The following is a 71,166-nucleotide window of genomic DNA, read 5'->3' on the forward strand; positions in this document are numbered from 1 at the left end:
CATTTCCAATTTAGCTTCCTGCTAATGCATACCCTGGGAAGCAGCAGATGACAGTCCCAATTCTTGGGTCCCTGCCACTCATGTGGGAAACCTAGATTGAGTTCCAGGCTCCTGGATGTCATGGGCATATGGAGTGAACAAGCAAATAGATGCTCTCTGCTCTAATGGGACATATTTATAAGGTCCTAAGGGTCTTCTCAGATTGCTGTCTTAACCAAAAATGACTGGAATTAACCTTTTGTAGATGTTCTCATTAGTGACTCACTCATTGCTTAAAATGTCATGGTTCCAACAGCCAGGTTATTCTCTTGTATTTTTCTTCCATCTGTGGATACTTCTTCAGTCTTTTTCTCCCTAGCAACCATCTTCAATGTTTATGTTCACCATAACCTTAATACGTAGCAGTACACAACTAATATGTGCCCATAAGACAGATTTTCGTGTTTATGTAAAAACCAACACATTTATTTTATTGAGTACTACTTACCCCAGACAAGGTGTTCTTTGAGAACTGTAAGTTTTCAACACATGCTGCTTAGAGTGCAGCCAACCGATGCTGGATCACTGTAGCTATGTATCACCTTTTGTCCATTTGAACACAGTATTCTCTTACAACTCCTGAAGTCTGAATGTATTTACCTAAGAGTATTGTGTAAAATATAAAATCAGGAGTATGCTCCCTTGAGGTAAGCACAGTGCTAAGGGAGACAGAGAAAATTCTTATTGAATTCAAACATTTTTGGCAAGAATTTAGACAATGTCTGGCAGCTGGACATTTTAAGCAAAATCTACCATTTCATGATTTATCACTTAAGAAGAAAAAAGGTTCTGGAAAAAAACTATTAAAGTAACAGATTTTGTACAATTTTTAAGGTACTAATGACACTGTTTTAAAAACCTTATCCATTATTTCTAGAAAATAATTTCTGATATACTTGGGCTGAGTTGTTAATGAAAGTAGAAATAATAAAGATGATGAAACAAAAGCATTTTGAACACAGATTTTAAAAAACCTACATCTATCCTTAGATTATCTCCTAGGTTACACTGTAAAATTAAATTAAATCGTAACATTTTTATTTCCTTTTTGTTTTGACAACTGAAAATTATGAAAGCTACTTTATCTTCTATAAAAATCTAGTTGAGTTAACACTATAGATGGTGTTATAATGAATACATAATATCAATGAGGATCTAAATTATCTTGAGACTCCCTCATTCCAAGGGTATTTATGTATACTATCATACAAAGAAAAATATCACTTAAATCATCATGACATTATAGAAACAGATTCAAGAAATATGTTATCTGTTAAACTCCTCAATACTAAATCTTAGAAGTACAACCTGTAGTATCTGTTAAGAATGGAGGGCAATATGTGTAGCAGTTAAGAATGGACTGTGGGATAAAACTAGGCTTGAGTCTGTAACTTTTTTGCTGTTTGGCCTTGGGCAAGCTACTTAATATTTACCCTGGGCTTCAGTTTCTTCATCTGTAAAACGAGGTAATACTATTATCTCATAGGGTTGTAGCAAGAACAAAAGAAGGTAACACATATAAAACCAGACTGCTTAGCACATAGAAAAAGGTGAATAATCATTAGCTATTGTCATTATTATAGTTGTCAAGATATACAACTGATATATATTATATGTTTTTTCTATTTAGGCAACTTGACAGAATGGTTAAATCTTTCCTTAACACTAGAAAAAGTGGGTCCTGGGAGCCACGCACTGTGTGGGGGTGGGGGAGTGAAAAAAGAAAAAGAAAAAGTGGGTCCTAATGGAAGTTCTTTTCATGTCATCCATTTTATAACCATAAATGATCTATGAAAATAAACAAAAAATTCATAGATTTTCTTTGTATTCATTACAAACATCATCAATGCTTTTACATGAAAGAGCATATGTAGACTTTTATTAACTATTTAACAATGTTTACATACAACACATAAATGTTTCTGAAACTGCAGATGCTATAACTGCAACATCATTTTCAAATAAGTATGGTATAACCTTAAATATTACATCATTCCGATTTTTTTCTCGAAGAGATAAGCGTCTAAAGAATCATTCCAATGTAACTGTCCATCAACTATTTGTAGTAAAACTGAGTCCCAATAGATGTTTTTTAGCATATGGATGGTTCCTCTACTGCCTTGGCACCCTCTGTGACAGCTTTAACACACTTGGCCATTGTCTGGGAAGCTCTGCTAATTGAATCTGAAAGATATTAAGAACACGTGCATTTTAATAATCCATTTTTTTAAAAAGCACACATTAAACTTTAATGTTGCACATATTCTGTAACAAAAAAAAAAAGACTATAAGGTTCTATGCAATTATATGGAAACAGCAAATTCTGAAGTTAACTCCCTTACTGGCCAAATGCTTTTATTACCCCAAGGAATAATTAAATAATCATAGAACAGTTAGATAATGTACAATTTACAATCATAACAAACAAAGTATTAAAAATACAGGAAAAACATGAATACTATTATTAAAAAAAGTTATAAAACAGTATATACACTAAGTTCCATTGGACTCTATACTTTATGCATGAATTTTATGATTATGTGTATTATAGTTCTTTTTGCTTGCTTGGTGGTTATTTATTTGAGAGGCAAAGAGATCCCATCCACTGTTTCACTTGCTGAGAGCCCAAGTGAGATCAAAGCCAAGAGCCAGGAACTCAACCCAGGTCTCTTATGAGGGTGGCAGGAACTTAATTACTTGGGCCACCTCCTAAGGTCTACGTTAGCAAGACGCTAGAATAAGGAGCTGGTGTCAGGCATTGAACCCAGGAACTCTGAAATGGGATTGTGGGCATCTTAACCATTAGGTTAAACTCCCAACCTGTGAATTATATTTCAAGAAAGCTGTCAACCTTCCCACACTCCCACCCTACACTGTAAGTGAATAATCTCATTTTTTTTTTTAAAATAAAATATATGTGTATATTCCTGGAAGATTAACTGAATGTTAAAAATATTAGTTATTTTTTGGTAATCAGATCATAGTGATTTTAAATCGTCTGTATGGGCCCCTGAACACACGTGGGAGACCTGGAGAAAGCTCCTAGCACCTGGCTTCAGTCTGGCACAGCCCTGGCTGTTGTAGTCATCTGGAGAGTGAACCAGCAGATGGAAGACCTCTCTCTCTATTTCTCTCCCTCTCTGTCTTTCAAATAAATAAAATAAATCTTTAAAAAAATTAAAAATAATTTCAGAAAATTTTTAGATTTATCTATCAATGATCTTATAACCTAGATGTTATATTAACTATTCTAAGAGCTGCAGTAAACAAGTTTCAGTTGGTCTGCATTCCATAAAAACATTCCTAACAATTTACATCAGAAGAGCTGCTTAACATACTTCACATTTACAAGTTCTGATTCTTCCATCTATAATTCTCAGAAAAATGTTCACAGTGGTTTGGCACTTAGAAAAACTCTCACTAAATTGTTACACAACTGATCTTCCTTAAAGTAACAAATTTTTACACTTAAAATCTGTTAATTCTTTTTGGATTTTCAAATTTTGCTTACATTTCAGATATAAAGAGTGAAATCAGAAAACAGCATTACATTAGTTGCAATGTTTGAAAGCCTCCAAAGATTAAAAACATACCTGTCATGTAGAAATCTTTTATTGTTAGCTGAGGTGGAACAAGTGGGTCAGCAAGAAGTTGCTGGTTCACTAGCTGCAAAAAAAAAAAAAGGATGAGAGCAATAATAATGTTAAGAACTATACTGTTACAAAATGGCTATACCATTAAGAACATTGCATATAGGCAAGCTTTTACCTTGGAGAGTTCACTTGCTTGCTGGAAGTAATTAGCTCCTTCAACGTCATCATACCGAACAAGATTGGGAGAGACTTCTTCCAGTCTGTTCCTCACTTGATCCAGAGTATCATATGGAAGAGTTAAACCTGCAATCTACAACAAAGATCCCAAAAAGTTGAGAAAAAGCTTTAATGCTTATTAAAATTTTAAATAACATATAAATACATCTCAACTATGGTGAAATTATATCCTAACACTGACTGCCAAATATGTTGGTGTCCATTTGTGGCCACATTTATTAAGGAAGCAGTTAATTGGAGAACACAAAAGTAAAAATTCGGATTCATAAATAGCTGTTAGTGTATCAGTAATTTATCTGTAGTGAATAGACTTATTAGAGTTGGTGGTGTAGTACAGCAGGTGATTCTTCTACCTATGGTGCTGCATCCCATATGTGCACTGGTTCAAGTCTCAGCTGCTTCATTTCCAATCCAGTTGCCTGCTAATGTGCCTGAGAAAGCAACAGGAAATGGCCCAATTATATGGACCCCTGTCACACACGTGACAGACCCAGAAGCTCCTGGCTCCCAGCTTCAGCCTGGCCCAGCTCAAGCAGCCATTTGGGAAGTGAAGCAATGGATGGAAAAATCTCTCTCTCTCTCTGTCTCTTTGTAACTCTGCCTTTCAAGTAAATAATCTTTAAAAAAAAAAAACAAAAAAACACCCTCATTATAAAATAAATAGAAAATGCTACCCTAAATCTAGGTTCCTTACCTGTTATTAATCAAAATAATTTTAGATAACTTTTTAAAATCATCTAGCAACTATCTCATAACCTAGATGTTACATCTACTGCAGCAAACAAGTTTCAGTTATTACATAAAGTTTACAGATAACAGTACATTAAATTCTACAATGTTTGTTTTTATAACAAAAAGGGCTCAAATAATTTTTAGGCAATTAACAATAAATAATAAAATTATACATTTCTCCTCTTTTTTTATTTTTATTTAATTATTTATTTGACAGGTAGAGTTACAGACAGAGAGAGAGACAGAAAGAAAGGTCTTCCTTTTGCCGTTGGTTCACTCCCCAAATGGTCGCCACGGCCGGCGCTGCGCCGATCCGAAGCCAGGTGCCAGGTGCTTCTTCCTGGTCTCCCATGTGGTGCAGGGGCCCAAGCACTTGGGCCATCCTCCAGTGCCCTCCCGGACCACAGCAGAGAGCTGGACTGGAAGAGTAGCAACCAGGACTAGAACCTGGTGCCCATATGAGATGCCGGCGCCGCAGGCAGAGGATTAACCAAGTGAGCCACGGCGCAGGCCCTTCTTTTTTTTTTTTTTTTTTTTTTTAAGACTTACTTATTCATTTGAAAGGCAGAGTTAGAGACAGGCAGAGGAAGAGAGAGAAAGAGATCTTCCACCTGCTGGTTCACTCCCCAAATGGCCACAACAGCAGGAGTTGGGCTGACCTGATGCCAGAAGCCAGTAGCTTCTTCCAGGTCTTCCATGTGGGTACAGGGGCCCAAGCACTTGGGCCACCTTTTACTGCTTTCCCAGACCATAGCCTAGAGCTAGATTGAAAGTGGAACAGCTCGGTCTCAAACTGGCACCCATATGGGATGCTGGCACTGCAGGCGGTAGCTTTACCTGCTACGCCACAGTGCCGGCCCCAAAAGTATAAATTTCAACCCCCCATTTTCTGAACACATTTTTCCTACAGGGATTATTCAGATTATTTCTGCATTTTACGTTGGCATTTTCCTTGATTTTGAAAATCATTCTAACAAACTAATATGTCAAATTATCTCTTTAGCTGCATTACTAAGAAATGCCCCAAGAATAATACCTCAGAAAGGGCTCTTATAATTTTCCAGTCTTCTCTTGCCAAGCCAGGAGGTGTCACTGCTACTTTAGTCTGCTGAGCTCTGCCCTCCGTATTGACATAAGTAGCAGACTTCTCTGTGTAAGCAGCTCCTGGGAGAATGACATCAGCTATGGGAGCTCCAACATCACCATGATGTCCTATAAGAAGACAGAAAATGGCAAATCACATTTTAGTAAAAGTTGATTCACTACTATACAAAAAGATAGTATACATCCTTTTTATATCCCATTTTTAAAATTAACACAAAGTGCTTTCAAAATTGAAACAACAGAGTACTGAAGGAGCAAAACTGAAGTCCACCCCACTCCTTTTTTTTTTTTTTTTAAACAGCCAGAGTGGATAGTGAGAGAGAGAGACAGAGAAAGGTCTTCTTTTTGCCGTTGGTTCACCCTCCAATGGCCGCCGCAGCCGGCGCATCGCACTGATCCGAAGGCAGGAGCCAGGTGCTTCTGGTCTCCAATGCAGGTGCAGGGCCCAAGGACTTGGGCCATCCTCCACTGCCTTCCCGGGCCATAGCAGAGAGCTGGCCTGGAAGAGGAGCAACCGGGATAGAATCTGGCGCCCCAACCAGGACTAGAACCCGGTGTGCCGGCGCTGCAAGGCGGAGGATTAGCCTATTGAGCCACGGCGCCTGCCCACCTCACTCCTAATTCAACTTCCTTCCCAAAGAGAATTACTGTGAAAGCATTTGATATGTATTTTCCCCAACTACTTTATGCAAATATATACATACAAAATATCAGAAGCATATATGTAAAGGACAACAAGGTATACTGATGGTGACAAAGTAGAAATACTCAGATGTACCAGTCAGTGAAATTTGATATAGAAGACTGAAACAGTAGAGGAATGAAAAGCATAGAACAGGAATATGACAGTAGTACTGAAAAGGTCATTAATATACAATTACAGAAAATAGTATTTGGAAAGTATATTACACATTAACAATTTAACAAAACTGGTAGAAAAAAGTTATTTAGGAATCAGCATTGTGGCATAGGTTAAACCACTGCCTATGATACCAGCATCCTATCAGGCTGCTCTACTTCTGATCCAACTCCCTGCTAATGCATTTGGGAAAGCACTGGAAGACGGTCTGATGGCTTGGGGAGACACAGATGGAGTTCCTTGCTCCTGGCTTGTACCTGGCCTAGCCACAGCCATAGCCATAGCCATTGCAACCATTATGGAGTGAACTAGCCAGAAGATCTGTGTCTTCCTATGCCTTTCAAATAAATATATCTTATAAAAAAAAAAAAAAAAAGACACAGAGGGGTGGCCGCCTGTAGTGCCAGCACCCTATATGGGCACCAGTTCAAGTTCCGGCTGCTTCACTTCCAATCCAGCTCTCTGCTATGATCTGGGAAAGCAGTGGAAGATGGCCCAAGTGCTTGGGCCCCTGCACCTTCGTGAGAGACCCAAAAGAAGCTCCTGGCTTCCGATCCACTCAGCTCTGGCCGTTGTGGCCATTTTGGGAGTGAACCAGCGGATGGAAGGCAGTCTCTCTCTCTCTGTCTCTCTCCCTCTCTGTAATGCTTCCTTTCAAATAAATAAATAAATCTTAAAATATAGAAAACATTTCCTTTTTTAAAAAAAGTTATTGAAAATGTATGGAGTATGCATATAAATTGTCATCAATGATTATCTCTGGAAAGGAAAAGGAATATCTTTTTAGTTTATGCATTTTGGTTTAACTTTATCAAACTCAAGATACAAAATTTAATATATACTTTTTATGTATTGTGGCAATAAAAAACCTATTATAAATTTACAGTGTTGGGGCCGGTGCTGTGGTGTAGTAGGTAAAGCCTCTTCCTGTAGTGCTGGCATCCCATATGGGCACTGGCTGCTCCACTTCCAATCCAGCTCTCTGTTGATGGCGTGGAAGGCAGTGGAAGATGGCCCTAGTGTTTGGGCCCCTCTACCTGCACAGGAGACTAGAAGAAGCTCCTGGCTTTGGATTGGCCTAGCTGCAGCTATTGCAGCCATCTGGGGAATGAACCAACAGATGGAAGATCGATCTCTCTCTCTGCCTCTTAAATAAATAAATAAATCTCACATAAAAAAATTATTTGAGAGGCAGAGTTACATAGGGAGAGAGAGACAAAGAGAGAATCTTCCATTCACTGGTTCACACCCCCAAATGGCCACAACAGCTGGAGCTAGGCCAATCTGAACTCAGAAGGTAGGAGCATCTTTTGGGTCTCCCACATGGATGCAGGGGTCCAAGCACTTGGGCCATCTTCCACTGCTTTCCCTGGCCATTAGCAGAGAGTTGGATTGGAAGTGGAGCAGCCGGAACTTGAACTGGCACCCAGATAGGATGCCAGTACTGCAGGTGGAGGCTCAATCTACTATACTACAGTGCCAGCCCCCTAACCTGTTTCTAACTCTTTGTTATTAAATAACATCAGGTAATAATTTTAACAGCAATATTAACTATAGTTTGTTTTGAAACAATTGGGGGGATGGAGGAGACAGAATTCCCAAATGGAAATGATTTAGTCCTCTAAATATACAAGAAAATAGATTTTAATATACATAATTCAGTATTCTCTTCTGTTTCTGGTGTCACAGTTGCCACTCACCTTGATAAATGATGAAACAATCTTTTGGTAAATCCTGTCGTGTGATACAACCTCCATCTGCTCCCAGGAGAAACAGCAGTTTGGGAGGGTTCTTTCGAATCGCTTCCACCCCAGGTTTATAGCCAAGGTCTAAAGCAGCTACTTGGCTTGCAATCCTGTAAAACAATTATGGAGTTTCACCACACTTGCAGTATTTTTAGTATAAAATATTAAATGTAATTCTTGGAATGGTTCCTATTCTGTCTTCTATTCAATGCTGTCAAAGACCCTTTCTTACCCAAGTCAAAACTAAAAACAGCAGTATTTTATCATTCTGAGAAAACAAAAAATATAAGACAGTTAGGGCCAGCGCCATGGCTCAACAGACTAATCCTCCGCCTTGCGGCGCTGGCACACCGGATTCTAGTCCCAGTCGGGGCGCCGGATTCTGTCCTGGTTGCCCCTCTTCCAGGCCAGCTCTCTGCTGTGGCCCGGGAAGGCAGTGGAGGATGGCCCAAGTGCTTGGGCCCTGCACCCCATGGGAGACCAGGAGAAGCACCTGGCTCCTGCCATCAGATCAGCATGGTGCGCCAGCCGCAGCGCGCCAGCCGTGGCGGCCATTGGAGGGTGAACCAACGGCAAAAGGAAGACCTTTCTCTCTCTCTCTCTCACTATCCACTCTGCCTGTCCAAAAAAAAAAAAAAAAAAAAAAAAAAAGCAGTTAGGACACTGTTTCTTCATGAGATAATATTTAATGGAATAATTGTAGAATCTGCAGGCCAACTGCAGTTGTCTTAAGTGTGACTCTTATTCGGTATGGTAAGACATTAAACACATAAACCAAACACATTCCTAAGAGAAAAATCAAATGATTTTGAAAACCAAAAAGTGGTAAATTTATAAAACCACTCATAAAATTCTAATTCAAAGAAAACCATAATTAGTACACTGGCGTTATATCCTTATGGAATTTTGTCTATAAACATACAAAATTAGTCTTTTAGCAGGAATTTTTTAGAGAGGTCTGGAATAACTACACTTGGAAAAGTAGGGTTGTTCTGTTCTAGTTTGCTATTGTTAACATTTTAGACATAGCCATTCTGAAGACCTACCGTGCATCATGTAAACTACTACAATCTTTCTAAAACATACTGGAAATATACACCAAGAGCCTCAGAAGTGTTCATTCTATTCCTGTTTATTTTGTTATGTTGATTGTTTATTCTGGATTTGGCTTCCCAAGCTCAGTCATGTTAATGATTAATGGATCAAAGGTAGATTTGATCTGATTATGCATCTGGAAGATAGGCCCAGTGGGGGATCTTTAGATCACTGGGAGGATTCCCTGATAGACAGTTCTTATAACAGAGTTGGTTATATAAGCTGAATATACTTCCTATTTCCCTTCACTTCCTGGCTCACAATGTGACCACTCCTCTACATATAATGGAGCTGCCCAATCTTGGGCTGTGAATCTCCAACTATAAGTCAAAATAAACTTCTTCCTCAGGTTTTCTTGTTCTTCAAGACTTATTTTCCTTATTTGAAAGAGAGACAGAGAAAGAAAGACAAAGAGATCTTTCATCCACTGGTTCATTCTCCAAATGGCCACAATGGCCAGGGCTGGGCCAGGCCAAAAACAGGAGCCTGGATCTCCATCCGCATCTCCCTGGTGGGAGGCGCAGGTACTTGGGCCATCTTTTAATGCTTTCTCAGGCACAGCAGCATGCAGATGGATGGCAAGCCAACTTGAACCGACACTCCAATATGGGATGCCTGCGTTCCAGGCTGGGGGCTTAACCAGTTATGCCACAATGCTGGCCCCTCCTCTCAGAGTATTTTAGTTAAAGTAATGAAAAGCTGACTAATATACCCTAACAGTTCAACTTTTCTAAGTCTACCTTAGGGGCCGGTGTTGTGGTATAGTGGATAAAGCCACTGCCTATAGTACCAGCATCCCATATGGGCACCAGCTAATGGCCTGGGAAAGAAACAAAGAAGATGTCTGTCTTTCTCTCTCTCCATAACTCTGACGTTCAAATAAATAAATAAACTTTTAAAAGTAAAGAACATAAAAATGCCTGCAATAGCCAGGGCTAGGCCAGGCCAAAGCCAGAGGCCAGGAATTCCATTTGGGTCTCCTACATGGGTGGCAAGGATCAAAGGACTTGTGCCATCATCTGCCACCTCTCAGGCACATTATAATGCAAGAAGCTGGACTGGAAATGCAGAGCAGCTAGACTGGAAGTAGGCACTCTGAAATACGATATGCATGTCTAAGCAGGAGTTTAACCTGCTGGGCCACAAAGTGTACCCCAGAAATAATTCTTTGGTAATGAAAACTGATTAAAACCAGGGCATAAATTATATTTATAGCATGATTTCAACTATATAACTAAAAAACATTTATACAAGAAAAAAGAAGACCAGAAGAAATTGTACCAAAATAACGAAAGTAATTAACTGCAGACTGCAGAATAAGCATCTTTTCCATTTTCACATACTTACCTTTCCAATTTTTCTAAAACAAACATGCATTATTGATATAATTACAAAAAAAAAAAAAAAGTTCAACTAGGGGTTGGCACTGTGGCATAGTAGGCTTGCAGCACCAGTGTCCCATATGGGCACTGGTTTGCATCCTGGCTCTTCCTCTTCCCATCAAGTTCTCTGCTAGTGGCCTGGGAAAGCAGTGGAAAATAGCCCAAGTGCTTGGACCCCAGCACCCATGTGGGAGACCTGGAAGCTCCTGGCTTTTGATTGGCCCAGCTCTAGCTGTTGAGGCCATTTGGGGAGTAAATCAGCAGATGAAAGCCCTCTCTTGTCTCTCCCTCTGTCTGTAACTCTGCCTTTCAAATAAATAAATAAATCTTAAAGAAACAAAAACAAAACAGCTCAACTAAATTCTCATGTTAGCTGATATTTAAATGATTATCATTTAATCAAAGTCAGAGGACTTGTTGCAATTTCTCAAAGTATAAAAGTATTCATTTTTCCCTCAATGTTTAATGCTGTTATTTATTTTATTACTATTATTTACTATTTTGATTTCCTCTCATACATATTTCACATCTGCAACTGGGATGTCACTCAGTATCAAGTTGTTTACAAATCTAAATGTCACAGTATATCAGGAACACATACACACAAAATCACTTGAATTTTATACTATAAAAAGAATTACTCAACAAACCTATGAAGGATATTCATAACTTTCCAATCATCAGTAACACCACTAGTCGTCCGAATTTTTTGTGCAATGCTGGAAACAGCTGCAAGAATTGCCGCCCCATCAGTTCTTTGGAGTGCAGAACTGCCTAAAACTAGCATTGGTTTTTTAGCTTCCTTTAGGACCTATTAAAAAAAAAAAAAAAAAAAGACAGAACTTTTAAAATATTACAACTGAACAAAATACCTAATCAAATGTACATCTATAGTTGTCCCATATTTTTTTGTTTCAATTTGCTAGCCATGGATATATACACAATTGGACTTAGTTTTTAATCAAAGGTATCTTGCCAGTGCTACCATGAGATGGCTGAATGAATATCACATAAAACATATTTTCTTAAAGTAAGGATTGGGAATGAAAACCCTAGCCAACTATCAGAGTAACTATCAGCAGATCCCAGAAAATTGGGTCATGTCCCTATGGAGATTCAGATGGTAATAAATAGTAAAAACCATGCTCAGAGTATAATGTCTATCTCCCATCTAGTCACCATGCCCCAGATAGGAAGGAGGAGTTAGATTGTAATGCAGAATACCTAAAACTTTTTTTTTAAAGATTTATTTATTTATTTGAAAGTCAGAGTTACATAGAGAGAGAAAGAGAGGCAGAGAGAGAAAGAGGTCTTCCATCCGCTGGTTCACTCCCCAGATGGCTGCAACGTCCAGAGCTGCACTGATCCGTAGCCAGGAGCCAGGAGCCTCCTCCTGGTCTCCCATGCGGGTGCCAAGTACTTGGGCCATCCTCCGCTGCTTCCCCAGCAGAGAGCCGGATCGGAAGTGGAGCAGCCAGGACTGAAACTGGCGCCCACATGGCGCCAGCACAGCAGCTTCACCCACTACGCCACAGTGCCAGTTCCAGAATACCTAAAACTTTAAGGGTACTGCTTTCAACCATATTAATGCTCTGAATGAAAAACAAAAAAACTGAGGAGGAGAAAAGAAAGAGTAAATGAAGCTACAGATATGGTGACAGATAGAAAAATAAGTAGAGCTATAAAATACACAGTTCAGTCTCTCATGTATCCACAATCAAAGACTCAACATGGGAATTATGCCTGCTACTAGATATCCAAGTACTTGGGTCCCTGTCACCCACAGGGGAGGACTAGCTTGAGCCTAGCCCAGCCCCAGATGTTGCAGGATGTTGCTGCATATTTATCACAAGAAGAATTTTCCAAGAAAACCTGAAGAGTTTGCAGTAGTTTCAGTTTTATTTTTACTTATTTGAAAGGCAAAGTTACAGAGAGAAGGAAAGACAAATGCCCACAACAGCCTGGTCTGTGCCGGGCTGAGGCCAGGAGCCAGGAACTCCATCCTTGTCTTCCCACAAGGATGGTAGAGGCTCAAGTATTTGAGTCATCTTCCACTGCCTCCCCAGGTGCATTAATAGGAAGCTAGATGGGAAGCAGAGCAACCAGATATTGAACTGGCACTTCAGCATGCAGTGCTAGTGTGGTAACACGGAGGCTACAACATCAGCCCTTGGAGAAATAGTTTTAAATAGTCTCCAAGAAAATGAAACAGGAACCAGCGCAATGGTGCAGTGGGTTAAGCTACCACCTGCAGTGCCAGTATCTCATATGGACGCAGGTTTAAGTCCTGGCTACTCCACTTTTTTTTTTTTTTTTTTTAAGATTTTATTTATTTATTTGAGAGTTAGAGTTACAGAGAGTGAGAGGAAAAGACAGAGAGAAAGGTCTTCCTTCTGCTGGTTCACTCCCCAAATGGCTGCAATGGCCAGAGCTGGGCTGATCCGAAACCAGGAGCCAGGAGCTTCTTCCAGGTCTCCCATGAGGGTGCAGGGGCCCACGCACTTGGGGCATCTTCTACTGCTTTCCTAGGCAATAGCAGAGAGCTGGATTGGAAGAGGAGCAGCTGGGATTAAAACCAGCATCCATATGGAATGCCGGCACTACAGGCGGCAGCTTTACCCACTACACCACAGAGCCAGTCCCTGCTCCACTTCGGATCCAGCTCTCTACTGGTGTGGCTGGGAAAGTAGTGGAGTAACGCCTGGGTCCTTGAGCCCCTGAACCATGTGGGAGACCCAAAAGAAGCTCCTGGCTCTTGACTTTGGCTTGGCCCAGCCCTATTTTGGCCATTTAGAGAGTGAATCAGCATTCATGGAAGATCTTTCTATCTCTTTTTATCTCTCTCTAACTCTGCCTTCCAAATAAAATCTTAAAAAAGAAAAAGAAAAAAACAAAACAAAAAACCTCAGATTCCCAATGAAAAAAACAGTTCCAGGAGCCAGTGTTGTGTTACAGCAAGTTAAGCCACTGCCTGCGACAATGGCACCCATATGAAAGTGCCAGTCCAAGTCCCAACTGTTCTACTTCCAATCCAGCTCCCTGCTAACCCACCTGAGAAAGCAGCAGAAAATGGTCCAGGTATGTGGGTCCCTGTCACCCATAAGGGAGGACTGGGTTGAGCCTGGCCCAACCCTGACTATTGCAGGCATCTGGGAAATGAACCAGCAGATGAAATCACTCTCTCTGTCTCATTTTCCCTCTCTGTCACTCTGCCTTCCAAATAAATAAATGAATAAATCTTTAAGAAAAGAGCTCCAAGAAATGACACAATAGAGAGTATGTATGAGGGGATTTCAAAAATTTCATGGAAAAATGGAATTAAAAGACGCATGGGAGACCAGGAGGGAGCACCTGGCTCCTGGCTTCGGATCGGCACAGCGCTGGCTGTAGCGGCCATTAGGGGAGTGAACCAACGGAAGGAAGACCTTTCTCTCTGTCTCTCTCTTACTGTCTATAACTCTACCTGTCAAATAAAAATAAAAAATTAAAATAAAAAATAAAAAAAAGATGTTTATCTTTGTGCAAAAAAACTTCAAAATTCACAGTTTTATCATAATACTTATATTCCATGAATTTTTTGAAGAACCCCTCACATAGCAGGAGATTTTTATCACAGAATTCAGAATTGAACTGGAAGAAAACAGAGAGGAAAACCATTTAGAAACAATAAAACATAAAATAAAAGAACTAAAAATGCAGGAATAGGAAAGATAGAGACTATAGAAGATTATAAAAAAAAAAACTCAAAAGGTAAAACGATTGATAGAAGATAGAAAAAGAGATCCAATATTTGGGGTTAGAATTCTTAATGAAGGGAGCAGGCTTTTGGCCTAGCAGTTGAGATGCCTGTCTCTCACACTGCATTGCTTGCGACTAACTGCCCCTTCCTGCCCTTGACTCCAGTTTTCTGCCAATGTAGAATCTGGGAAGGGGCCAGAGCCGTGGTGCAGTAGGTCAATCCTCTGCCTGTGGTGCTGGCATCCCACATGGATGCCGATTCAAGTCCCGGCTGCTCCGCTTCCAATCTAGCTCTCTGCTGTAGCCTGGGAGAGCAGTGGAAGGTGGCCTAAGTGCTTGGGCCCCTGCGCCCACGTGGGAGACCAGGAAGAAGCACCTGGATACTGGCTTCAGATCGGCACAGCTCCAGCCGTTGCAGCCATTTGGGGAGTGAACCAGTGGAAGGGAAACCTTTCTCTGTCTCTCCCTCTCACTATCTGTAACTCTGACTCTCAAATAAATAAATAAATGTTAAAAAAAAAAAAAAAAAGGAACCTGTGAAGAAACAGTGATGGCTCCAGTGATTGGGTTCCTGTCATCCATGTGGCTGACTTTGATGGAATTCCCAGCTCCTGGCCCAACCCTAACTATTGCAAGCATTTGGGGAAACAACCAGTAGACAGGAGTCCTCTGTCTTTCATATAAATCTAAAACAACTTTTAAAAAGATTTATTTAAAAAAAGAAAAAATAAGAAAAAAGAAAAAAAATTTCTTAATGAAGAGAATTAATAGAAAATACGCTGAAATAAGCAACAGAAGAAAACACTCCCTAAGAACACCAAGTATCTACCACAAGGGACAAGAACTACAGAGAAGAGAAAAACTTTTCATTGAATACTTTTGATCTTTCAGTGAAAATGTTTTTCCTATTCAAAACAAATAAGTTGGACTGGCTGCTTTGTCCTTTCACACTTCATCATCTTGCATATACCTGGACCTCTAAGTGAAGAACCACACTGGAACTATGAGGAGAAGTTCTCTACAAACACAGGTGAGTAAGCAAATGCACTGAGGACAGCAAAACAGGAAGGCAGTCTCCTCCTTGATGATATCCTTGGACAACTGCATGATCCTTTAGGGCAGGGGTTAGGGAATCTTTTATCCGCCAAGAGCAATTTGGATACTTATACAGGCCATAAAAAATTATCAACTTAAATTTTTGCCTGTTCTAGATTTACTGAATTGAGTCCCACCTGCAGTTGCCTTGGCACAGCCAGACAAAATCGGCCTTATAGGGCCTGTGGGCCAGATGTTCCCCACTCCTGATTTACACTAACTCCAGACTGTTTATTATATGAAAAACAAAAACCCTTTAGTTTATTAACCTCTCCCACCACACACAGATCCTAAAGAGAACCTTGAATCTTCATGCTGAAAGCATATAATGTCCCATAACTAATGGTAGAGAACCACCCTCATGAAGACATACAGTAAAGCTGACTCAACTCCAAGGATAAATCAGATATCAAGGATAAAGAACCTGGGCAGGAAAGGATGGGGACAGCATAAGGCTGACATTGGGCTTCTGCACCATTACAGGCAATGTCTTTAAAGTTCAGATTCAAAAAAAACAGTGTGACCTTAGAATTTAATATCATGACAAGCTGTCTTTTCAGGAATAAAACATTCTTAAGCAAGCAAGAAATTAATTAAATAATAAAGAATACAGAAATTAAAAAAACAAGTATTGGTAAAATTTCTTTCAACAATATTAACTCTAATGGTAAAGAAAAATTTAATTGAAAATGAAAGTTCAATTCTATCAGGTTTCTTCCATTTCTTTTCAGATAAATTCAAGTAAATTTAGTCCTGATAATAAAATAGCATGTATTGTATGATTTCATTTTTGTTTATATATTCCTCTCTATATACATAGACAGAGCATTATAGAGTTTCATCAATATCTGTTTTAGGATGCTGGGATTCTAGAAACTGCTTTACTCTGTTCCATGTTCTTTTCTGTATTGCCATAATTTTTTTACAATAATCACATAGTGTTGTTACCAAAACAACAAACCTTAAAAATATTTAGAAATCAATAGTATATGGCCGGCGCCGCGGCTCACTAGGCTAATCCTCCGCCTTGCGGCGCCGGCACCCAGGGTTCTAGTCCCGGTCGGGGCACCGATCCTGTCCCGGTTGCCCCTCTTCCAGGCCAGCTCTCTGCTGTGGCCAGGGAGTGCAGTGGAGGATGGCCCAAGTCCTTGGGCCCTGCACCCCATGGGAGACCAGGAGAAGCACCTGGCTCCTGCCATCGGATCAGCGCGGTGCACCGGCTGCAGCGCACCTACCACGGCGGCCATTGGAGGGTGAACCAACGGCAAAAGGAAGACCTTTCTCTCTGTCTCTTTCACTGTCCACTCTGCCTGTCAAAAAATAAAAAATTAAAAAAAAAAAAAGAAAGAAAGAAAGAAATCAACAGTATATACATATAACTTGCGAGCACCTGGCTGAATGGATGTGTACCAGAAGCAATGTCTTGAAGAATCTGAGGGGAGTCTCCCAGATGATCATATCTGTAGGTAAGGTCCACAGGACTGCCTATAAGGGCCACTTTTAAGTCATTATGAAGCCAACTGAAATAAAAATGTTTTGAGAGCTAAATAAGTACAATTATTGGTTTCATCATGGCTAAGTGCTATATCTAGTTATTATTCAAAATATTAGAAGCACACAAAGAACATTTAACCTTAACAGATATAATTTACTATGTACCTTTTAAAACATAGTGCTGCGAAAAAAAAAAAAAAAAAAACAACAAAAAACAAAACACACACACACACACAATAACAGAAAAAACCACCAAGGAAATTCAATGTATCAATTTGCTGTGCAGGAATACTAACTACAAGTCAGCTGTAAGCAAAGACTTCAATTTTACAGTAATTGATTTGTAGTTTGTATTTTGCAGTATTTACATGACAGACTCACTTATCTTTTATTTATCCATTAAGGACACTCAAACATAGCTCATGAAGATAAACTGTCATTCATATTTATTCTTTATGGCAAGGTACTATGGATCCAGCTTCTCCAAAAATAGTCATAAATGCAGGACCACATATTTGGTCTGTCTGAGACAATGCTAGTTTTCAACTGTTTTCTTAAAGTAATTAACAACTCCCATCATTCTCAACAGTTTCTTGGTTCAGGCAATAAATTATCTGGTTGCTCTATTCATAAATCTCCAGGATATAAATAAAAACAGTGGGGGGAGTAGCTGTTATACAAAGTAATGGCCTGTGCTTTCTAAAAACAGTGAAAAAAAAAAAGTAGGGAAGGAGAGAGTTCTGAAGAGTCAGGATGCTAGCTGCAATGCGTAACTACAGGCTGGATGCTGGGCAGGAAAAAAATGGCTATAAAAGAAATTTTAGGAAAATTCATGAAATCTGAATACAAACTATGGATTAGACAACAACAATTTTTATGAATACTAAATTTCTTCCTTATCAAAGAGAATATCCCCTTTCCTTGGAAAACCCAAACTGAAGGATTTATGGATAAATGGGTACTATGCCTACAATTTCCACATGATTCAGAAAATTATACTCGCATAGACTCATAAGACAAATGGCAAAATGTTAACATCAATTAATCTGGGTGAGTAGTACATGAAAAGAGGTATGCACAGACCATTTTAAATATCTTGAATTATTTCAAAATAAAAAATGAAATAAATTTAAAAAAATGGGGGGCACATAAATCTGTTAGGAACTGCCTTCTAATTACCTTTTGGAATCTCAGGTACAATGTAATTTTTCATATATAAGATAGAAAAAAAATCTTTTTAGCACTGAATAAATATTATTACTAACCTCTTTCTAATCCTGGCGTTAAATAATGGTGCCTCAAAACGTGGATTTGTACCAACCAGAAGGACAACATCTGCCTCTTCCACACCAGCAATTGTGGTATTAAGAAGATAATTGGAACGTAAGTCTGTGCTATAAACAGAATACATAAAATCCAAGTTTACTTTATTTGAAAGCTTATATATGCCAAAAATCCATATTCTCTCATCATCAAATCTATGGCACTTCTAGACAAAAAATTTTCATAAAATATACCTAAATTAAAGCAAAGATACAGATACTTGGCAATAACTGGATTTTCTCATCTATAGCAGCTGATTTGATTTTCATCAGTATGTGAAAATAAGTTGGTGGACACGTTGGAGAATTCAGACTGTCACACAATGTCATTAATGCCATTGATGTAGTTGATTAGTAACTTGTAAAAATAAAAAAAAGGGAAAAAAGAAGGCCTAGATCATAGCTTCCTATTTCTCACCCGGCTCCTGCAGTAGGGAAGATCTCTTCAGTGCATAAGATGTCAGAGTCCACTCTATTAAGCAAATCTTTGAGAGCTACTAGGGCTTCAGCATCCACTAAGCCACCTGCAACTGCTGCTACATCCTTCCCTTGAAAACTCTGCAACTAGAAATGGATTAAGAGATGATCACCAAGAAGCCTACAATCAGCAGTGACCACAATGAATTGTTCAGAAAATAAACTTCTGACTAGAAAGTCTCACACTAATTATTAACCTAAAATTAAGAGGCATCAAGAGTATATGTGGAGCCAAGGCTAATAACACAGCTTGGAAGGAAACTTTTTTTTTTTTTTTTTTTAAGTATTTAGGGAACAAAGGGGCTTCAAAAAGAGGTCTGGAGAACTAAGACTATGGAGCCAGTTATTTTAACTGCAACCCATTCTAAGGAATTTGTCATTCCTTCCAGCTTTTTGTCTATGTTCCCTTTCTTCAACCCAAAAACTATCTCCTCAACTTTTGCTCTGGCAAGCCCCTATTCACTTTTACACACTGCTTAAAGAATCACCTTCTCTAGAAAGCATCTGGATGTACAAATCTTGGTTAAGTATCTCTCCTATACACCCCTTCTCCTATCACTCCCTGTACAAGTAACCACTGCAACACATGATGATTGCAATAATTAGGCATTTATGCATCGTTCTCCAATACAAGATTGCGGGAGGTAGAGAATTCTGTGCCAGTGGTCTTTATATTCCTGCATCCAGCATACATAACATCTGGCATATATTTCTCAAATTATTATCTTGGTAAGAGGAAAAAGGGAAGAGAATACACCCCCTTTATAGCAAAGATGTTTCTTGAAAATCACATACTATTTATTCTATATTTCAGTTTTTTACCATTCCAGCTACACGAGAGAGTGCATCCTCCCAGGAGGTATAGGTTAAAAGTCCCTTTTCGTTTCTGACCATCGGCTCAGTGAGTCTCTGACGCTTTAGTCCATCGTAGGCAAATCTAGACAACAGAAATTATACCATTTGTGTAATTTTATTAAAGGGGCAACTAAATGTTCAAGTTTAAAATCTACAAGAAACGCTGTTTAAATACAGGATGGTTAAAGTGTTAAATAAAATAATACCTAGTTATAAATAATTATTTGATTCTTTTGTGAACATTACCTAAAATCAAAACATTATCTAAAAAGCTTTATTTCTTTTATTTTTAAGTAACTCAACAATCCTTTTTTAAAAAAAGATTTTATTTATTTATTTATTTGAGAGGTAGAGCTAGAGAGAGAGGGAGGGATAGACAGAAAGAACTTCCTATGCTGGATCACTCCCCAAATGGCTTTAACAGCTATAGCTGAGCCATTCCAAAGCTATGGTACCATAGGCAGATGCAGAGGCCCAAATACTGGGGCCATCTTCCACTGCCTTTTTTTTTTTTTTTAAAGATTTATTTATTTATTGAAGGTCAGAGCTACAGAGAGAGAGAGAGAAAGAGAGAAAGGGAAAGACAGAGATCTTCCATCCACTGGTTTACCCCCTAGATGGTTTTGACAGTTGGGACGGGGCCAGGCAGAAGTCAGTAGCTTCCTCCATGTCTCCCACATGGGTGGCAAGGGCCCAAGAACTTCGGCCATCTTCCACTGCTTTCCCAGGCTCATTAGTAAGGAGCTGCATCAGAAGTAGAGCAGCCAGGACTCAAACCAGCACTCGTAAGATATGCTGCCATTGCAGTTGGTGGTTTACCCACTGCACCACAACACTAGCCACTGCATAAAGTAATTTTGATAAAATATCTAGAGGCATTCAAGTTTTATAAATAAAACATTTAGGGACCGGATGTAACTCCTAGGTGGAATTACAGGTTCCTGGCTCTGGCCTGGCCCAGCCCCAACTGTTGTAGACATTTAGTGGGGTGAACCAGTAGATGGAAAATCTCTTTCTCTCCGTCTCCCTCTCTCTGTGACTCTACCTTTCAAATAAATAAACCTTTCAAAAAAAATTACATTGTACAAACTCTTATAGACCTAGGAATTTGTCAGTTTTGTTCCATTCTCTATATAAGCAGTTCAAATTTCAACTGCTTATTCATTAACCCATTTGGAAATATGAGACACAACTCTTTAAAATTATGATAAAGTTTCTTAAAATCAATTGTAAAATGTAAGGAAAATAATATAAGTTCATACCTGGTTTTATCAGAGATCCACTCTTCATTGATGTCCTCATGCATACGTGGCAAAATCCGCATCACCTCTCCAGTTCTTGTGCTAACTACAATATTACTTCCAACTGCATCCATCACATCAATGGATTCTGTCTTTCTGAAAAATAAACACATGCATGAGACACCAGTTCAAAGTTCACAGAGGGGCAGGCATTGTGGCACAGCTGATTAAGCTGTCACCTGGAACACCCACATCCTAGGTCAAGCATCATCTTTGCATCCAATCCAGCTTCCTGTAAATGTGCACCCTGGAAAGCAACAGATGATGGCTCAGGTACGTGGTTCCCTCCCACCCACATGAAAGACTTGGATTGAATTCCTGGCTCCTGGCTTCGACCTGGCCAAACCATGGCTACTGTAGGCAACTGGGGAATGAACCAGCACACACAATAATGAAGCATTTAAAACCATTTTCTGACAGATGTGCCCCTTTGCCAAGTGATGCCCAACACTGCACAGGGACTCTCCAGAGTCCCTATCAGCATGAAGGACCTCCCCAATTGCAGCCCCAGAACCTACCAGACTCTAGAACCATAAGCTGAATAAACCTTTTGTCTTCATAAAAAGAAAAAAAAAAAATCTATTCAATGCAGAAGACAGTATTGAGGGATTCCAACTAGCCAAATCTAGGGCTATTTGAATATTAAAATAAATACTAAGGGCAGACGTTTAGCCTGCTAAGATACCTGTAACCCACAATGGAGTGCCTGGGTTCAATACCTCTGACTCCTGACTCCAATTTCCTACTGATGCAAACAATGGAAGCAGAAGTGATGGCTCAAGTAATTGGGTCTCTGACTCCCATGTGGAAGACCTGGATTAAGTCACCAGCTCCTGACTTTGGCCCAGCCCTGGCTGTGGCACGTATTTAGGATGGGAGCTCGTGCTCTCTGCCTCTCAAATTAAAAAAAAAAAAAGCAAACAAAAATTAGGAAGGATAGGATTTCTGGTGATGGCATTAAGGAGTTCAACAGATCTTCCAACACCAAAAAGCAAAAATAAAATCAGAAAAAATCCACCTGTGTAGTACTTTGAAAATCTACCAAAGGTTTACAACAATGTGAGAAAAGCTTTTCTGAATAAAAAATTGCTTTGTTCCCTACCACCTATATAGGAGACCTGGACTGGATTTCAGGCTCCCAGCATTGGCATGATTCATTTGAAAAATGAACCAGAGGATAGAACATCTTTCTCTGTCTCTGTCTCTCTCTACGTTTCAAATAAAATGAAAATAAATAATAAATTTTTAAAAAGTTTAAAAAAGAATTAAGGCTGGCGCCGCGGCTCAATAGGCTAATCCTCTGCCTGCGGCACCGGCACCCCGGGTTCTAGTCCCGGTTGGGGTGCCGGATTCTATCCCGGTTGCCCCTCTTCCAGGCTAGCTCTTTGCTGTGGCCCGGGAAGGCAGTGGAGGATGGCCCAAGAGCTTGGGCCCTGCACCCCATGGGAGACCAGGAGAAGCACCTGGCTCCTGCCTTCGGATCAGCGCAGTGCGCCGGCCGCGGCGGCCACTGGAGGGTGAGCCAACGGCAAAAGGAAGACCTTTCTCTCTGTCTCTCTCTCTCGCTGTCCACTCTGCCTGTCAAAAAAAAAAAAAATTAAAGGAGAAGTAATGACAACCATGAATCAACATGTAGAGATTCTCACTAAAGATACTTTACAGAAAGTATACCTTAAAAAATAGGGGCTGGCGCCATGGCTCACTAGGCTAATCCTCCACCTGTGGTGCCGGTACTCCGGGTTCTAGTCCCGGTTGGGGTGCTGGTTCTGTCCCGGTTGCTCCTCTTCCAGTCCAGCTCTCTGCTGTGGCCCGGGAAGGCAGTGGAGGATGGCCCAAGTGCTTGGGCCCTGCACCCGCATGGGAGATAAGAGAAGCACCTGGCTCCTGGCTTCGGATAGGTGCAGCGCGCCAGCAGTGGCAGCCATTTGGGGGGTGAACCAACGGAAGGAAGACCTTTCTCTCTGTCTCTCTCACTGCCTGTCAAAAAAGGGGGGAGGGGGCACCTGTGCTGTGGCATAGTGGGTAAAGCTGCCACCTGCAGTGCCGGCATCCCATATGGGTGCTGGTTTGAGTCCTGGCTGCTCCATTTCCAATCCAGCTCCCTGCTATAGCTTGGGAAAGCAGAAGATGGCCCAAGTCCTTGGGCCCCTGCACCCACATTAGAGACCTGGAAGAAGCTCCTGGCTCCTGGCTTCAGATCAGCTTAGCTCCGGTTATTGTGGCCAATTGGGGAGCGAACCAGCAGAGATGGAAGACCTCTCTCTCTCTGCCTCTCCTCTGTGTAACTCTGACTTTCACATAAATAAATAAATCTTTAGAAAAAAGAAAACAAGACTAATTTACCCCTTAGAAGTTAAGTATTTTAGAATTAATTTTTAAGAGAACTACCATTAATTTAAACACGTTCATCTGCTTCTCAATCTAACAACTAATCTTTGATTAAAAGGGTTTTACTTAGGGCAAACAAAAACTTGGCATACCAAAATGATTAAAACTCCCAGAGAAAAACTACCCTTACCATTTTTTTGAACAGTAGTGAATTAAGGTCAAAAAGCAAATTGTAAAAAATGCAAAGGTGAATGAATACCTTGTTTCCCAAGGCCGGGCAGTAAAGGCATAGGGCTTAGAGGTTAGAGCACCTACAGGACAGATATCAATGATATTTCCAGATAGCTCAGACATGAACATCTTTTCAATATATGTGCCAACTTGCATATCATTTCCTCTGCCTGTTGTTCCCAAATCATCTACACCTGCAATCTCACTTGCAAACCTGCAAGACAATAATGTGCCATCAAATGGTTAAGTCTAGCAAAATTATTGCCTTTCCTATTCACAATCAGAGACAATAATTTTCAAAACACCGAAACAACATGAGTATATACTCAATGACAAGCACAGTCCATGAATATAAGATTCAATAAATGTTTGCATTTAACTAATGTATTACAAAAAGAAAATTTCACAAGTATCACAGAGTGAATGTTTATAGATTTTATTTTATAAATCCAAGTAAAGTTGATATTAACTAAACTGTCATTTTATTGGTATATGCAAAAAACACTTAAAAAATAACAACCCTCTTTTCAAATCAAATAGGTTGCCACCCTATCTAATGTTATTATTCCACCAAAGTTTGTGAGAACTAAGTACAAAATGATATTCCAAGGAAGAGAAGAAAAAAATACCTGATGCAGCGAGTACACTGTATGCATCTGGTCATGATGGTCTTTACCAAAGGCCCAATGTTTTTGTCCTCCACAGCACGTTTCCCCTCTAAAAATCGGCTCCTATCACTTCCAAACATCATGGATTGGTCCTTAAGCAGATTATGAAAGAGTCAATCCAATGCTACTAATGAAATTAAAATCTGAGACAACCCACAAGATTTACAAACTTTGACCACATACCTGCAGATCACATTCACCTCCTTGGTCACAAATAGGACAGTCCAGTGGGTGATTTGCTAATAAGAACTCCATCACACCTTCTCTATATGAAAAGTTATAATATATAAAATGACATAAGATGCTAGCACTCAAAATCATTTACCTATAAGCTTTTAAGTAACTTTCAAAGATAAATGCTTAAGAATAACTTCACATTAATTTTATATCAGAAATGCCAATGTTAACTATCCTTCTAGAAGCATTATATGGAAATTGCTTATAGAAGCCTATATTAAAATATCATTAGAAAACCTAGAAAATCATGACTTCTAGCAGTACAAAGTTGTCAAAGTTACTAAACAGTCCTCAGAAAATATTCACACTAATTTAAAACAAAAACAATCAACACCAGAACTGGCACATCTCAGCCCAATAGGCCCAGATTCACGGTTCATGATAACACTGAATAAATTACTAAACAAAGGTTTTTAATGATGACCCCATCCTAGGTACAACAGCACAAATCCGACCTCCTTTATTGAATTCCTAATCTATGCAAAGCTCCCAAATATCAAAATGTGTAATTTTTCTGCTTTAAGAAAGATTATTGCATTAGTAATAATAAAATACCGGGCTTTCTTAGATTTTTCTGAGTTTGTCAGGATATTCCAACCCTTCATTACTGGCATGGCACATGCAGCTACCACCTAGAATTTCAATGGAAAAAAAACTGTATTTGTATAGGAACCTAATACATGAAAACATTAAATTATACATTTGAAAACAAAGAACACAGTAGCTTTTTAAAGGCTGAATTTTTAAATGTTTCATATTCACACTTGATGTTAGCCAAAAGGCTGAGAAGCAATAACATTTTCATATTAACAAATGATAACCTGACACTTCATTATTTCTCTAAGAAACAAACAAGACACTTCTATGGTTTGGATAAGATTTGTCCCCACAAAGGTTCATGTGCTGGAAGCTTGGTCAATATAATAGTATTACAAGGAGTGGGGCCTGACAGGATCACAGTGCACCTAGTGAAAGGATTAATGCTGGTCTTGAGGAGTGGGTTAGGTATTGTAAGAGTACATTAGTTCCAAAAAAATAAGAGTAGATTAGTTTCTAAAAGAGCAGGCTGTTTAAGAGTAACCCTTGTTCTCTCATGGTCTCTTGCTTTCTCTACTGCCATATTATAAAGCAGCCAGAAAGACTCTCCCCAGAGTCCATCAGATAGGGCTACATCATTTTGAACTTTCAGCCTCCAAAAAAGAGCTAAATAAACCTCTTTATAAAGTATTCAACCTAACGTACTATTGCAGCAATGCAATGCAGACTAAGACAGATATCCTGAGAGAGATATGGAAGGAGGGAGGGAGAAAGAGAAGGGAAAAAAGGAGGAAGGGAGGAAGAAAGGGAAGTATCATTATATTATCTATATCATTATATTCTTAGAATTCTATCTATGAACTATATTGAATCTGTTCTCTATTAATATTACATTTATATGAAATTGATTAGAATTTTAGTAATTGTTATGCATTTGCTGTGACCCTGAGAATCTAAAGTACTAATAAATTCCAAAAAAAAAAAAGACATCCTACTTCAGTTTATTCTGTCAGTGCCATTTTTAATTCTGCTCTGAAATAGAGCATAAAATAATTTTGCTTTTGATTAACTAGATACTACGGAATTAAAACTGACATGTCAAAATGCAATTAAACTACTGAAAAGTGAAACTCCTCACTGCAACTCTTTTCTCTAGTGAAAAACAGAACCACAAAAGCACTTTTAATTTGCTTCTGGGGACTATCCTAGCTGTGTGTCATAGAACCATTTGGAAATACTGACAGACATAAGAAGTCCTCATTAATCTCTAGATCTGTTTCAGCTACATGCGCTTGGGTTTATAAAGTACTTCCATCAATGAGTTTTCAATGTAAAATGAAGAGTATTAATTTGCCCCTCCCCCCAATTAAATATTGATTCTAAACAAAATTGCTGCAAGATTTCTACCTTCCACAGAATGGTGTGGAATTTTTGGTATGAAGTACCTTAGGAGCTTTCTCAATTTCAACAAGGCACATCCTGCAGTTTCCAGCAACGGACAACCTTTCATGATAACAGAACCGAGGTATCTGCATGCCAACTTTCTCACATGCCTAGAAGACAAAATAAAAAATCTTGTGCATTAGGATAATCTGATCTCATCTCTGTTGTCACTGATACAAATAAAAAAGGAAAAAAATGGGACCATCTTATTTCTATCTATAAATCTCTTTATTTTCATCTGTTCTTCAGTCACTGAAGAAATTCCCTCCTCTTTCCTCTTGATCCCAATCCTTGTTGGTTCTGAAGCTGCCTCAGAGAATCGAAGGATCTCAGTATGCCTTCGTTTATATGGAAGATACTGGATAAAGTACTCTTGGACTGTTGAAGGACTGACTTCCATATCCACTTTTGCACCCCTGTCCCTAGGTCCTGTTCAACTGACCTAGCAGTTTCCTCCTGGACTTCTCTTTGCCTTGCTCCTCTACTTTAGGGAGTAGAGACTCTATTTCAGACCACGTAGCTGGCTGTGATCCACTCCTATCTTTGGCCCCACATTTCCCAACCAGGGCTCACATTCTCAGTGTGACTGAAGCCCTTTCCAGTTCCTGTCTGCCAAATCCCAGGCATTAGCCCTGTTGTAATTATCACCTCCAATTTTCTACAAGTTCCTTCTCCTTTTAGCCTATAATGATGTTCAGATTTCCTCCAGAGTCAGTTTATCCATAATCACTCCTCACTCTAAAACAGCCTACTTAATTTCCAATGATTTAACTACAAGTACTTTGTCATCAATAATGTTTTGAGTGTTTCACATATGATAGATACAATAGATATATGAGTACCTCAAAATGACAAGTTTATTTTGGTGCAAAACATTTTCAAATCCATGCATAAGATAGGTTTTCAAAGTTTGTGGAAATGCATATTATAAAATACTTCACAGAGTTCAAAAAAAATTTTTTTTTTGACAGGCAGAGTGGATAGTGAAGGAGAGAGACAGAGAGAAAGGTCTTCCTTTTTGCCGTTGGTTCACCCTCCAATGGCTGCCGCGGCTGGCGCACTGCACTGATCCGAAGGCAGGAGCCAGGTGCTTCTCCTGGTCTCCCATGCGGGTGCAGGGCCCAAGGACTTGGGCCATCCTCCACTGCCTTCCCGGGCCATAGCAGAGAGCTGGCCTGGAAGAGGGGCAACCGGGATAGAATCCAGCCCCCTGACCGGGACTAGAAATCGGTGTGCCGGCACCGCAAGGCGGAGGATTAGCCTGTTAAGCCACGGCGCCGGCCCAAAATTTTTTACACCAAAAGAAATTTATCATTTAATTCTATTTTTCCATGGACTTTTTAAAAAGATTTATTTATTTGAAAGGCAGAATGACAGAGAGCGAGAGACAGAGAGAGGATCTCTCACTTGCTGGTTCACTCCCCAATGCCCTCCTACAGGCTGAAGCCAGGACTCAGGAACTCCATCCAGGTCTCCCATGTAGGTGGCAGGACCTAAGTACTTGGGGCATCATTACTTGCCTCTCAGGTGCATTAGCAAGAAGCTAGATGGGAAGCAAGAAGCTAGAAGTAAGAACCTAAATGGAAAGTAGGGGCAGGACTCAATTCTAGGCACTCAATATGGGAGGCAGGCATCACGGTTGGCAATTTAACTTGTTATGCCCCAACACCCATCCCTCGATGAACTTTTTGAAATATCCTTGCATAGTAATGAACAAGCTTCACACTCAGTTATATTCCATATGATTATCTGCAGCCCTGAGGACATGCATTTTTCCAAGCTTCAGATTTAAACAAGCCTTTGCACATATTCTACTGATAGCTTAAATTCAATCTATTTCTGCTCTCCACATATAGCCTCAAACAGACTAACAAAACCTGAAAAACCACAAAAATTCCTCTCCTTTCCATCAGTCCAAAATGCCTATTTGTCTAAATCTTGTTCTCCCTTAAATCTCCCCTCTTGTTTCTATTCCTAATGCTACTATTTTAGATCTTTTTATTTTCTACTCCACTAATACTTTTTCCCTGTCTTTCACTCCAATTTTGCCATTCTCCAAACCTCTACATCATCCTCTACAGTCATTGTCACACTACTTGCTAGCCACCAAAACTCCCAATGGGTCAAACTACCAGCTCTTTTGCATCATAGATGTTGTATTTTATGACTGGACGTTTCCTTCCTCAATAACGTGATTTTCTGTCATCTCATCTTCTACTTATATCTTATGTTCCATCAATAGCAAACAATTTGAAGCGTCCTAAATACAACAAGTTTCCAGCTTTAGCTAATTATTTTTTCATAGAAAATGTACATCCTCGTTCTTCACATATAAACACACCTATTCATCCTTTAAAATCTTTAGGGATTACCAGCCTCCTACCCTTGCTAAAATACTTTTGTCACATGAAATACTTAGTACTTACATGTCTATGCCTAGCAGATAGTATAGAAATGACTGCTGAATTAAACAAAGAACATTTAGCTCTGTGATAACTTGCAGATGAAATTAAGCATCAACTCTCTATGACCAAATTTGTTATTTCTGAAAGAATTTGGAAAAATTAAACATACGGGATATAAATTTAAGAACACATTACCATTATTTTACCAAGTTTGTAGGACACATTCTTTTTTTTTTTTTGACAGGCAAAGTGGATAGTGAGAGAGAGAGACAGAGAGAAAGGTCTTCCTTTTTGCCGTTGGTTCACCCTCCAATGGTCGCTGCGGCCGGCGCATCGCGCTGATCCAAAGCCAGGAGCCAGGTGCTTCTCCTGGTCTCCCATGCGGGTGCAGGGCCCAAGGACTTGGGCCATCCTCCACTGCCTTCCCGGGCCATAGCAGAGAGCTGGCCTGGAAGAGGGGCAACCGGGATAGAATCCGGCGCCCCAACCGGGACTAGAACCCGGTGTGCTGGTGCCGCAAGGTGGAGGATTAGCCTGTTTAGCCACGGAGCCGGCCCACATTCTTAATTATTAAAAGTAGAAAGGGGGTGGACATTCTGGCACAGTGGGTTAAGTGAGCACTTGGGCACATGTAACCTGCATCACAGCATATGACATGGAGTCTCATCTCCACTTTTTTTTTTTTTTTTTTGACAGGCAGAGTGGACAGTGAAAGAGACAGAGAGAAAGGTCTTCCTTTTGCCGTTGGTTCACCCTCCAATGGCCGCCACGGCTGGCGTGCTGTGGCCGGCACACCGCGTTGATCCAATGGCAGGAGCCAGGTGCTTCTCCTGGTCTCCCATGGGGTGCAGGGCCCAAGGACTTGGGCCATCCTCCACTGCACTCCCTGGCCACAGCAGAGAGCTGGCCTGTAAGAGGGGCAACTGGGACAGAATCCAGCGCCCTGACCGGGACTAGAACCCGGTGTGCCGACGCCGCAAGGCGGAGGATTAGCCTGTTGAGCCACGGCGCCGGCCTCACTTTTTCTTTTTTTTTTAAGATTTATTTATTTATTTGAAAGAGCCACAGAGAGAGAGTGAGAGACAGAGAGAGAGAGATTTGATCAATCTTCTATCTGTTGGTTCACTCCCTAAATGGCCTCAGTGACCAGGGCTGGGCCAGGCTGAAGCTAGAAGCCAGGAGTGCCTTCTGCCACATGAGTGGCAGGGATCTAAGCACTTGGACCATCTTCCACTGCTTTTCTCAGGACATTAGCAGGGTGCTGGACTGGATGTGGAGCAGCCAGAACTCAAATGGCACCAATATAGGATGCCAACATTGCAGGCAGTGGCTTTACTCAGAACTCCACACGCCAATCAGTTGCCTCCACTTCTAATCCGATTTTCTATTAGTGAATCTGAGAGGCAGCAGATGATAGCGCAAATATTTGGTTTTCTGACACCAATGTGGAGACCTGGTTGGAGTTCATAATTATGGGTGCACCTTGCCTAGCCTTGGCTTTGCAGGCATCTGGGGAGTGAAGCAACAGATGAAGATCTCAGGGCTGGCGCTGTGGATTAAAGCCCCAGTCTGCAGTGCCAGCATCCCATAAAGGGGCCGGTTCAAGTCCTGGCTGTTTTATTTCTGATCCAGCTCTCTGCTGTGGCCTGGGAAAGCAGCAGAAGATGGCCCAAGTGTTTAGGCCCCTACAATCACCTGGGAGACCCAGAAGCTCCTGGCTTCGGACTGGCCCAGCTCTAGCCATGCGGGCAATTGGGGAGTGAACCAGAGGATGGAAGACCTCTCTCTCTGCCTCTCTGTAATTCTTTCAAATAAATAAATAAGTCTTTAAAAAAAAAAAAAAAAGATGAAGATCTCTTTCTGCCATTGTACTTTTCAAATAAATAAATAAATAAATAAATAAGCTTCAAAAAACAATATAAAGGTTAAATGAAACTAAAAAGCATTAAGCAAGCCCACAACAAAGATCACCTTTTCACAAACTTACCTAAAGTACCTATTACCTACAGTAAAATAATTTATTTCATGTAACTTCAAATTTCTTACTGGGTATTCAGTTGGAGAGTACAACTAAAATAAAAGAACTACCACAGTTCCCTAAGAATGAAAAAATAAATAAATAAATAATACCCAAGAGGGGCCAGCACTGTAGTGTAGCAGGTAAAGCTGCCACCTTCAGTGCTAGCATCCCATACAGGGGCCGGTTCAAGTCCTGGCTGTTCTACTTCTGATCAAGCTCTCGGCTATGGCCTGGGAAAGCAGCAGAAGATTGCCCAAGTCCTTGGGACCCTGCACCAATGTGGGAGATCTGGAAGAAGCTCCTGGCTCCTGGCTTTGGATCAGCACAGCTTCGGCTATTGTGGCCATCTGGGGAGTGAACCAGCAGATAGAAAACCTCTCTCTCTCACTGCCTCTCTGTAACTCTGCCTTTCAATTAAATAAATCTTTAAAAAAAGAAATGCCAAGAAAATCAAAGTACTTTTATGTAATTCTGTAGGTTTTTTTTAGAAGTAAATAAAGAGTATGAGGAAATAAACTGCTCCCCCCCCCCCCCAAATCAGAGCACACACAAACAAAAGTAAAGAATGAGAACCTTTGCTTACTTGGAGGACAGTAGTTCCCGGCTCCACCATGACAGACTGACCATCAACAAACACTTCAATCAAGTTGCTTGCGGCTGTGGCAGTCGTTCGAACTGACCATCAAAAACAATGAAGTGAAAAACAAATTAACAGAGTAGAATTTATTGATAATGGATGACAATAAATTAATTAATGCTATCCACAAGCCTAAAAATTTTCTTCATTTTATACTATTCCTTAAACTTTTACAATACTGAGTTAGAAAAAAAGCAAAGCTTTTTGGGGGCCAATGTTGTGACACAGGCAGATTAATCCCATCACCTGCAACGCTGGCATCTCATATGGGCACTAGTTGTGTTCTGGTTGCTCCACTTTTGATCCAGCTACCTGCTAATGCATCTAGGAAAGCAGCAGCAGATGACCCAAGTGCTTGGGCTGGGCCCCTGCCCCCACTGGAAGACCCAGAGGAAGCTCCTGGCTCCTGGCTTTGGCCTGGCCCAGCCCCAGCCATTGCAGACATTTGGGAAATGAACCAATGGATGGAAGATCTTTCTATCTTTCAAATAAACAAATAAATACATCTTAAAAAAAAAAAAAACACTAAGCTTTTTCTATCCTGATTGGCAAGTAGAATGTGGTTGTCTAATTTTAATACATTAAATTGAATATTTTAATACAACAGAAAATAAGTTCAAGGAAAGAATACTTCTCAAAAACAGAATGACTTGATTTTTCCATTTTGGCATTGACAGGTATTTCCTAATACTTTTCATTTCATGATAATTTCTGTAAATTGTTTAAGATAAAGCTGTATTTTTAAAATAATTCTGTCAACTTAAGATAATTTGCATCTATTTTTTGTTTAAAACAAATAATAGATTTAAGGCCTTTGAAGAAATAGTAAATAGTACATAGACCTACAAATTCACAAAGATAAAAATCTAACACTTACAAACCCAATTTAAAAAATAAAACTCACCATATCCTTTAGGAGATTTAGAAAGGCCTACTAGGGCCCTTCTTACAGGTATCCTTAACATGTTGCTAAAAATTAAAGAAAGAATTATATTACTGTCAGAAAACATGTACTTACAAACTTTTGGGCACTGTTTTACAGTTGTAAAGTACTTTAGGGGCAGGCATTTACCTAGCAGTTACACACTGATTAATGGGACTGGGGTTGTGGTGCAGCAGGTTGCTGGTTGGAGTACTGGCTGTTCTGCTTCCAATTCTGCTCTGTGCTAATGTGCCTGGGAAAGCAGAAGATAATGGCCCAAATACCTGAGCCCGTGCCATCCACATGGGAGACATGAATGGAGTTCCAGATTCCTGGCTTCAGCCTGGCCCAGCCCTAGTAATTATGGCCATTTGGGGAGTGAACCAGTGGTTGGAAGATCTCTGTCTCTCCCTCTCTCTGTCATTCAAACAAAATAAATCTTAAAAAAAAAAAAAAAAAAAAAAAAAAAAAAAAAGAGAGAGAGAGAGGTACCAATTAAGATTCCCACATCCCACATAAGAGTGCATAGATTCAATACTCAGCTCCAGCTCCCGAGTCTAGCTTCCTACCCATGCATATATAAATTTAGTTCCTGGTTCTCAGCTTTGGCAGGGCATAGCCCTGGCTGTTGTAGGCATTTCAGAAGTGAACAAGCAGATGGGAGGTCTTTGTCTCTCAAATAAATAAAAATTAAATAAAACAAAGCACCTCACATACATTATGTCAAACTCTGTAGATAAGGCTATTTCATCTCAGATATATTAACTGACTTACACAACGTCAAGAAGCTAAGAAGCAGTTATTGTATAAATTTGGGATACCTAATTCTGTATAAAGGGCGTTTTTGTTGTTTTCCTACAATAGAGAAATGATGAAACTTAAAACACTGCTAGATAGTAAAATAAATTGTAAGAGTAACACTTTTGGGGCTGGTGCTATGCCATAGCAGTTAAAGCCCCAGCCTGCACTACAGCATCCCATAGGGCGCCAATTCAAGTCCTGGCTACTCCATTTCCAATCCAGCTCTCTGCTATGGCATGGGAAAACAGCAGAAGATGGCACAAGTCCTTGGGCCCCAGCACCCACGTGGGGGACCCAGAGGAATCTCTTGGCTCCTGGTTTCAGATTGGCCCAGCTCCAGGCATTGTGGCCATTTGGGGAGTGAATCAGCAGATGGAAGACCTTTCTTTCTCTTTGTCTCTCTCTATGACTCTGTCTTTCAAATAAAATAAATAGGGGCCAGCACTGTGGCCAAGCGGATAAAGCCGCTGCCTGCAGTGCCAGCATCCCATATGGGTCCCTGTTCAAGTCCTGGCTGCTCCACTTCTGATCCAGCTCCCTGCTAATTGCCTGGGAAAGCAGTGGAAGATGGCCCCAGTGCTTAGGCCCCTGCCACCTATATGGGAAACATGGATGAAGCTCCTGGCTTCAGCCATTTAGGTAGTGAACCAGTGGACAGAGGATCTCTCTGTCTCTCCCTCCTTTTTTTTTTTTTTTTTTTTTAAAGATTTATTTATTTATTTATGTGAAAGAGCTACACAGAGAGAGAAGGAGAAGCAGAGAGAGAGAAAGAGAAAGGTCTTCCATCCACTGGTTCATCCCCCAGTTGGCTGCAATAGCCAAAGCTGCACCAATCCAAAGCCAGGAGCCAGGAGCTTCCTCCTGGTCTCCCATGCGGGTCCAGGGGCCCAAGGACTTGGGCCATCTTCTACTGCCCTCCCGGGCCATAGCAGAGAGCTGGATCAGAAGTGGAGCAGCTGGAACTTGAACCGGCGCCCCTATGGGATGCTGGTACTGCAGGTGGCGGCTTTACCCACTATGCCACAGCACTGGCCCCTCCAACTCTTTCAAATAAAGAATGAATTCTTTAAAAAACTATTGATGATATAAAGGCAAAACTCAATTTGTTTAATCAGCACTAACAGATTCAAAATCAACAATCAGTATTTCACAATACATTTGAAAACCTTTAATACTATCATAAACATACAACATTAAAAGTAGGTGCCCATTTTAGATAGATAGGAAATAAGCAGAAACAGGCTGTTTGTTGAACATCCAGAAGCAAATGTAATACTACAGAGCCCACACTTTGATATGTGCTTTTCATGTATTTATCTGGGGTGGGCATTCAGCCTTGCAGTTAAGATGCCAGTTACAACACTCTAGTCCCACACTGGAGTTACTAAGGTTCAATACCTAGTTCTGTCTTCTGAGTCCAACTTCCTGCTAATGCACACCCTGAGAGGTAGCAGCGATGCCTCCTGCTGGGTCCCTGGCACCCAGGTGGGAGGCCTAGATTGAGCTTCTTCCTGAAGTCTTCGTTCCCCAGCCCAGTCCCTGCTACCCCGGCCATTTGGGGAGTGAACCAGCAGATGGAACCTCTCTCTTCCACAATGTCCCCACAGCCCCAACCTTCTCCCTATTGGCTGTGGCCTCAGACTGACATGTTCTTCCCTTGGATTTTTCTGGAACCTCCTCATCCTTCCAATCTTGGCTTAAGAGCTTCCTCCCTGTCCCGAGGCTCTCCTACACCAGCCTATCTGAAGTTTCTTGATAGCTTCCTAATCGGTCACCCACCTTAGTCTTCTTTATGGACTCATTTCTGACTTAACAGCACAGGTTCAATAACCAGTGAATCTCCAATCTCTGGCCATAATTCATAAAGAGATCACTTTCTTGGAAGTGAGAAGTGCAAGTTCTCTGCCACCCTTACCACTCTACTTAACGACAACTCGGTTTAAAAACAAAATTTTGCACAAAAAGAAAACCTGTTAACAACTCACGTTGTTTGCTATACTCTGAACTTGTGTGTCTGCAGAGTTGGGTCTGACCCATGACCTTACAGTACATGCATCAGATCCGATCCCTGAAACTGGCGAGCAACACAGCTGTGTCATTCGCAGTACGACCGTGAGCTACCTTTAAAAGTCCTCCTGCTGTTTCCCCACCAGTGAAAGGGATAAAAAGTGCTACCCAAGGTCGTCAATGGAACAAAAATAAAAAAAAAAATTAAAAAAGCAAAGATCAGAGGCATGACGGCTGCAAAATCAACGGCGACTAAGCAATGATGTACAGTCCCAGGTACGATATGTGGAAATTCGTGGGGAAGTTCTTATCTTAGGCTTTTTAGGTCTTAGTCACCTGACACAGCTCCTCCCACCGGGGACAAAACGGCCTTCTCCTACGAAGGGAACGATCGGCTTTTGCCTGCAGGGAGAAGCTGGCCCACCGCCTGCATTCGGACCCTCTTCCTCCCCTCTGCTCCTTCAGGGCAGAGAGCATCACTAACAGCCTTCACCTGCCGGCTGGTGGGGACTCCCGGGCCGGGCAGGAGGGAGGCGGTGCCCAGTCAAGGACAAGAGGAGAATGAGTGTCCCGGGCCAGATGAAACAGTCCTCCTGCCAAAAACTAACCCCCTGGCTGAGAAACCTCAGCCCTCCGACCCAAATACGACCTCACCTTCTCCCCGGAGCTGCCGAGGCTGCGCTGTTACCTGTCCGGACCGCTCCGACCCTCTCAGAAGCCGGGTCGCCTATTCAATATGGCGGCCTCGGCTAACTCCGTCAATCGGGCCCAGGCGACGGAAACCCAGGAGGGACCAGAAACCCCACATTCGACAATTTCCCGCTTAGCCCCGACAGAGGGCGGGACGGAGGTCGCAGCCGCCAGAGACGGAACGACTCGGGTCCGCAGTTCCGCCGGAAGTGGCCGGAAACCCGGAGACCGAGCGCCTTCGGTCATCTCCGGAGCTCCAAGGGGGCGGTTCCCGCGATCTTCGGGCGTCGTGGAGGTACGAATTTGAGAAATGACTCGTTTTTTAAATTTATTTTGCTATACGACGAAAAGCCCACGGACAATTTGTGTGCCACTTAATTCTGAGTCTTCAATTTGTTTACGTAGAGGAAGGAGAAGACTAACGTCCTTTGACCTTTAACCTTCGGCCGGGTGCGGCGGAGGGAAACGCCTCCGTCTCTATATAAGGAGTTTTCCGGCCTACTCGGGCCCTTTTTTTCTCTCTTAGAGCCGGGCGCCGTAGCCTGCGCTCTTTTGCCCCGCTGCCCTCAGCTCCCGGCTACAGCTGACGCCATGGGTTTCGGAGACCTGAAAAGCCCCGCCGGCCTCCAGGTGCTCAACGATTACCTGGCGGACAAGAGCTACATCGAGGGGTGAGCGGACGGGCCGGGAGCGGCCGGCTGAGGAGCTGCCCGGGCCCGGGCCGGCCGGGGCCACGTGGCCCAGCCTCCAGCGGAGGCCGGGCCCGGGGCTGAGGTGGAAAGCGCCGCTTTTCCGTCTCCGGCGGCCGGTGGGGCAGGGGGCTGCGAGGGGACAAGGGTACCGCTAGGATCCCCCCTGGTTTTTCCGCGGCTTTGCCCTGGTAACGGATGCAGGTAGAGCTGTGCTGGGTTTGCAAGGGTCGGAGGTCCGTAAGTGACAGGCATGGCTCAGGAGAAGGGGAGCTAAAGGACTGAAGAAGCTTGGGTAGCCCGGGGATCCGTGGACGTGTTCCCGCTGGCGGATTTGGCGGATGTGGCGTCTTTTAAAAGGCGTCGGTTTTGCGTCCTCGGCAGGTATGTGCCGTCCCAGGCGGATGTGGCAGTGTTCGAAGCCGTCTCCGGCCCGCCGCCTGCCGACTTGTGTCATGCCCTACGCTGGTATAATCACATCAAGTCCTACGAGAAGGAGAAGGCCAGGTAAAGCAACCTTTGTTTTATGTCTGTTTGGAGAATGAGACCGCTTTGTAAGTTTGATCGGGATTTTCACATGTGGGCCCGGCCGCGCCACTTCTGTTAGGCTATTGTAAGCTAAATTGCTTTGTGACCTTAGAAGGCCAGGAGACTGAAGCCCTCCATTGAGAAGATGGACAACAGCAGTGCAGCACCCCCCACCCCACCCCCGCCCTGTCAGTGTGCTTCGACCCTGCCCTGGGGGGTGGGGGAGGGTGCCTCTGGGGTGAGAGAGTGGCCCTTCTTCTGAAAGGGCCAGCAAGGGTAGAAGTTTGAGGAAGTGGACTCGAGTTTACTAAGAATGCAACAGCAAACTTAACGAAATCTTGAACAGAAATATTCATACTGAAAGAGTAAATCATAGTATCGAATATGTTTCACATGGTACTAATGTTTGCTGGGTGAGGAGTTAAACATAGAGAAGTTAACTTTACTTGGGAGTCTCAAAAGGGTAACTTGTTAATACAAAAGGGACCTAGTGATTAGTAGTTCTGAAAACACAAATTGTCCTAGGGAGGGGGAGAATGTTAAACCAACCTGATAGTGGGTGATTTTTTTCTTTTTCTTTTTTTTTAAAGCCTGCCAGGAATAAAAAAAGCTTTGGGCAAGTATGGCCCTGCGGATGTGGAAGACACCACAGGAAGTGGAGCCACAGATAGTAAAGATGACGATGACATTGACCTCTTTGGATCTGATGATGAGGAGGTATGGCATATCATTGTGCATAAACACAGGTTGTGGAGCCATAGTGCCTGGACTTGATGCCTGGCTTCTCTACAATCTGCCTTTAAAAAATTCTCAAATAGAAAAAAAAAATGTATAAAAAAAATTCTCACCAGTTACATGATGACTAAAATCAAATCACCATCTTTCGGCTGAGTTCGTGATGGATTTGCTTTTTTCTGATAAAACTGGGTTTTTGTTGTGTGATGACCAACACTGTTAACTTTATACAAAGAAGCAATCAGCTTTGTGAAACATTGATTTTTTTTTTTTTTTTTTTTTTTTACAGGAAAGTGAAGAGGCAAAGAGGTTAAGGGAAGAACGACTTGCACAGTATGAGTCAAAGAAAGCCAAAAGTAAGCTACTTTATAATTACTGTTTATTTTATTTCGTGATTGGGTAAACTGCTTGGCCCCAAAGTAATTTCCTCCACATTCCTTGACTACAACGGTACTTTAAAACCTTCCATAGAGGTTATTCCACTTAAAACTTCCACAGCTACTGGTCTGCAGCTGTTCTTACGGTAGCAGTTGTGGCATTCCACTGTGGGAAAGAAACTGTTACACAATTAAACACCTCTTTCTTAGCAAAACCGAAAGTGGGCATATGTGTGACACACATGAGATGTACTCTGATTTGTGTAGACAAGGAGATGGCCCAAATCAACCAATTGGACTAGGGTGAAAAAAAGTTATTGAGTGTTTTAATAATGATGATTATTGGCTTTTAGAACCTGCACTTGTTGCCAAGTCTTCCATCTTACTAGATGTGAAACCCTGGGATGACGAAACAGATATGGTAAAATTGGAGGAGTGTGTCAGAAGCATTCAAGCAGATGGCTTGGTTTGGGGCTCCTGTGAGTTTAATTTTTTCTTTATGAAGCATCATGGAATTTGCATGCAGTTTGAAGTTTTGCCAACCAACAGGACTTTTCTAATTGAGATTTTTTTTTTTTAATGCTCTTTTTTAGCTAAACTAGTTCCAGTGGGGTATGGAATTAAGAAACTTCAAATACAGTGTGTAGTTGAAGATGACAAAGTGGGAACAGATATGCTGGAGGAACAGATCACGGCTTTTGAGGACTATGTGCAATCCATGGATGTGGCTGCTTTCAACAAGATCTAAAATCCATCCTGGATTGTTTGACTTAAATAAAAGCTTGAAAGATAACGCTTGGCTCTTGAATTCATTGAATGAGAGGGTGGTATACATGTATATATTAACTTTTCATTTTGAGTGAAGGAATTCATTGTGTATGTAATTCATAAATAATAAAATTCTGATTTGGCATTTTCTTGATATTTAGCAATTGCAGTACAATCCTGTACCCGTAGTGAGGTGTTCGGCAGCAGTGCAAGATGCTCACGATGTGATTTGCCATAATCCTGCATCTTCATGTTGGGATTAACTGGTACCTGAAAAAGTACAGTTAAAATCTCACTTGTAAATATTGTGGGGTCAGCTTGGTAATCTTCCACCTGTACCTGCTCCACTTTTGATCCATCTCCCTGCTGATATGCAGGAAGGCAGTGGATGATGGCCCAAGTCCTTAGGCGTCTACACCGATGTGGAGTCCCACAACCACAGAAGGAAGCCCCATCTCCCTTTTTAACTTCGTATTTCAAACAAATTTTAAAATGTTAAAAGGGCAACATTAGCCCCCTTCCTGGCTGTGGAAAAGCATCTGTTAGGATCCTGCTTGGGTGTGACCCAGGTAGGAGAGGCTATGAGTTTGAAGTCCAAGTAAGAGTCACACTGGGGAAGGTTGGCGTGACAGCCTGAGGAGCTAGACAGGTCTCACAAAGCCCAGGTGAGAGCCCATTGTTCTAGCCATCCTTTCTCCACTTAAAAAGAATAGCAGGTCAGACAAGATTATGCTGAACCTTGGGTTTTATTTGTGGAACTTTCTGTTCTGTACAAGTTACTGAATTACTGATTAACTCTTTATGATCCTTGGGGTCATAGGCTTTATTTGGGTTTTTTTCCAGGAAGCAAGAGGGGAGGAAGCAATGATCTCAAGATAAAAACACAATTTTCAGTTATTTTTGTGGTAATTACCAAGATGAATATTTTAAGTTATATGAAAAGGAAAATTCTATGTTTAAATAAACAAAATGATGTTAGGTGACACAGGATGAACAATGCTATTAGGACACCTTTCAGAGGAGGGAAGGCTTTCCAGAATTATAACCTCTTCTAAACCTTAACATTGCAAATCTAAATTTATGCTTTATATTGATATGATTTGAAGCAGTGTTACATCTTGGCAGGGAAATGATCCAGGTAACTGGCTCCCAGGCTTATTAAGCTTTGCTTTCTTGTGAAGGCTCCTACTTGGTTGTGGAGGTAGATTTGGAAGTCTGATTGAGCTGAGTGCAGGTAAGACAAGTAGTGGGAAGATGGTACTATGTTTAGGCAAGTGATGAGTCATCATAGACAAGTATTAGAAAAACAACCCCATCAACAACTCATTTGGTATATGTGTAACATTTGGCTTTATTTTTTTACAGTGATTTCTCACAAGAGTTTGATTTCTTAAAGCCCTAATTTTGTAGATAATGGACTATAGAATAAATGCTTTCTTTTACGTCAGTTTTTTCGTAGAACCAGTCAGTGCTGTTTTCCTCTCAGTATGGTTGTATGTTGTGACTACCTTGAATGTGGGAAACTATAAAATAGAGAATTTATTTAATCACACACAATAATTGAATAAAATCATCTCCACCAGGCAATACTTGCTTGCAGTGAATAAGACCAAACCTAAAACCATGGGAGGAATTTTCAGGTTGTCAACATCATGAGGGCCAGCAGAGGGCAGCACTTGTTTTCTGGAGGACCAGAGAGCCTCAGAACGCTGGAAATAATACAATAAAGAGGGCCCCGATCTAAAGATGTATTTCATTGGTATTGCAGTGTCTATAAAAACATAGGAATAGAAGTGGGAATATATCATATGTCATCCCTGCTTTCTGAAATTACAAGAGGGTCAGCCTATCTGGAAGCCAGTGTGTTTATACTTGTTCTCATAAATCTCAATGCACTTGTGAAGCAGGGGAGGTAGGATCTAATTTTTTTTATTCCAGGTCCTTTCCTTCTACTTAGAGAAGCAATCTAAGAACAGGCACATGTACGCAAAATAATAGTTTATTTAAAGGGTGAGGAAGCAAACACACCATGTGGGCATAGTTGAGTAGAGAGGGAGAAAAGCAGAGAGAAGGAGTAGCTTGGCACCTCCTTTAGTCTCGGTCTCTGATGAGACAGACCTAGCACCTCTTCTTATGAGGTAGTACAGTCACCTAGGAGTTTTATGACACATTCATAAAATTCCACGTGGAGCTTAAGATACTTGTTTATATGGTGACTTTTCCCCAGGTCCTGGATGAAAACAAGGCATCCCAGGAAAGGGGGTATATAATGGACAAGTAGGATAGAGTTACATGGGGCAGGGGCTTATGGTTCGTGACCTGCAGCTCAGCCAGCTATCTTATCCCATATCAGTTGTACATAACCGATTTTCCAAAGCCATTTTTTAATGGTATTGTAGAGAATTAAAAGTGGGCTCAAATTTGTCAACACTCCTTCGTCAGGGTTTCTGTCCTCTCCCTTGAATCTGGGCAGGCCTGTACCTGCTTTAACCCACAGAGGTCAGTGGCTGGGACTGTGTGCTTGTGTTCCTCACAGCCTTTAAGATGACTAGAAGTTAACACCAGGGTCTCTTGAAGCCCCATGTTGCCCTATAAGAAGCCTGGATACTCTGTAGTATCGGAATGGGAGAGCTAAGGGGAAGGGGGTGGCTGAGCCAGCCCCCAGCTGCTGCAAACCTCAGCCAATTGCATCATCCCAGTCCAGCTGAGGCTCCAGACATTGTAGAAAGATGAACCTCCCTGTGGGCCTTGTCTGAATTCCTGACCCCTACGATTGTGAGTTAGAATAATAAATTACTGTTTTAAGCAACTAGGTTTGGGGGTAGTTTATTAAGCATCAATAGTTAACTGGAACAAACTGTTTCAAACTTCTACAACTATTCATAAATGTTTATATGCATAGATTATTACAGAAAGAAGTATATAGCATTTTAAGAATGTCTAATAGGTTACTTGTGCAAAATTAAACAGATTTAACATTTTTGAAGCTAGTTAATCATTTAGTGTTAAGATTTAGGACTTTTAAAAGTTATTAAGATTTTAAAAGTAACAAAACTTCAACAGTGGAGATTTAATTCACTGTGGTACAATTAGCAGGAGACACAAATCACTTAAGTTGCAGAAAAAAAAAATACACAGATCCTTCCTAAGTTTTATGTTGACATATAAATGTGATGCCATTAAACTGACCAAAAACAACAAATATATGGTCAGTTCTGTATCTTCGAACCAAATATAATGTGAAAGCATCTGTCAAGGGACCCACACAAAAAGCCTTATACTGATTTGTGGAAAAGTCATAACTTACTGGGCTGTTTCCAAGAGACATAGATTCTTGGTGTCAGAGTTTCTGAGCTGTTCACTCACTGTGCCAGAACAGCTGACTTCCCACAATGTATGCTTTAGTATCTCAGCAACTGAGGCCCGGAAGCAAACTTGGAACTTCTTACTAATGAGGACGTAAAGGATGGGGTTCAAACAACTATTGAGGAATGCCAAACCTGTAGAGAGGGGGATTCCAGCTTGCAGTACCTCATGGAAATAGCTGTTGTGGTGAATGGTGAGCTCCCAAATGCTAAACAGATGATAAGGAGTCCAGCAAATCAAAAAGGCCACAACCACAGCCAGGATGGTCCAGAAATGCCTACTAGAGATCAGGATGCTTCGCTTCTTCACCTTGAAGATGAGGCACAAATAGCAAACACTCATTGTTAGCAAAGGGAACAGGTACCCGACAATAAATTTCACCCAGGTCAGAACGTGGTGCCTCATCTTAGTGAGGTCAGGATCATGCTCATGAAAATTGTTAAAGCAAAGGGTGTGGTTATTGAACTCTAGAGTATCCCGGAAGTATAGGGCAGGACCACCAATCAGAGAAGCCAAAAGCCACACAAGTATGATAACAACCAGGGAGTTTTTGAGGGTTCGGTGCCGATGAGACACAACAGGATGGATCAAGTGGATATAGCGGTCCAGGCTGATCACTGTCAGGAAGAAAACACTAGCAAACATGTTCAACTGGGCAATGAAGGAATTAGCCTTGCACAACCAGATGCCAAAGGGCCAGTGGAAATTCATGGCCACATAGGAGACGTACAGGGGCAGGAAGAGAACAAAAATGAAATCCGCAATGGCCAGATTGAGGAACCAGAGAGTGGTGACTGTCTTTTTCCACTTGAATCCCGTGAACCAAATGACAGTGGCATTTCCTGGAATTCCCAGGACAAACGCTATACAATATAACACCAAGGAGACCCAGTGAGCAGCTCCCAGGTGGGTCTTCTCCTCCAATTCAGACTCCGGGGTGTAATATTCCAGGGCATAGGAATAGTTGTCAAATTCTTCAAAGAATGTTTCCTCCAGATCTTCCATCACCTTGCTAAGTGGAGAATGAGGAAACCTACAGGAGCAGATTTAAGAAGAAAAAAAAAAATCCTAAGAAAAATTTAAGTTCAGTGCGTAGTGAGGAAGATTAAAACAAAAACATGCCACCTTAACAGCTGGACATAATCTATTTCTGGGTGGGACCTGTGATTATATTAAAATTGTCAAAGTTTTGGTGGGCCTCAGTTTCATTCTGATTATTACTCTAAGAGCTGTGAATTTGTTTTTATAAGGCATTTAGTAATTGATAAAATGATTGGATACTACAGCTACAGTGTCTGTGTTTGTAATGCTTGTAGGCCTGACTAGAGAGAAAATTAACATTCAACAAGCATTTATTAGGTCCCACTGTGCATGAATATTTTTGGCAAATGCAAAAGGAAACAGATTAATACTTAACACAGTGATGACTTTTGAATCTACTTGAAGCCGTGACTTCTCAAGCTGTAGACAAAGAATTCCAGCTGCTTTCTAGACCCACCCAACTGATACAACAGGTAAGCATGGGAGATTTTAATCCACCATTTCCTATCCAAGGATGCTTTGATTGTAGGTTTATTATTCAAACATGTTAATCAGAATTATAGATATATATGTGTATGCATGTGCATTTATATATATATAAATAAAAGGTTGCATGACTTTTCATACAAAAGGTGTGTTTTATGGTAAAGTTGATTATGACCACATAATTTGTATATTCATCTCCCACAGAATACAACTAAATATTTAAATTTTATTTTACTGCAACTCCTTTGTTCTTAAATTAATTTGGATAAATTCTTTTTTATAATAATTTACAACAGAGATTTATTATCAGTTTTACTTTATTTATATCCATATCACATTTTATCTATTAGGCTAATAATTTCTCCCAAACTGTTTTCTTTTGTGGAATGCTAGTTTTTTATTTTTATCTTACTAAGGCCAGTTTTTCCTAGGTAAATCAGACTCGGATGTCAGTTTTTCAAACAAAACAAAGTTTGCTGAGTATACTCTGGATTCTTCAATTTTCTTGGTGATTTATTTATTTGAAAGGCAGAGTTAGAGAGAGAGGGAGAGACAGAGAGATCTTCTATATGATGGTTCACTCCCCCAATGGCTGCCACAGCCAGGGGCTGGCTTGGACAGGGCCAAACCCTGGAGCCAGGAGCTTCTTGCAGGTATCCCATATGGATGCAGGGGCCTCAGCACTTGGACCATCTTCTGCTGGTTTCCCAGGCACATTAGCAGAGAAGTGGAGCAGCTGGAACACAAACTGGCACTCATATGGGATGCCACAATCACAGGTTGAGGCTCAACCCGCTTTGCCACAAGGCCAGCCCTTCTTGGTACTTTTGCCCCTGCCCCTTATGCTTATCCATAGCCCTGCTCATTTCTCCCTACTCAGAATTCTGCTCTCAGGGCTCCTGCACCTCATGACATTTCTCTGTGCTTCCACTCCTCTATCCTCTGCTACTGCTGCTGCTGCAATAGCCAGTCTGGAGCACTTTGTTCAGCACCCCTAGCCTTGCTGAGTACAGCTCTGTTCTGGCCCCTTCACAAACTGCTGATCACCTGGTAGCTTAACCCACTGCACCACAATGCCAGCCTCTAATTTTTTTTCTCAAAGATTTATTTTGATGGGCTGGCATTGCTGGCATGCCACATGAGCACCAGTTTGAGTACCAGCTGCTTCACTTCTGATCCAGCTCCCTACTAATGTGCCTAGGAAAGCAGCGGAGGATGGTCCAAGCACATGGTACCTTACCACCCATGTGGGAAACCCAGATGGAGGTCCAGGCTGATGGCTTTGGCCTGGCCCAACCCATCCATCGTAGCCATTTGAGGAGTGAACCATTGGATGAAAGATCCAATGTGTGTGTGTGTGTGTGTGCACACGCATGTGCATGTGTGTGTGACTGAAAGCTGAGTGACAGAGGGAGAGACAGGGAAAGAAGAAGATCTCTCTGAACTCTGCGTGTCAAGTAAACAAAATAAATCTTTAAAAACATAAAGAATTGGAGCCAGCACTGTGGCACAGCAGGTTAAACTGCTGTCGGCAATGCCAGCATCCACTATGGGTACCAATTGAAGTCCCAGCTGCTCCTCTTCCAGTCAAGCTCTCTGCTAATGCACCTGGGAAAGCAGCAGAGAATAGCCTAAATCCTTGGGCCCCTGCACCTATGTGGGAGACCTGGAGGAAGCTCCTGGCTTCTGGCTTAGGCCTCGCCCAGCCTTGGCTGTTACAGCCATTTGGGGAGTAAACCTTTGGATGGAAGATCTGTCTCTGTCTCTGTAACTCTTTCAAATAAATAAATAAATAAAGGAGGGAGGGAGGGAGGGCAAAGGAGTCAAAGCATGCTATGCTGGCCACAGGCATCTCAAACATAACTTCAGGGTGGGTGTTGTGGCTCAGCTCAGCAGGTTAAGCTGCTATTTGGCTTGCTTGCATCCCATATCAGAGTGCCTAGAATTGAGTCCCAACTCCACTTCCCATCCAAATTCCTTTTAATGTCCCTGGGAGGCAGCAGATGATGGCCCAAGAACTTGGGTTCCTGCCATCCACAAGGAGACCCATATTCCTGGTTCCTGTCTTTGGCCTGGCCCAGCTCTGGCTGTTGCAGGCATTTGGGGAGTGAACCAGCTGATGAAATATCTCTCCTTCTGTCACTTTACCATTTAAATAAATAATTAAATAAAATTCAAAAAGAAACTTCCTATCACTGAATTCATCATCCTACATAAAACCTTTTGAGAAATCCGGAAGGGCATAATTAAAAAACAAGTGCAGATGGTTCAGGGGTACAGAGGTGCAGTTGGATAGCAGAAATGATGTCTAATGTTCTGTAGCAGAGTAGGAATAACTATGGCTGGCAACACTTAATTGTGTGTTTCAAAATACTTACTAGAGAGGATTTGGGATGTTCCCAAGACAAATGGTAAATGTCAGAGGTGACACATACGCCAATACCCTTATCTGATCCTTAAACATTGTGGACATGTATTGCAATGTCACACTGTACCCCATAAATATGCACAATTTCCATGTATAAATTAAAAATAAAAAAAAATTCAGGGGTGATCATTTGGCCTAGCAGTTAAGACATTGGTTAGGATGCCCACATCCTACATTAGAGTACTTGGATTCAATTCCTGGCTCTAGCTCCTGACTCCAGCTTCCTGTAATGTAAGCCTTGGGAGGTAGTGGTGATGGCTCAAGAAATTGGGTTCCTGCCACCCATGTTTGAGACCCGGATCAAGTTCCAGCCTCCCAGTTTCAGCCCCTACTGAGAAGTTAACCAGCAGATCGGAATGTTCATACACACTCTCACTCTTTCTTTCTCTCTCAAATGAATAAATAATTTGGGGAAAAAAAATCCTACACATACAAGCAATTCATTAGCTTCTTCCTAACATAACATAACAAACAGGAGCATGTTACAGGACTGATGGATGCTGTGGGGGGAGAGGAAACGCGGCTATGTACATGCCCGAGGAGCCGAACTGGGCCCTCGCCCCGCAGCTCCTGGGCTGGGAATCAGTGTGTGTGTGTGTGTGTGTGAGTGTGTTCTTTTTTGTACAAAATCTGCACGCAGTGCGTCCAAGGCCAGGGAAGGGCCAGCCAACCTCTCTGTTCTTCAAAATTCAACTCAAATGCCACCTTTTTCTTGGAATCATTTCCTGATATTACCTTTCCACAAATAACTGTAATAATTCTCATTATTGTTATAAATAATTACGAATGTTATTGGGAATTTACTGGCTACCAGGCGTGTATGATCTAATTGGATTGTCCTATCTTATACCATAGGTAAGAACTAGTATTCCCATTGACAAAGGGAACTGAAGTCCAGAAAAGCTTAGTGGCTTGGAAAGGTCACTCAACCTGCAATTGTAGAATCAGGATCTAAACTCAGATGTGTTGGATCTACAATCTGAGTTCTTAGCCACTGATGTTTCCTTCTTCTGCCATACTTCTATTATACTTAACAAACTTATTGTTATGGAGTTTTTTTAAGGTTTAATCAATTTTTCCATTTATTTGAAAGATGGAAAAATTGTCCACCCATTGGCTCACTGCCCAAATGCCTGCAAAAGCCAGGGCTGGGCCAGGCAGAAGCCAGGAGCCCAGACTTCCATTCATGTCTCACATGTGAGTGATAAGGACTCAAATACTTGAGCCACAATCTGCTTCCTTCCCAAGGTGTGCATTATCAGGAAGCTGGATTAGAAGTAGAGTAGCCAGGACTCAAACCAGGCACTCTGATAGTGTGCATTCCAAGCAATGTCTTAACCACCGTGCCACATTCCTACTCCTGGATTTATTTTTAATTTCTCCCTTACCAGACTGTGATTTCCTTAATAACCAACATCTCTGTACCCTGCAGTGCCTAGTACAAGTCTGAATTTATCACAGGTGCTTAACATTTAATAAATGATCGGCTGTGAATCCTGTTCAGAACCATAGCTGCAAATGAGAGATTGTGAGTTCACTTCTAAATCAGTGTCACAGCTAGAGTCTCTAACCTTCACTCACAGTTCTCACCCCAGAGTCTTGGCTTTTTCCTTGCCAGGAACCCTTTCCTTTGTGTGCCCTACTCCAGTGAGCTAAATTTGGCTTCTGCCCTGAGGCCTGGGACCCAGCCCTCTCACTTATTCTGGTGGCCAATTCTCCCCAGTGTCAACCCTTTCCTTCCTGGTACCTATGAGCACTTTTTTCAGACTCTTAGCAATTGTGAGGCCAAATGGCCTAGGTGGTGGTGATCTGAATTATTTTATAAAATTTTAAGTGGAAATTGAGGACCCTCATTTCCCCCCCAAAAAAACCCCTGAAAGATCCCTGATAGCCCATGATCACCATGTTCACCCTCTCGCAGAGTCATTGCTCTCACTGCTGAGAGAGCATGAACACCACAGCGCCTGCTGAAAGACACCAACCACCCTCTCCCCCGCTCTCCTTGGGCAAAGCATGTGGATATCTGGAGGAAGAGTGATCTGCCTGAACCCAATTCCTTCGAGCAAAAGCCCATCCCTCGAAGGAGAGGGTCATAAATAAGTACGATCCAAGGGCCAGTTCAGGCTTGGAGAAAAAGCTCCCAGATGAGTTGGCCTAATGGAATCCTGCTTGAGAAACAGAAGCTAGGAATTTCCCTTCAACTTGGAGCAGATGTATTTGTGTGATGGCGATGGTGAAGGGTTGGGATGGTGTGCAGAAAAGAAAAAAATGCATAATCCAGGCACTGTCCTACTGAGTCTTGAGCACACATAGGTAACCCTTTCACGAGATATGCTTATTTAATCATTATATTTTGTATATTACTTTACAATTTATGAGTACTTCCATATCTAATTAGGTTTCCAAACCTAATTTAGAACTGCCCAAACATCTATAGATTAATTGTATTTGTTTCCTAGACTCACATAACAAAGCACCATAATCTGGATGGCTTAAAATAACCAAAATGTAGTGTCAGAGTCTGGAAGCTAGCATGGTTGATTGTTATGGTCATTTGAAAGGCAGAGAGACAAAGAGAGCTTCCATAAGCAGTTCACTCCTCAAATGCCCACAACAGTCAAGAATGGACCAGGCCAAAGCCAGGAGCCAGGAACTCCCCAGGTCTCCCACGTTAGTGGCAGGAACCCATGTACTTCACCCATCTCCTGTTGCCTCTCAGAGTGCATACTAGTGAGAAGTTGTATTGGAAGTGGAGAAGCTAGGAGACACATCAGGCATTCCAATATGGGATGCTGTTGTCCCAAGTGGTAACTTAAATACTTTCCTAAACACCCAACTCTGGCAAGGTGTTTCTGAGGGCTGTGAGGGAGAACCTGTGCCATGCTTGTGGCTTGCTGGCAAACTGGCATCCTTGGATCATACATGTATTATCCTATCTGGGTCTTTATCTTCACATGGTATTCTCCCTATGTGACTATCTTGTGTCTGTGTCCAAATTTCCAGCTTTGACAACAAGGACATTAGCCATATTGGATCAGGACCCCTTCTAAAGACCTCATTTTAACTTGATTACCCTTGTAAAGACCTTATGTCAAAGAATGTCACATTCTGGGACTGGCAGTGTGGCATAGAAGGTTAAGCCTTTGCCTGCAGTACTAGCATCCCATTTGGGTGCCAGTTTGAATCTTGGCTGTTCCACTCCTGATCCAGCTCTCTGCTAATGATTCTGGGAAAGCAGCAGAGGGTGGCCTGAGTGCTTGGGGCCCCTCACACATATAAGAGACCCAGAGACGCCCCTGGCTCCTGGCTTTGGGCCTGCCCAGCTCTGGCCATTGCAGCCATTTGGGGAGTGAACCAGTGATGAAAGATTCTCTCTCTCTCTCTCTCTCTCTCTCTCTCTCTCTCTCTCTCTCCTTCTTCTTCTTCTTCTTCTTCTTCTTCTTCTTCTTCTGTATTTCTGTCTTTCAAATAAATAAGTGAATCTTTAAAAAAAAGTCACATTCTGAGATACTGGGGTTTGGGATCTGAACATACCTCTTTTGGAGGGTTCAAGCATTCAACCCGTAACACTAACCCAGTTTTGTTGCTAACTGCTGATCACTCATGCATTCAGGAAACATCCCATAAGTACTTACCTTTGCTAGGCACTGGCAAATGTGGATGATTGGTGTTCTTCACTCAATAAGACAACTATTTCTTCCCTCTTCAATTTTAAATTCTAGCAGAAAGAGATGGACAGTAAAAAAATAAACATAATTTAAAAAGTAAATTACACAGTGTATTAAAGTGAAAGGTGAAGAAATAGAATGAGACAGGCATTTAGTATAGTGGTTAAGGCTCCATTTAGGACTCTTGTATCCCATATGCCTGGTTCGAGTCCTGGCTCCATTTCCCATCCAACTTTCTGCTAATGTGCACCCTGGGAAGGCAGCAGATGATGGCTCAGGTACTTGAGTCCTGGACACCGACATGGGTGATTCAGGAGTTCCTGGCGTACAGCCCTGGCATAGCCCTGGCTGTTGTGGACATTCAGGGAATGAACCAGCAGATAAAAGATCTCCCTCTCTGTCTTTTTAAAAGATGTATTGATTTATTTGAGAGGCAGTTACAAAGATGGAGAGAGAGATCCTCCATCCACTGGTTCATTTCTCAAATGGCCAAAATGACCAGGGCTGGGTCAGGCCAAAGACAGGAGGCTAGAACACCATCTAGGTCTCCCACATGGGTAGCAAGGGCCCAGGGACCTGAGCCATCCTCTGCTGCTTCCCCTGCTAATGTTCCTGGGAGGCAAGGAATGAGTACTTGGGTTCCTACCACCCTCATGGTAGATCTGGGTAGTTCCCAGCTTCTGCTTTGGTCTGCCCCAGCCCTGGCCATGGTAGGCACTTTGGGAATGAATTAGCAGATGGAAGATTTCAACTCTGTCACTCATCCTTTCAAATAAATAAGTAAATAAATATTAAGAAAACAAAAACAAATCAAAAGCCATCCATGGACCACATTTAACTCAGCTGCTAATTTGAGTCACATGGGATAGGAGGAAGCTTTATGTTAAAATGGAAATTCTTTTAAATTGGACTTTTTCCTTATAGAAGAAAGAAAGACTTGCTCCTTTCCTCCTGTGGAGGCAATAACAAGCTTATTTATTTATTTATTTATTTATTTTTTAAGATTTACTCTATTTCATTTGAAACACAGAATCACAGAGAGAAGGAGATCTTCCATCTGCTGGTTCACTCCCCAAATGGCCACAACAGCCAGGGCTGGGCCTGGCTAAAAAGTCATGAGTCAGGAGCCTCCTTGGGGTCTCCCACATAAGCACCGGGGTCTAAGGACCTGAGCTGTCATCCACTGTCTCCCAGGCACACCAGCAGGGAGCTGGACTGAAAGTGCAGCACCCGGGACTAGAACCAGTGCTCATCGGTTCAGTCAGCACTGAAGGTGGCAGGCTAACTCACTACACCATAACACCACCCCCACTTTTAAGATTTACTTATTGGGGCTGGTTCTGTGGTACAGTGGGTTAAAGCCCCAGCCTGTAGCACCAGTATCCCATATGAGCACCGGTTCAAGTCCTGGCTGCTTCACTTCTGATCCAGCTCCCTACTAATGCACCTGGGAAAGCAGTGGAGGATGGCCCAAGTCCTTGGGTCTCTGCACCCACGTAGGAGACCCCAAAGAAGCTCTTGGCTTCAGATCAGCTCAGCTCTGGCCATTGCAGCCATTTGGGGAGTGAACCAATGGATGGAAGATCTCTCTCTCTCTCTCTCTCTCTCTGCCTCTCTCTGCCTCTCTCTATAAAAGAGAGCTCTTCCATCCATCTACTGATTCATTAACCAAATGGCCACAACAGTTTCTCAAATGATCAGCAAGGAGCTGGACTGGAAGTGGAGCAGCCAGGACTCCAACAGGCACCAACAAGGGATGCCTGGCCTTGCAGGTGGCAGCTCAACCTGCTACGCCACAATGCAGATTCCCCAGCAGTCACAAGCTTTAAACTCCCAAGAGTTCTCCAGAGAGCATTACTTCAAACTCCTCTCAACTGATAAGACTGCTATAAGAATTGGGACACCATCTTTTCCAACTGGAACCATTGAAAGAGCTGAAGAAAAGAAAAATATGGCTCCTGTTGTGCCAGAAATCCTTTGGAAAAAGCATAAGAGTTTCCAGAGCTGAAGAGCAAGTGCCTGAGAAAAACATTTGCCCTAAATATTTTTTAACAGGTAAGGAGGAAGCTGATCTATGAGAAAGCTAAGCACTATCACAAGGAATATAGGTAGAGGTACGGAACTAAGATTCAAATGGTTAGGATGGCAAGAATAGCTAGCAATATCTGTGCACCTGCAAAGCCCCAGCTGGTATTTATTTATCACTAAGATCAGAAGTATCAATATTATAAGCCCAAAGGTCCAAAAGGAGTTGCAGCTTCTTTGTCTTTGCTAGAACTTCGATGGACATTTGTGAAGCTCAACAAGGCTTCAGTTAGCATGCTGAGGACTGGAGAACTATATACAGCATGGGGTACCTAAACCTGAAGTCAGTAAATGAACTAATTTGAAAGCATGGTTACAGCAAGACTAGTACAAAGCAAACTGCCTTGATGGACAACACTCTGCTCGCTCAATCTCTTGTTCAACATGGCATCATGTGCATGGAGAATCTGATTTATGAGATCCAGACTGTTGGAAAATGCTTCAAAGAAGCAAATAACTTCCAGTGGCCCTTCTCCAAGGGGTCGCATGAAGAAAAAGACCACTTATTTTGTAGAAGGTGGAGATTCTGGCAACAGGGAAGACTGAATCAACAGGCTCATGAGAAAGATGGACTTAGGGATCCACCACAGTTGTTCTGTAATGTAGTTAGTTAATAAACAGTCACCTTCAAATTGGAGGAGAACGAGGAGAAAAAAGAGGAAGGAGGAGGAGGAAGAAGAGGAAGAAGAAGGGGAATTGGGACAACTCTTTTCCCCATCCCCAGAAGAAAAAAAATTCCATGGATAAGTAAGATTCTGAATTCTCTAGGTTTCTACTAGTGTCACCAAGAAGAACCCTGGGAAGAAAAGCAAAATAATTTAGCAGCATCCATGTGCACTCAGAGCTTTTCTCTGAAGTTGTGGCGATGCTCCTGTCCTTCAGAAGAAATGGCGAGAGGCCCCCAATAAATAAATGCACCCTGTCCTGCTTCCTGCCACTTCTATTTAGAACATGTTTGAATCCTCACATCTTCAATCTTTCAACTCCTGCCTTTAAGTTGTCTCTTGAACTCAACCATGTTCCTAGATCGAAGGATAACTTGGCAGACATCCTGACCCACTTCCCCTTCATCCTTTAATTTGAGTAACTGGGTTATTGCCTTATTTCTAGTCCTTGGTCCTGGCTTCCAGTTTTGGATTGCCATGCCTTTGGATCTTTCCAGTCCTCTGCAGATGCCAGATAGAGGTTACCACATTTCTATGATTCTGCTAGTTTGCTATTCATCTACCAGGAATCTATACTAGTGGTCCTTGAACAAGTGCAGTTTTGCCCCTCAGGAGCTATTTGGCAATGGTTGGAGACATTAATGGGAGGGTATGTGTTATGTCATCTAGTGGTTACAGGCCAGGGGTGCTTCTAAAGTATAATCTACAACAAAGAATTCTCTGGCCAAAACCATCAGTAATGCTGTGGTTAAGAAACCCTGATCTACACAAAATGAGCTCAGTCTATACTGCTTTATTCTATTTGCTGCTGCTGAATATCCTCTTTTTTTTTTAATAGAAAGCTTTTATTTAATAAATATAAATTTCGTAAGTACAACTTTTGGATTATAGTGGTTCTTCCCCCCATGCCTGCCCTCCCACCCCCAAACCATCCCGTCTCCTTCTCTCTCTCCTATCCCATCCCATTCTTCATTAAGATTCATTTTTAATTATCTTTATGTACAGAAGATCAACTCTATACTAAGTAAAGATTTTAACAGTTTGCACCCACACAGACACACAAAGTATTAAGTACTGTTTGAAGTCTAGTTTTACCATTAGTGCTCATAGTACAACACATTAAGGACAGAGGTCCTACATGGGGAGTAAGTGCACAGTGACTCCTGTTGTTGATTTAACAATTGACACTCTTATTTATGATGTCAGTGATCACCTGAGGCTCTTGTCATGAGCTGCCAAGGCTATGGAAGCCTCTTGAGTTCACAAACTCCATCATTATTTAGACAAGGCCATAATCAAAGTAGAAGTTCTCTCCTACCTTCAGAGAAAGGTACCTCCTTCTTTGATGGCCCCTTCTTTCCACCTGGATCTCACTCACAGAGCTCTTTCATTTAGGTCTTTTTTTTTTTTTTTTGACAGAGTGTCTTGGCTTTCCATGCCTGAAATGCTCTCATGGGCTTTTTTACCCATATCTGAATGCCTTGAGGGCTGATTCTGAGACCAGAGTGCTGTTTAGGACATTTGTCATTCTATGAGTCTGCTGTATGTCCTGCTTCCCATGTTGGATTGTTCTCTCCTTTTTAATTCTATCAGTAATTATATAAAAACCTGAAACTAATTCTGTGTTAAGTAAAGAGTTCAACCAATGGCATTAAGTAGAAAACACTAAAGAGAATAAAATAGTAAGCTTGAACCTCGTCTTTCACAGCGTGTACTGTCATTGTGGAGTCGCTCAGCCTGGTCTGGTTCATCCCACTTTCCAGCAACTATGCTTTATAAAGGATACAAACTATTAGTCTATGTGTTGGATTCGGCTGAAAAAGCGTTCTAAAATATTTGATGTGGATACTAGTATCTCATCATTGGGAGACTTTATAAGGATTCCAATTTTAACTTCTCTTGATAATTTATATTACATGTTAATAATGAGTTTGCATTTCCTATGCCAGCACTTTAATTCCTCTTTAAGCAAGTTACATATATACCTTGTTAACTGCCATAGTCACTACCTGTTCCAAATCACTCATTTATGACACTTTCCAGGATGCTGTCAGCAGTTGAATTTTATTAACATTGTCTTATATGAATAAATAAAATTGTTGGAAAAAATAAAATTGTGTACACGTAGGTGTGCAAATGAAGTGTGTGACAATGTAATCTCAAAGCAATATCTACAATCTCAAAGTAAAAACACATTTTTGTGGGCAGACATTTGGCACAGCAGTTAAGCTGCCATTTGGGATGCTCATATCCCACATCCATGTGCTTGTTCTATTTACTCAGCTTCTGATACAGCTTCCTGCTGATATGCACCCCATGAGGCCATTCATCATGACTCAGTATTTGGGTTCCCATCACCCAGCAAGAGACCTGCATGGAGGTCCAGGCTCCTACTTTTGGCCTGGTCCAGTCCTGGCTATTGCAGACATTTGTAGAATGAACCAGCAAATGGAAGATTCTAGATACCTTTTTCTCTCCCTCTCTCTCTCTCAAACAAAATGAAAATAATTTTTTTAAAACATAGCTTTCAAAGAAATTTAATACCTTGTGCATTTCTGCCAATTATACCCATACAAGGACATGAATACTTCATTTTTATTTTATTTTTCTTTACTGTGCTTTGCAGATATTGCATTTTAAAAACTGAAAAGGCAATCCTCCATTGAACAAGTTTATTGGCACCACTTTGTCCAATACTTCAAAGAATTGTTAGCAATTTTAACAATAAAATATTTTTTAAAGGAATTCTTTTTTTTTATTTTGACAGAGTTATAGACAGAGAGTGACAGAGAGAAAGGTCTTCATTCCGTTGGTTCACTCCCCAAATGGCTGCCACAGCTGGCGCTGTGCCAATCCGAAGCCAGGAGCCAGGTGCCTCTTCCTGGTCTCCCGTGTGGGTGCAGGGGCCCAAGCACTTGGGCCATCTCCACTACCCTCTCGGGCCACAGCAGAGAGCTGGACTGGAAGAGGAGCAACTGGGACTAGAACCCGGTGCCCATATGGGATGCCGGTGCCACAGGCGGAGGATTAGCCAAGTGAGCCACGGTGCCGGCCCCAACAATAAAATATTTCTTAAAAACTTATTTGAGAGGCTAAGAAAGGGAGAGTAAGAAAGAGAAAGCAACAGTTAGAGTTCCCATCTGCATTTATTCTCCAAATGCCCTCAATGGATGGTGCTGTGCTGGGGGTGAAGTAGGGAGACAGAAACTCAATCCAAGTCTCCTAGGAGAGTTGCAGAGATCCAAGTACTTGAGCAATCACCACTGCCTCCCAGGATCTGTACTGGAAGGAAGCTGGAGATTGAAATCAGAACTAGAATCTGAACCTAGGTACTCAGATATGGAATGCAGGCATTTTAACCACTGAAGCTAAACATCTGCTCCTATATGTTTTCATTTGTATTTATTGATTTGAGAGGGAGGGTTGGGGGGTGAGGGAGAGACAGAGACAGAGAGAGAGAGAGAGAGAGAGAGAGAGAATGAATCTCCCATCCGTAGTTCACTCCCCAAATGCCCAAAATGGCCAGGACTGGGCCAATCAAAGCCAGGAGCCAGGAACCAGCCTTGGTCTCCAACATTGAATGGCAGAGATTCAAGTACTTGAAGCATCACCTGCTGCCTCCCAGGGTCTGCAACATCAAGAAGCTGGAATCAGGAACAGAGTCAGGACTTGAACCAAGGCAGGCCCTCCCAGATGGGATAAAGTCATCCCAACCAGCACCTTAACTGACAGAGGAAACACCCACTTCTCCAATAAACTATTTTGTAATTAAGGAATATATGCAATTTTTAGACATAATGCTATCACACACTTAATAGACTATAGTATAAATACAACTTTCATATGCACTAATAAACCAAATAATTCCTATGACTCGCTTTACTGCAGTGGTCTGAAACTGAACCCATGACATCTCTAAGCTTGCACACACATATACATATGCATATATGTACATATATTTTTTGAGCAGTAATGGGAGGATGTGAAGGCTCAGAGGTGGACTGAAAGGATGTCTGAGGAAGTTTGGTGGACAGTCACCAGAAATCAAGATGGAAAATAGGTGGACATCAGGTTTTTAAACTCAGGTTTAAGGGAAACATTGCCATTTATTAAACAAGCAAGGTCAAGTAATCTTGGCTGGCAGTAACTTTCCATTGAGACGTCAGATTTCTCAGTTTGGAAGAGCATGATAACAATGTCAGGCTGAGGCTTTTACACTTGTCAGAGAGAAGGAAATAGCTACTGTATTTGCCAAACTATGGATGCTGCTGCAGGGCAGATACATAATTCTGACTGCAATAAAGACTGTTAATAAAGATCTCCATGGTCTTAAAATCTGTGAATAGCTACTCAAATAACTACCAAACTGCACTGTGGACACATTATGTTGATGTCCACTCAAGTCTATGAGAAACATGTCAAAAATATTTAGTGTGGGGCAAAGTTTAGCGAACCATCTAAGAAGCCAGTGGTTTGGTTTCCTGAGTAGGTCAAGGGGCATATTTCCTGCAGGGATTCAGCTATAGTGAGGACCCAAGTGATCACATTCCTGAGTTACCTTTTTCCATATACTCAAATGCCTACTTGTTTGGTTCTGGAGCAGGGAAGTATTTATTGAATTAAACAAATTGGCTTCAGATTTAATAGAGGTTAAAGCTGAAACACTTTTCTGAATGAATAAATTTTACTGTAAGAACACTGGTACGAAATGTAGTAGCAAATAGTTTATAAAATCCAGATGATTTGGGGAAAAGACATCTGGTAGAAATGTGTATATTAAACATTTACATGTGGCTTTAGATGAGCAGTGGCTATATAGGAAAATATTTTGTTCACCTACCTTGACAAAACACAAAAATTCCTTCTGGTAGGAAATTTGGTGAACAAAGAGAGAGGTTTAATTTAATGAGATACATTGAAGTTGATGGACCATTACAAAACATTTACCTAACATAATATAAAGGAAGCTTAGGTTCTAACCTGCTGTAAACAGAACAGAAGGACTGGATACTGCTGACCTTTGTCTATGTGGATTATCTGTGCAGATTTCCCCCTATACCTTGTAAAAAAAAGAACTCAGGAGATGAAATATCTCCAGTTAAAGCCATAAGGATCCTTGAGGGAATGTGTGCTTTGTCTTTGATTGGATAACAGGAATGAATAAAAACAATCTACCAAGGGGCAGATGTTGTGGCACAGTGAGTTAAAATACCACTTGGGATGATCACATTCTGTATCAAAATGCCTCCATTTCTGATGCAGCTTCCTGCTCATGTGCCTGGGAGGCAGCAGATGATAGCTCAAGTATTTGGGATTCCCACCACTCACGTGAGAGACCCAGATGGACCTCCTGGCTCTTGGCTTCAGCCTGTTCTAGGCTTGGCTGTTATGAGCATTTGGGAAGTGAACCAGTGGATAGAAGATATCTCTTTCTCTCTTTCAAATAAGTTAATAAATCTTTAAAAAGTAAGTATAAAAAATAAAAGAAAGAAAGAATTCATCAATATGAGAAACTCTCTAGCAAAAGCCAGAAGCCCATGACCAAGCAAACATGATCAGCATGCTATTTTCCAAGGGCTATCTTCTTGGAGAAGAAAGATCTCTCTCTCTCTCTCTTTTTTTTTTTTTTTTTATTTATTTGCCGGGTAGAGTTACAGACAGTGAGAGAGAGAGACAGAGAGAAAGGTTTTCTTTCCACTGGTTCACTCTCCAAATGGCCGCTACGGTCAGCGCTGCGCCCATCCGAAGCCAGGAGCCTCCTGGTCTCCCATGCGGGTGCAGGGCCCAAGCACTTGGGCCATCCTCCACTGCCCTCCCGGGCCACGCAAAGAGCTGGACTGGAAGAGGAGCAGCCGGGACTAGAACCCAGTGCCCATGTGGGATGCCTGTGCTGCAAGTGGAGGATTAACCAAGTGAGCCACGGCACCGGCCCTGGAGAAGAAAGATCTTTTGAAAAGCATTTATGTATGTGTATGCATAAAGGAAGGGCATTTGGAACAGTGCTTAGTAATTTTCACTATCAGACATAAACCATATACCACACCCAGAGGGTCCTCAAGATGTTTGACACCAGTGAAATATTTTGTTGTTCTTTGGATGAATAATTGACACCAGTGAATATTTTGCTGTCCTTTAGATGAACAATCTCCATGCCAAATACACTGAGGTACAGCAACAGTTTTTAAAGATACTGTGTATATTTATCCCAAAGGAGCAGAGGGGGTTTAAGTTGAAACTGAAAAGTGGGCAGTGATATAGACAGCTCCTGGTGGTTGGCAGGTGGTGGAACAACTGAATGTCAGAGTGCACCCTCTCCTGCCAAGCCCTAGTATACTGTTTCCTTTAAATCCATCTTGCCTATCTGTTGTTTATTGCTTAATGCCAGCCTTAGTGCAAATGACAGCCTTCTTTGATTTATTAGGAAGAATGAAAGTATTTTGGTTTGGCTGGAAAGAGACAATATGACTGATGATAAAGGCCTTTGAATGTCTTGCTTAAAGATTTGGACTGTATTCCATTGCTGGTTGGGAGCAAATAAAAATGTTTGCAATAGGGAGTGACATGATGAAATCTTTGTTTTTGTGAAGTTCATCTGGTAGTAGTTTGCGAATTGAATTCAAAACGAATTTGAATTTAAGTAAGGCTATCAGTTCAGAGACTGTTGACACAGTTGAAATAAAAAATGGAAAGGCCTCAGACAGGAAGAGTTAGTAAGGAAATGAAGGAGATATAGTTGAGACACATTCATGTAGGAAATGAAAAGAATCTTTCAGGAAGATTTACTGAACTGAGTATAACTTTCACAGTAACATTTCTATGGAGTTGGCATTGAATATCTACCTCAGAGAGAAAAACAAGCTGATTTTAAGCATACAAATGTTTTTGTTCAGTTGTAAAGGCAGTGAGGTTTGTAAAGAGAAATTTTCTCCCTTAAAAAAAATACTAAATACGCATTTAGCCTGGCATATAAAATCTGTGTCTCCTAAAGTGGGCTACCTGGGTTCCACATCCAGCTCTAGCTCCTGACTCCAGCTTCCTGCAAACGGGTTAAGTCACCACCTGCAGTGCAGGCATATCATTTAGGCCTCAGTTCAAGTCCCGGCTGCTCCACTTCCGATCCAGCTCCCTGCTAATGCATCTGGGAAAGCAGTGGAAGATGGCCCAAGTATTGGGGTCCCTGCACCCCTTGGGGAGACCCAGAAGTTGTTCCTGGCTCCTGCTTTGGCCTGGCCCAGCTCTAGCTGTTGTGCCCCTTTGGGGAGTGAACCAGCAGATGGAAGATTCTTTCTCTCTCTCTCTCTCTCTCTCTGACTCATCCTCACTCATAAGGTTGCTGTGATGATCATATGAGGAAATCTTCAAAAGGTCATTAGCTCTGTGTCTGGCACATAAAGCATACTCAGTAATTATATGTATTGATTATTATTAGTTTAGGACTAAAAGTGGTGAAAAATAAAGGGCAAAGTAAAGAGAGCAGGATTTCTTTGCTTTTTAATTAAAAAACTATTTATTTTCATCTAATTTGAAAGACAAAGACGGAGGGAGAGAGAAACTGAGAGACAGAGAAAGATCTTCCATTCACTGGTTCACTCCTCAAATACCCACAATGGCTGCAGCTAGGTCAGGAGCCCAGAACTCAACCTGCATCTCCCACATGCGTAGTAGAGACCCCAGTGTTTGAGCCATCATTTGCTGCCTCCCAGGGTATGCATTAGCAGGAAGCCAGAATTGGAAATGGAGCCAGGACTTGAATGCAGGCGTTCTAATATGGGATGTGAACATCCCAAGCAGTGTTTTTAAAGATATATTTATTTATTTGAAAGGCAGAGAAACAGAGAGGATGAGACAGAGAGATCTTCCATTCTCAAATGCCTGCAATGTGTGGACTGAAGCCAGGAAACAGGAACTCCATCCAGGTCTCCCACATGGGTGGCAAGGGCCCAAGTACTTGGGCTACCTTCCATTGCCTCTCAGGTTCATTTGCAGGAAGCCAGGTGGGAAGTAGAATAGCTGGAACTCAAACTGGTACTACAATAGGGGGCATTAACTGTTGCAAATGGAGGCTTAACCCATTGTACAATAATGCTGGTCCCTCAAGCAATTTTTTAACTCCTGAGCCAAACACCTGCCCAGGTTGGGATTTCATTGAGTTACTTCAAGAGAAGGGTGGGAGGGACAGACATTTGGTATAACAGTTAAGACACTACTCACTAGTTAAGAGACTCACATCCCACATCAGACAGCCTGGGGTCAAGTCCAAGCTTCACTTTTGATTCCAGCTCCTTGCTAGTGTGCACCCTAAGAGGTAGCAGGTGATGTCTCAAGTAGTTATGCTCCTGCCACCTAAGTGCAGGAATTGAACTGAGTTCCCAGCTCATGCTTCAGACTAGATAAATCCCGGATATTTTGGGCATTTAGTGAGTGACCAACAGATGTTAGATCACTCTATGTGTATCTCTCTCTCTTACTTCAAAATAAAAAAAATAATATTAAAAGGAGGGAGACTATTTTAAGTAGTGATTTAAAAATATGCTGTTTTGTGAGCTTCATATTTTTAAAAATGTTGGATCTGCATGCTTATTGATAAATGCCTGCTGAGTTGGAGACCTCTGTGCCTGACCCTTAAATGCCACGTTTATCCCCATATCTTGCTAACAGTGGTGAGAAAATAGAATACTGGATAATACTATATTTGTTTTACTTCTCATCTTTGATTAAAGGATGTAGTCTAGGTCTTTATCTCACTTCTCCTTCAATCTTACCAAGAGTCTGGGAAAGAATCACCCTATCAACAATGTAAAGTTTCACAACCTTGGTCACAGTAGAGAAAAATCACCAACTTCATATTTTTCTTGAAAAGGGATTTTTATACATACAAGTAACTTTTTATTTTATTTATTTATTTATTTATTTATTTATTTTTTTTGACAGGCAGAGTGGATAGTGAGAGAGAGAGACAGAGAGAAAGGTCTTCCTTTTTGCTGTTGGTTCACCCTCCAATGGCCGCTGCGGCCGGCACATCTAGCCAATCCGAAGCCAGGAGCCAGGTGCTTCTCCTGGTCTCCCATGGGGTGCAGGGCCCAAGGACTTGGGCCATCCTCCACTGCACTCCCGGGCCATAGCAGAGAGCTGGCCTGGAAGAGGGGCAACCAGAATAGAATCCGGTGCCCCGACCGGGACTAGAACCCGGTGTGCCGGCGCCGCAAGGCGGAGGATTAGCCTGTTAAGCCACGGCGCCGGCCACAAGTAACTTTTTATAAGAAAGAATGTGGGCACTGAATTTGAAAACCTTAATGGCACAGGACTTTTGTAACTTTATTTATTTACTTTTTAAAAAGATTTGTTTACTTATCTATTTGAAAAGCAGAATAACAGAGAGGGAAAGCTAGAAAAAGTCTGCCATCTGCAGATGCTGGTTCATCCCCCAAATGCCTACCAACAGTAAGGCAGGCCAAAGCCAGGAGCCAGGAACTCCATCTGGGATTCTCATGTGGGTGGCAGGGATCCAAGCACCTGGGCTTTCATCTGCTGCCTCCAAGGCACGTTAGCAGGAAGCTAGATCAGAAGCGTGGAGTAGCTGGGACTGGAACTAGGCATTCCAGCATGGAATGTGGAGTCCCAAGCAGCGCCCTAACCTGCTGCTCTACAACACCTGTCTTTATTTTTGTAGGACATGTGTTAGACAACTACCAGAGATCTGTATTGTTAAACTTCTGTCACAGGTGTGTTCATCCCTTCAAACAAGCAAAGCTAAATCTTAAATCCTTTTTAGTGCCTTCAGGGCAAAATATGTCTAGAGAGCTGATTTTGGAAGCAAGAATCACAGCTGGGTAGCTAACAGATTCTAAAACTTCTCACAAATAGATACAATCCACCTTTTAAAAAATTAAAAACTACTAAACACCACTGTCTGTTTTGTGTGGCTCGAGAATCTTAACTGTGACCCGAAATCTCCGGAGCCCAAGGAAGGCTTCAGAAAAGCCCACACAGTGGAATTTTGTGCTGCAACATCTCTGCTTTCTATTTCCTCATGACTTGGCAGTAAAGATGTTTTGGTTCTGAATCACACATTGTCAATGACATTTATAGCAGCCCAGGGAGAATGCCCAGTTTAGGGTAGAAAATGCATTTGCATTCACTATATCCTTATTTTAATTTACATCAACATAGCTTCTCTGAAAGAAACAGAATGGTTTTTCTCCCAAAGAAGAGAACATAGTAGTCAGAGAATTCGCAGAATACATTGAGGTTGCATCACTTTACAAAACAATACTGCTCACCATCCAGAGGGGTAATCAGTGAATTTAGTGACAGGGATAAAAAGGAAACTTGTTTTGTTAGCAACAGTAATGTTGCTTCAACACAGCAATAAGAAAGTGGGGAGAGGAGAAAGGATAATAGATCTAGAACTTCCTCTCACTCATACAAGAGTAGGCTTGAAAATACTTTTGCTTTTTGGAGTTGCTGAGGTTGGTGAAGGGTACAAGACGGCGAGGCACAAACTTGCTCTAAAAGCTATCGACGGGCTAGCTTTTGGGGAGATCATACCTCAAAATCACAAGGTCATTGCTAACTCCCTGAAGTCCTGGAATGAGACCCTCAGCTCCGAGTTGGTAGCTCTCCCTGATAATCCATTATCTGTTGATTGGGCATCCTACAAGGCCAACGTGGCCAAGGCTGGCTTGGTGGATGACTTTGAGAAGAGGCTGAATGCCCTGAAGGTTCCTGTGCCTGAGGATAAATACACTATCCCAGTGCATGCTGAGGAAAAAAATGTGAGAAGCTGTGTTGAGTTCATGTCTTTCTCTAAGCCCAGGATTGAGGAATACAAGAAACAGCTGGATAAGATGAAGACCATAACTACCTTTGATTTGATGACCATTGAGGACTTGAATAAAGTCTTCTCAGAAACCAAATCAGACAAAAAGAAGTATTCCAGTATTGGCCTGAGCAGCCGATTGAGAATTTATAAAACTGAGGAAGGGAGGAAGCTCTGGCCCTTATATTGCAAATGCTGGACATCAGAAATGAAATATACACAGTTAAAAATATTTGTATTTTCTTTCTCCTAGAAGCAGAGAGGGAAGAGTCTGGGATAAAATATAGAAGTGAAAGATAAAGCACAAGTCAAGAGACTTGCTCATTGATCACAAGTAAACAATTTGGGTGTCAGATTCATTATGAAGATGGTTTAGAGACATCCATCATAAACATCTTTAATTATTTTATGGCAAAGAAAACAAAGCTAGCAACTGTAGCATCCCATTTGTCATGATCCATATACATTAGGAGTATGTTGAGTTCTGCAAAACAGACTTTGAAAGATTGCTGCTGAAAAACTGAAACAGTGCACAAGTGAGGACTCAGGAGAATGAGGGAAGCAACTGAAATTACATCTTGTTGGAATGGCTGAAGAAACCATGAGAAAGGAAGACATAGGCTTTTGATAGCTGTCTTCGGACACTTGAAGATGAGAACAAGGTAATACATTTATTCTCCACAGATTTGATCTTGGAACTGAGGCAAAAAACTTTGGCACAATAGTCAGGAAAATTTTGGCTTAGGAGAAGGAAGAGCTTACATGTACTCAAAATTCAGAGTTAAAAGCCTACCAAACAACAAACTAGACACGGAGAATGCATTGTATTGGGTGAGGACTAAGGAGATTGGACCTATGGGAATACTGGATGCACTAAGGATGCTTTGAATATCATCGTGTAAGGGCAAGATTCTATTATGATAGATACCAGGTTTGTGAGCCCATGTTCTCTGTTTACAGATTAAGAAATGAAAGATTAGGAAAAACAAAGAATTTATAAAAATCATTCAGCTGGTAGGCTGATATGATTAAAATTTTTATCCCGACAGGAAATGCATATGGTCTTAATCATTAAGCAACTGGGGTATAGGAGACCTTCTTCAAGAGTGCTTAAGCTGGGGCCAGCACTGTGGCATAGTAGGTTAATGCCCTCTGATCCAGTTCTCTGCTATGGCCTGGGAAAGCAGTAGAAGATGGCCCAAGTCCTTGGGCCCCTGCACCTGCATGGGAGACCAGGAGGAAGCTCCTGGCTCCTGGCTTTGGATGCAGCTCTGGCCATTGTGGCCAATTGGGGAGTGAACCATCGGATGGAAGACCCCTCTCTCTTTCTGCCTCTCCCTCTCTCTCTGTGTAACTCTGACTTTCAAATAAATAAATAAATAAATCTTAGGGAAAAAAAAAAGGAGTGCTTAAACCAGCAGAGTTTCTGACAATGATGTTGAGTTTAGAGGATGTCTACTTTCCTTTTCTAGAGTTCTACCCATGGTTGTGTGAAAAAAACAAGACAAAACAAAACATCAACCACTCTTCTCTGTAAATAAAGGTGGCTATGAAGGAAGAAGTTCAGAGTGGTAAGAGAAAGAGAAAGCCATTTAGACTCTTCCTCATTGTTCCCCATTTCCCACCTCCACTTCTAGGCCAGTGGAATCGGTCTGTAAGAATGGTTTTTAACTTGGCCTTCCTGTTATAACTGCGTTAGTACTGTGTCAGAGGCCCATATTTGCCTGAGATCTATTCTATTCCTGGGGCTAGTTTTGATTCTGCTGCTAAAGTCTCTGAAAGATGACTTCTGAAGACCCAGATTACCTGGAACCTGAACCAACTCTCATCCAGCCTGTGATAGCTAGATTCTGAGGGATACGTGAAGAGAGGATACATAGGTAATGAATACCCCATAATGCTCCATAGCAGGTTAAGTCCCAATGCTCTTTTGTTCTCTCTTGTTGACCTGGACCATGCAGCAGCTTTACCCACTACACCACAGCGCCGGCCCCTGCAGTCACTTTCAAATGGTATACATCCAAGTCCTTGCTAACATTTCAGGCATAGGACATGAACGTGAGAAGAAAATTAAAAGGGGCCGACTCTGGCACAGTGGGTTAATCTTCTGCCTGCAGTGCTGGCATCCCATATGGTCACCAGTTCTAGTCCCAGCTGCCCCTCTTCCAATCCAGCTCTTGGCTGTGGCCTGGGAAAGCAGTGGAAGATGGCCCAAGTCCTTGGGCCCATGCACCCAAATGGGAGACCAGGAAGAAGCACCTGGCTTCTGGCTTCGGATTGGCATAGCTCTGGTTGTTGTGACCATTTGGGGAATGAACCAATGGAGGGACGACCTTTCTCTGTCTATCCTTCTCACTGTATTAACTCTACCTCTCAAATAAATAAATAAAATCTTTTTTAAAAAAAAAATTTAAAAGTGGACATTAATTTTTTGCCCAGTTTCTTGCTCTAAACAAAGTCTCCTGGGGTTCTGAAGACTCTGTTTTTTCCTCTGCCTAGCAGAGCCCTTGAAGGGAACCATGTTTGTTATAGGAAGAGTGTCCTCTACAAGGTAGTAAGACCTGTGGTCACATCTCTTGAATCTTCCCCCTAAGTTCTCTTCAGCCTCAATTTTTTTGTTAAAACAAATGGGAGCGCCCAGTCCCATCTCTAATCTTCAGTGGCCTGAACTACAAGTCTATAGTCACAGGCATGTTCTGTAGTAGTTTTTCTAAGGTAGACAATGCCCATGAGGAAAATTATATTCTCACTTTAAAACTTTCTTTCCCTTTGGTCTGAAAGGGAGGTTTTTTCTACTTACTGCTTACTTTGCTGATGGCGAAGTGAATCTAGCTATGAGATTATTATTTAAGTTCTTATTTTGGCTATGCTATTACAGAAAAATGTTAGCCATCTCTTTCATAAGGTCTAAAGATTAAATTGTGCGTCCTACAGATTCCTTCATAATAGAATTAGTTTCCTACCTTGAAGAGAATAGAGAAATGAAAGAACAAGTTGGGCTTAGAATAGAGAAATGAGGGAGCAAGTCCTAGATCGCTTGCTGACAATAGCAATATTACATGAATACTTAGCAAACCGTTTCAACCATTAGATAACAACTTAAGAAAACATTTACCAGAAGGTCCAATGCCTTCTATAAATTTTAAGAATCATGTGTTTGAAAACACCTCTTAAATATCTAACATGGTGTAGTTTGTTTAACCAGTAAACTTAAGCACAACCATATAAAAACCAGGAGGAAAAGAAAGCTAGGCATCAGAAGCAATGGGTGGCAGGCCTATTAATGGCTGATCTGTACAGTGATCTGCCCTCAAGGAGACCCAACAGGCCAGTCCACTGCAGTGGCTTTCAATGTGGTAAGCCTGGGCTTCAGCAGAAGTCAGCTTGTGAAGAGCCCTGGCAGCTCTGCCAAGAGTTGGATCACTGGAAATGGACCTGCCCTGGAGTCGAAGGATGCCCGGATCAGAGCCACAGATCTTATTGGCTCTAAGCTGAAAAGTCCTTCAGTCAGCCCAATTTCCAAAGTGACCACTGCAGCCGAGGGTATGGTCAAGTAGGGTCAGTAACATTGCAGGCAGAACTGTAAATTTCTTGTTAGAGATGCCCCCTGCCTTTACCTGGCCAGCTCTCCTCCCAGGCCAGCCAAGTAATGAAAGTCAACAGAGTGCCTTCCCCTAGGAGGTTCACACCTCCCTTAGGATATACCCCATGTGAAGAGATAGATAGGTCTGGGCCTCTTAACTCACAAGGCCTAAAGCCCACCAGATTATTATCAAGCCCCTTCTATCAGGTTCTATTTGCCTCTCAATCAGAAAACTTAATTGTAGCTTAGACAGCACCTTTCTTAGCTCCTCTAATAATGACTCTGTCCTTTGTTCTAGACCCTGTCTAGCACACTTGGGCCTTATTCCTTTGTAATCATAACCTCTACTCTACCACCAATGGCTCTACTCCCAACCTGTGTGTACTGATGGTCCTCTTCCCCACTTAATGCTGTATAATTGTTCAAACCTGGTAAATGCCACTCTTAGGATCATTGGTTACTATCCTCACTCTGTCTTTTATGACCTTGTCTAAATATGATCAGAGTCGGCAAACTTGGAAGGCTTCCATAGCCTTGGCAACTCATGACGACAGCCTAAGGTGGTTACTGGCACCATAAACTAGAGTGTCAATTTGTTGGGTCAACAATAGGAGCCACTGTGCACTTGCTCCTCATGTGGGATCTCTGTCCTTAATGTGCTGTACATTTTGATTTAATGCTATAACTAGTACTCAAACAGTATGTTTCACTTTGTGTTTCTATGTGGGTGCAAACTGTTGAAATCTTTATACTAAATTGATCTTCTGTATATAAAGAGAATTGAAAATGAAACTTGATGTGAATGGAAGGGGAGAGGGAGCGGGAGAGGGGAGGGTTGCGGGTGGGAGGGAAGTTATGGGAGGGGGAAGCCATTGTAATCCATAAGCTGTACGCTGGAAATTTATATTCATTAAATAAAAGTTTAAAAAAATTGAAAAAAAAAAACAAAACAAAAACAAATGGGAGCTAGTTTATCTCAATACACCACAATGGACAAAGGTTTGTGATCTATTTCTGAACATCTAGACACCTCACCCTACACATTCAAGGATTTACTTATAATTACCCCAGGTAAGAGAATATTTTCCATAGTGCTTTCCCTTCTTGATTTATTCCAAAACACAGATGGTATGATGTAGGGCTGAGATGGGTGAGATAAGTGAGGTTGCATTGTGCAAGTGAATGGTAGGACCCTGTTTTCATTTTTAAATTTGATGAATGGGATAGGCATATGTCTTTCCAGTTAAGTTGCCACTTGGGACGCACGCATTCCATTTCAGAGTACCTTGGTTCAGTTCCCAACTCTGATCTAGATTCTGGTTTCTTGTTAACGCATATGTAACCTAGGAGGCAGCAGGTGATGGCTCAGGTATTTGGTCCCCGTCACCCATCTGTGAGACCCATTTTGAGTTTCTGGTACCTAAGTTTGGCCTAGCCTAGTCCTGGACATTTGGGGAGTGAAATAAGGAATGGGATACCTCTTGTCTGCCTGTCTCTCTGCCTTTCAAATAGTAAAATAATAAAACAAAATATTAACATTTTGTTTATTATGGTTTTTTGGTCTTACTTTTGGTTACTGAGGGTTATGGTGCTCTGTTTAAGATTTTGCCTCGATGGCCTTACTCTAGTTCCAACCTGCCATGTCACTTGACTGCATTTATGCCCACAATTATTAAGTGGCCCAGTATGTTGAAAGAAAAGAGGAACTCAGGTTAGATGTTCTAAGTCTTAGTTCTAAACATTGCTGGATCTGTGACTTTGGACAAATCATCCTGCCAGTAGGGTCCCAGTGGAAAATACAGGTGGCTTTTAGTTCTACATGATTCTGCTTCTCAGAAGGTCAAAGATGGCAGGACAATGTATTCTATCTCTTCTATTACTCTCTATGCTTCTGAAATCCAGTGCTTTGCCCAGAGCAGACATTTAAAACAGAACTCCAGGTGGCACCACAGCTCACTTGGCTAATCCTCCACCTGTGGTGCCAGCACCCCGGGTTCTAGACCCGGTTGGGACGCTGGATTCTGTCCCAGTTGCTCCTCTTCCAGTCCAGCTCTCTGCTGTGGCCTGGGAAGGCAGTGGAGAATGGCCCAAGTGCTTGGGCCCTGCACCTGCCTGGGAAGCACCTAGCTCCTGGTTTCGGATTGGCCATTTGGGGGTGAACCAATGGAAAAAAGGAAGACCTTTCTCTCTGTCTCTCTCTCACTGTTTAACTCTGCCTGACAAAAAAACAAAAACAAAAACAAAACAAAAAACCAAAAAACAAAACAAAACAAAACAAAACCAAAAAACAAAACAAAACAAAACAAAAACCTCCAAGTAAATGTTTTTGTCACATATTAGATAAAAGATAGGAACCAAGGTCCATCTGAAACAAAAAGCCTACATAAATTAAAAGCATACTGCAAATGAAACAAAATCTCTCCAAGCAAGAGTATCATCCCACTCCTATCACTCCTATTCCTCCCACAGAAAAGAATGAATCTGAAATTATTGGTTTTTCTGGTCCGTTTAAGTACAGCAAAGTCTTGTTGATTTTTTTTTTTTCCCCAGGAAATATTCTGTTCAAATATTTCAGGTTTTGAGCGAAGCAGACTTGTGTAATCATCCAGCCTCAGGGATTTCTTTCCATCTAACGATACAAGTACCACCCCAATGAGTCACATTTCATAAAATGTAACATCTGTGCGAGAAGGTTATAAACATCAGCAATGCCCAAAAGAGCCGGAGAACTTTACAAGAAATAGAATTTCCACTTCCCAACCCGTTCTTCACATGTAAGTTTGTGGAACTGGAAAGAAAAGAAAGCATTTGTGCTTACAGCCCTAACTCCTTTTTCTTTTCTCCTCACTTTTCTTTGAGGAAGACAGGTGAGGGTGCGGGGGAGGGAAGAGAATAAAAGATCGTGGTTCAATGGTAAAAAAAAAACATATAATACTTCAAGAGCTGTTTTCTTTACCCTGACTTTATTTCATGCTATGGCATCTTTTCCATTTACCTATCTTCTGAGCAGGGTTAGCAATAAGAGGGCAAGAATCACTTCTGAGACCTTAATCTGCAGATTCTTTCTGGGAGTAAACAGTATATAGCAATAACTGTACAGTAAATAATTTTAACATCTTTCTTGCATATTTGATACTAATCACCATGTCTCGGATAGAAAGGTCTAAGTCGTTAAGGAAAATGCAAGTGACCTTCTAGAGTGGTTCTTAGAAAGGACGCATGAATGCACACATCCTCACCATCTCAGTGTAGATACCTCAAAAGTCAAGTGTGTCTCCAGGAACCAGGCTTCAGAAAGTAGTTGGAAATTATCTTGACACCTCTACAAGCAACACAATAGCCATTCACTGAAATATAACACAAGCAGTTTACCTCCTGAGGAGAAACGTGGAAGAAACTCAGGATACAAGAAAATTTCTTTTTAAAGATTCTACTTTCAGACTAATTTCCTATATCCTTTCTTCGCCAAAGATTTTTCTCTAAGAGCACAAAATCAGGCAAATCATTTTAAACCCAAAGCTTGATTCCCTGAAACCGTGTGTGGTAACCCCTGTAACTACTTATTCAAAGCAAGAAAGTTTGGTGACCTTAGGTGAATCTTCAAAACCACTGAAGAGTAGGCATATTAACAGCACCTACCTATAGGTATCCTGAGGTGAAGACACTTTCATTTTGCTTGCATTCAAGAAAACAAAGTTTTGAAGGTTCCAAAAAAAAAAAAAAAAAAAAAAAAAGAAGAAGAATAGCTATTAAATTATTTCTCTATAAATCCAATTCCATCATACTAACCTGGAAAATGGCACTAAAAGGCAGTGTTCAGAAGCTTCTTTAGAATTACCTGTCTTCTTTCATTTCAAAATCCACTTATTAAGCAACACCGAGCTTCATGCCAGTTACAGTACAAAGGAAATACTCTTCTCCAACAGGTTTTCCT

At 41.6% G+C, this 71,166-nt stretch overlaps 3 protein-coding genes, 2 non-coding genes and 2 pseudogenes across 6 annotated transcripts; 5 read left to right on the forward strand and 2 right to left on the reverse strand.

The window, feature by feature from the left end:
* Window positions 1-1,889: 1,889 nt before the first annotated feature.
* NDUFS1 (NADH:ubiquinone oxidoreductase core subunit S1) lies at window positions 1,890-36,049 on the reverse strand. 2 transcript variants are annotated; one of them, XM_062190230.1, is made up of 19 exons: window positions 35,959-36,049; window positions 32,479-32,543; window positions 31,521-31,612; window positions 26,515-26,622; window positions 25,088-25,164; window positions 24,479-24,560; window positions 24,257-24,387; window positions 23,656-23,841; window positions 21,030-21,164; window positions 19,735-19,849; window positions 18,854-18,999; window positions 18,379-18,507; window positions 17,010-17,139; window positions 11,437-11,597; window positions 8,265-8,419; window positions 5,638-5,813; window positions 3,808-3,942; window positions 3,633-3,705; window positions 1,890-2,223 (listed from the first exon to the last, which is right to left on the reverse strand). In XM_062190230.1, exons 2-19 carry the CDS (start codon window positions 32,537-32,539, stop codon window positions 2,132-2,134), a joined length of 2,184 nt encoding a protein of 727 aa, XP_062046214.1. In that variant the 5' UTR covers window positions 32,540-32,543; window positions 35,959-36,049; the 3' UTR covers window positions 1,890-2,131. The 2 variants fall into 2 exon arrangements, with proteins under 2 accessions (XP_062046214.1, XP_062046222.1); XM_062190238.1 differs by lacking the exon at window positions 35,959-36,049 and adding an exon at window positions 32,781-32,802.
* Window positions 36,050-36,505: 456 nt separating this feature from the next.
* EEF1B2 (eukaryotic translation elongation factor 1 beta 2) lies at window positions 36,506-39,116 on the forward strand. The gene is made up of 6 exons (XM_062190252.1): window positions 36,506-36,665; window positions 37,068-37,190; window positions 37,802-37,928; window positions 38,236-38,302; window positions 38,677-38,802; window positions 38,917-39,116. Exons 1-6 carry the CDS (start codon window positions 36,586-36,588, stop codon window positions 39,069-39,071), a joined length of 678 nt encoding a protein of 225 aa, XP_062046236.1. The 5' UTR covers window positions 36,506-36,585; the 3' UTR covers window positions 39,072-39,116.
* LOC133768639 (small nucleolar RNA SNORD51) lies at window positions 38,059-38,137 on the forward strand. Its single transcript, XR_009867038.1, has one exon. It is a non-coding gene; the product is annotated as a small nucleolar RNA SNORD51 (small nucleolar RNA).
* Window positions 38,437-38,569, forward strand: LOC133768645 (small nucleolar RNA SNORA41). The gene has a single exon (XR_009867040.1). It is a non-coding gene; the product is annotated as a small nucleolar RNA SNORA41 (small nucleolar RNA).
* Window positions 39,117-42,253: 3,137 nt separating the features above from the next.
* CMKLR2 (chemerin chemokine-like receptor 2) lies at window positions 42,254-43,462 on the reverse strand. The gene has a single exon (XM_062201533.1). It carries the CDS (start codon window positions 43,460-43,462, stop codon window positions 42,395-42,397), a length of 1,068 nt encoding a protein of 355 aa, XP_062057517.1. The 3' UTR covers window positions 42,254-42,394.
* An 8,416-nt stretch (window positions 43,463-51,878) lies between these two features.
* LOC133763347 (large ribosomal subunit protein uL30-like) lies at window positions 51,879-52,771 on the forward strand (annotated as a pseudogene).
* A 10,408-nt stretch (window positions 52,772-63,179) lies between these two features.
* On the forward strand, window positions 63,180-63,802 carry LOC133763353 (ATP synthase subunit d, mitochondrial-like; annotated as a pseudogene).
* Window positions 63,803-71,166: the final 7,364 nt, after the last annotated feature.

Source organism: Lepus europaeus, chromosome 1 (genome assembly GCF_033115175.1).
Source record: "Lepus europaeus isolate LE1 chromosome 1, mLepTim1.pri, whole genome shotgun sequence".
NCBI classification, from domain to species: domain Eukaryota; kingdom Metazoa; phylum Chordata; class Mammalia; order Lagomorpha; family Leporidae; genus Lepus; species Lepus europaeus.

Bases quoted from the DNA above. Each gene is read 5' to 3' on its own strand.
- NDUFS1 (XM_062190230.1), bottom strand. From the start codon at position 32,539: ATGTTAAGGATACCTGTAAGAAGGGCCCTAGTAGGCCTTTCTAAATCT. The intron at 17,140-18,378 runs GTTAGTAATAAT...TTTTTATTTCAG, and splicing joins AACGCCAGGATTAGAAAGAG to TTGGCTTCATAATGACTTAA. The intron at 3,706-3,807 runs GTAAAAGCTTGC...TTTTTTTTGCAG, and splicing joins AAGCAAGTGAACTCTCCAAG to CTAGTGAACCAGCAACTTCT.
- EEF1B2 (XM_062190252.1), top strand. From the start codon at position 36,586: ATGGGTTTCGGAGACCTGAAAAGCCCCGCCGGCCTCCAGGTGCTCAAC. The intron at 37,929-38,235 runs GTATGGCATATC...TTTTTTTTACAG, and splicing joins TTGGATCTGATGATGAGGAG to GAAAGTGAAGAGGCAAAGAG. The intron at 38,303-38,676 runs GTAAGCTACTTT...ATTGGCTTTTAG, and splicing joins TGAGTCAAAGAAAGCCAAAA to AACCTGCACTTGTTGCCAAG.
- CMKLR2 (XM_062201533.1), bottom strand. From the start codon at position 43,462: ATGGAAGATCTGGAGGAAACATTCTTTGAAGAATTTGACAACTATTCC.